Below are 72,089 nucleotides of genomic sequence, written 5' to 3'. Positions count from 1 at the left end.
TTTCTGGAAGGAAATGGGACACCTGGTTACCCAGGACAGGGAGAAGGCTGAGATACTCAGTGACATTTTTGTCTCAGTCTTCACTGGCAAGAGCTCCAGCCACACCACCCAAGTCACAGAAGGCAAAGACAGGGACTGGGAGAATGAATAACTGCCTACTGTAGGAGAAGATAAGTTTGAGACAATTTAAGGAATAATCTGAAGGTGCACAAGTCTGTTGGACCTGATAAGGTGCATCTGCAGGTCCTGAACAGACGGGCAGATGAAGTGGCTAAGATATTATCCATCATATTTGACAAATCATGCCAGTCTTGTGAAGCTTCCCCTGACTGGAAAAGGGGAAACATAACCTCACTTTCAAAAAGAGAGAAAAAAAAAGAAGGCACGGGGAACTACAAGCCAGTTAGTTTCATCTTTGTGCCTGGCATATGGAGCAGATACTCCAGGAAACTGTTAGGGCACATGGAAAATAAGGAAGTGATTGGTGACAGCCAGCATGGCTTCACTGAGGGCAAATCGTGGCTGACAAATTTGATGGCCTTCTAAAGTGGGGTTACAACGCTGGTGGATAAAGGAAGACCAACTGAAGTCATCTATCTAGATTTGTGAAAAGTATTTGACACTGGCCTGCATGACATCCTTGTCTCTAAATTGGAGAGACATGGATTTGACGGATGGATCACTTGGTGGATACGGAATTGGCTGGATGTTTGCCCTCAGAGAGTTGTGGTCAAAGGCTCAATGTCCAAGTGGAGAGCAGTGACAAGTGGTGTTCCTCAGGGGTCAGTACTGGGACCAGTGTTGTTTAACATCTTTGTTGGTGACACAGACAGTGGGATTGAGTGCACCGTCAGCAAGCCTGCCGACAACACCATGCTGTGTGGTGCAGCTGACACGCTGGAGGGAAGGGATGGGCCATCCAGAGGGACCTGGACAGGCTTGAGAGGTGGGACCGTGCAAACCTCATGAAGCTCAACAAGGCCAAGTGCAGAGTCCTGCACATGGGTCAAGGCAATCCCAATCACAAATACAGGCTGGGAGATGAGTGGATTGAGAGCAGCCCTGTGGAGAAGGACTTGGTAGAAGTAGTGGATGTAAAACTGAATATGAACCAGAAATGTGCGCTTGCAGCCAGAAAGCCAACTGTATCCTGGGCTCCTCAAGTGAAGAGTGGCCAGCAGGTCAAGTGAGGTGATTTTCTCCCTCTATTCCACTCTTGTGAGACCCCACGTGGAGTACTGCATTCCGCTCTGGGACCCCCAGCATAAGAAAGAGATGGACCTGCTCAAGCAGTTCCAGAGGAGGGCCACAAAGATGATCAGGGGGCTGGAGCATCTCCCTTATGAGGACAGATTGAGAGAGTTGGGGTTGTTCAGCCTGGAGAAGGGTCCAGAAAGACTTTATAGAGGCCTTCCAGTACTTAAAGGGGGCCTACAGGAAAGATGGGGAGGGACTCTTTATCAGGGAATGTAGTGATGGGATGAGGGGTAATGGTTTTAAACTGAAAGAGAGTAGTTTTAGATTAGATATAAGGAAAAAATTTCTTTCCTGTGAAGGTGGTGAGACACTCAGGGAACAACTTCCAGAGAAGTTGTGGATGCTCCCTCCCGGGCAGTGTTCAAGGCCAGGTTGGACGGGGCTTTGAGCAACCTGATCTAGTGGAAGGTGTCCCTGACCATGGCAGGGGGTTGGATCTAGATGATCTTTAAGGTCCCTTCCAACCCAAACCATTCTATGTTCACAAGTGCAGTACAGACGGGCCCCAGCATGCATTGGCCAGACCTCTAACCATCTGCCCTCAGAGTGATATCCCCAGAGCTGTGTCCATTAGGAAATTTTCTGGGGTGAAAGTGGCTTTTTTCAAAAGACAATTAGGATTGAAAAAACAATTAGAATTTTTAGAACAGCCTAACTTCAACAGCAAAGAACAGTGAGATCAAAATGGAGGTAGGGGGCTATAGGAGTGTGCTAGGTTTTGGTCAGCCTTTAGCTAGCTCAAGGACATTACAGATATTGCCTTAATTTCTAGAAGTTCAGCATATCTTTGAGTGTTAGTGTTAAGGCAAATGCTGTTTTCAGAACTTTTTTTTTTTTTTTTTTTCGGTAGGAATACAAATAAACTTGCTGTATGTAGATTTGTGTTTACTTCACAAAAAATCTTGGTCTGCAGAAAATGCTATATATTATCTATGTAGTAAATACTCTTAGACTTGTGACAAATATTTTGATTTTTATTTTAGATGCACATTTGAATCACAGCCTTCTGCCTTGACATATTAAAGAACAAAGTTTCTGTGGCATAGCACTCCACTAACCTTTCTGTAAAAAATAATGTGCTCATTTTCACGTTCTCCACAAAAATCTGTCAAAATAGAATTTTCAGCAGTGTTCCAGAAAGCCATCTTTCATCCTAGAACAAGCACATATGACCACCTGGTCTTCCACATTGGAAAAGTCTCAGAGGCAAGAAAAGAGGCTCTTATGTGAATCCAAGGATTACTCAGCAATGCCTGCTGCTGTCTTGAGCAAACACATTAGTCTGTTGCTTAAAACAGATGCAGGTCACGTTCTCTGAGCCAACAAGCACAGACAAGATTGTTGAATTACCATCTGTGCTTAATCTGTCACTAAAGAGCAAACAAGGGTGTTTCAGCCTTTCAAAGGAAATGCTGACTTGTAGGAACATGTGCTGCATTAGAAAGCCCTCCAGTCACAGAGCTTTCTTCAATCGTGTCTTCTGTTTGATTGCTTTCTTAATTCCTTCTCCAAGGCATTTAGCTTTATTATCACATGTCACAAGGCTGCTCATCTTATTTGGTATTTTTGTTTCTCTTTTTTTATTTTTTTAAAGACTCTTGAAAAAATTATTATTTTACTCTTAAAGTAAAAACGGATCCATTATGTAATCCTAATTTTAAAAATAATTCTTCTGGGAAAAATGATAATCCAAACAGAAATCTGCCCCAGTAAACCCTCAGTCTGAGCACTGGATTAATTAATTTTGGCTGTAAAATATTTTCAAATAAGGAAGAGCTTTATAGTTAATTAATATAAGAATCAGATACTTATTTGGCCAAGATAGCTATCTTAATTCCCCTTCAAGATTTTTTTGCGGCATATTGCAGAAGTTAGGTAACTTCTGGACTTGTCTGTTCTAATTAGTCATCTTGTTAGAAAAATCTCATTTTTAAAAACCTGATTTAACAAAGTAGGTGCTTAGGGATGTAAAAATGCACAAGAAGTACTTTCAAAATACTTTATTTTAATATATTATGAGGGGTTTTTTACAGACAATTCACACCGGAGCATGTTTCCAGGAGAAATGTTCTGCCAAAACCGTTCGTTTGCCAGTGGGGTTTTTTTTTAGGTCTCTTTTCTACACCAGAGATCCTTCTGTGGATTAGAAGCGGACTTTACCCTGCCAAAATCCAGCTCTTCTCTGAATCTCTCCTACATGTACACTAATTCATGCAGCTCCCTGTATCTTACTGCCCATCACCAAAGAAAGGATATAATTTCACAAACCATGTATTATGACTCAGCTACTGTAGCAACTTGAAAAGCATATTAAATTACTTTCTCTCTAGAGGCAAGAGATCTCTTTGATAATTAGGCAAGACAGCAGAGAAAGTTGGTGAAAACAAGTTGGAGATAAATTCCCCTGGATTTTAAATAGCATGGATGTGATGTATATCTTGTATGCAGTGATAGAGTTCCACTGATTTAAATGACATCCTTGTTAATGCAACCTGAGAATTAAGCTTGATGTGGTTTGGATTATTGTAATTTATCTAACAAACTACTTAGCTACCTGCTGTCATGGGCTGGGCAGTTGGGTCAGATAGGGAAGACAAAATATAAATACTCAGAGAGTTTAGTTCCCCAGGCAGTTAGAGGGCCTCCCAGTGGAGTAATTGAAACAGTAGGAGGAGAATAATTTTGTTGCACCTTCCATTCTGCTGAAAATCTGCAGCAAAATGGACAACTTGCTAGCTTTTAAAAAGTCTGCATGAGCTCAGTTACCTACAAAAGAAGCAAATTATGAAGAGGAAGATCTCTGAAGAGAACAGATACTGTTTTTTTTACTCTGCCAGTGCATGAACTCCTCGTGAATCTTCTGTAACTTCACAAGTTTTCTGGCCAAGTACCCCCTTTTTCTGAAGCTTGCTTGTGTATTTCAGTATGTTTGTCTCCTCAGACAATTGATTATAAGTAGGTTTTCTTCTACATTTAAAGGCAAAGACATCCTTAGCCTGTATTTTGCCAAGACTAAAAGGAAGAACATTAAGCCCTAAGAACGGTAACTTTTTTTTTTTTTTTAACTGTTCATCTTTGCCAAATTCAGTGGCATATTGCATCAACTATAGGCACCTCTATAAACATTTTTTTTCAGCCTATAGACAAAAAATCGTCACTGTATTTTATATTCAGGATTTTTTTTGTTTCTCTCAAACTCTTTTCTATAGATACAATGAATCAGTGTGTAAATTTTTTTCTAAGTCTCTAAAACATTCCTGGAGTAGTTTTTACACACTCTTTGTGATATATCCAGAAGACACGGCAGTGAAATATAGTGGTCATTTTGAACAGTTTTTTAGGGTGTATGATGTAACTTGATCCCGGTCTTATATATAGATAATTCAGTTTTCTCAAATTTATGCCAACAGAAATGAAAAAATATTTGGAAACAAAACAAAAATATGTTGTTTTGCTTTTAACAGAATCTCCTCTTTGTCACCACTATTAGTTTTTTAAACAATGACAATTTGTCAGTATGACCTTGAACTATGTTTCAATTTTGACAAACTGTGTTTTCAAGCAGGAGAGTGCTCTGTTGGACTCTGACTAGCTCTGCATACTAGAGCTGAACAGATGGAAAGCTACTTCTACTACTCCCACAAGCAGCAAGATTCAGGGGGTTGATGCTTTTCACTTCCCAGGAATTTTTACTGGTTTAAATTTTTTCTCCTCCCACTCCCAACCCTCAGTCCTCTGAAACCAGCTTTTTCTCTGAACTGTTTTTCAGTTCTTGTTTCTTAGTAACAGTTAAAAATACTCCCCACCCCAGATAAGAGCTGGGCTGACCCCAGGATACACAGACACTCGCATTTCTGTTGTAGTGCGCATCCAGAGCTTTCTAAACAGTTTATGAATGGATTAAAGACACTGACATATCTAATAATATCCAGTAAAAGATCACTATTTTACCGGTAGAAAAATCAGAGTTCAAAGTAGTTTGGCAGCGTGCCAGGACTGGAGATGAATACTCAGGTTTTACAAGGCTACGGGCATGTTATTCATGCTTTCTGAACTATTTTGTCTAGAAGTATCGAACTATTAAGGCTATTAAAGTATTTAGGACTTAATAAGACTGTCCCTTTGATGCCCAGAGAATGTAACGCGATAGTGCCCAGGTGACATTTGTTGGGGAAACCGAAGCTTTCTGAAGCAGAAAGCTACAGTCACAAATAAAACCTTCTTCTGCAAAAGGCCTACTACTTTCTTCGTAAAAAATACGTGTTAAACTAACAGTTCTGAAATGCCTCTGCTCCCCTATTCGCAGCGTTCTGAGCGCCCCGGCACGGGCGTTGTGCCGCTGCTGGCAGCGACCCGCAGCCGAGCTGGAGGGAAGCGGCAGGGCGAGGCGCTATTGCCGGGGCTGGGGGAAGGGGGAAGAGCAGCAACGTCCCTCCCAGCGCCGCCACCGCCCCCCGCCCGCCCCCCCGGCGCCGCCTTCCCGGGCGCGCAGCACCGCTGCCGCGGAGCAGGACGCGCCCGGCCGGCAGCAGCCCCGGCTCGCCAGCCCGGTACCTAGGAGTCGGGCACAACGCTCTCTGAAAAGCCATGGCAAAATGTAGGGGACTGGAAAGCAGGTTGATTGTTCATATACAGAAAAAAACAAAAAACAAAACCCCCAAAAAACCCCAAAAAACGCACACACACAAAAAAAAATCGAAAATTCTACCACATTTAATGTCGTTAACGGACCCTCCTCTGTTGTGCCATCATGCTGGCTCCATAATCACTTAAGGATTCCCATCCAGATTTTTCACATTCAAAAGGGTTTTAAAAGATCAGGATAAAATTTAAGCCACGGTTTTGAAGAAACGGTACAATAATGGGATCTCAAGTTTGTCATAAGTATCACAACTTGACCAGTCCTCTGACTGAAAACGTCGTAACTCATGGATTTGTACAGCTTTCTCTTACCTAGATGACCAAAATTTTCCATAGGCATCTTCAAGTAAATATGCAAATATTGTATCCTGCTAACATCTCCATAATGCATACATTAGTCTGCTGAAATGTTGCATCAGTTTGAACTGCATAATGCCTCTGAAATCACCTTTTTCTCTCAGGGCTAAAACTAGCCATACTGTGGATGAGGCACGTTGCTGAGCTAAGTGGGACCTAGAGAATGTGTCTTGCAGATGCAGGGTTGAAGCTCATTTTTCTTTTCTTTTGTGTCCGAACCCTGTTCTTAAAGGCCTGTAGGGGACAACTGACATTGTAGATGTCTAAAATTAGGTGGGACGATTTCCATCGCAGGATTAGGTATGAAAACTTTGGCACAGACCAAAGTTGTTTATTCCATATACTGTTGTGTTCTTCAGAATATGTTTTTATTCAGGTGTAATTTCACGGGGGAACAATTACTCCACGTGCACTTTTTGTTGGTAGTTCACTAGTTTGCAATTTTAAGCACTGCCTGTTATCAATGGTAATTCTCACTATAATACTCAATCTTCAGGTACTTGTGACCGATTGTAACTGATCTGTGTAACTGACTGAAATTTTCCATGCTGGATATCTTCGTCAGGTTTAACTTTTGGGAAACTTTTAGTCAAATTTATTTTAGATGCTTCTGAGAATAAGACTATGAAAAGGTGTCATGTTCATGTTAAAAATCCTCATTGTCCTTCATTTTCAACCTCTTGTCTTTAGAGCAGGAACTTGATGCTGATCTGAAGATCAGCTTTGTTTTAGGGCATACCTCTTCTGTTGTGAATACAAGGAAAAAAAAAATCACTCTTATTTCTTCCATTTATGAATCTTTAAAGGAAGTGCAGTTTAGTTATGACTACAGGAGAGTTGTGAAGGTTTTGCAGTTTGACTGTCTGTGGATTCTACCTGCTCTGAGCACACATATGCTATCCACGCAGGCACACAACCAGCTTGTATGCCAGCGCAGTGTTGGAAGGGTTTCAAAAGGATTTGGGCAGCTCTGGTCTATTTTAGTCTGAGTTGTGGCTGAGGCCTAAACTCAGAGTAGGAAGTTTGCTACTGTTCTGTGTGACCTCATGCTTCTACCAAGGAGAAAATACTTAATTTGAACCTAGAGGAGAGAAAAGATGGATCAAACAAGGAAAGGGAGGATATACAGGTTGGAACAAAGACTCTGCTGCATTTATATTAACAGATAAAATGGGCCTCTCTGACCTTGACGCCAACGGACACATTGTAGCTTATTTCTATATAGCTCAGATCCCTTCCCACCCAAAATAAGATGGGCACATCCAGATGGTTGGATTTGAGTGGTCTTCAGCCCATGCTAACTTCAGGTATTGCCTGGAGGAGCAGTAATTCATTCAAGCCAAAATGATGCCAGGCTCCATGTTCATGGTGTGGAGAGCTGAACAAAAGTGCCTTAAGCATTTTAGTTTTCTAGTGTAGATGAAGGTTTATGGTGGGAGGTGGGAATAGGGAAAATGTTCAGCTTCTCAGTCTGGGAATGTTAGAGAGACTGAGGAAGGGGTCTAAATAAGAAATGTGAGACTGGAGAGAGCTGGCTTTAGAGAAAGTGCCTACCATGGATGAAGAACTCCTGGATGGGGAAGGCTGTGATCAGAAAGTAATTTAATTGCAGTCTTTGTAAACAACTATATCATTTTCAAATACTGTATGTTCATCTCCTAAACATCTGCCAAAGCAAGGTGCTCAAATCTCTATTCTGGTGTAGCAATAACAGCAGTCAGCACAGAATGATAATCAGTCTAGTGCTTTTCAGTCCCAGATTAGTTTTAATGGATTTTGAAGGATGTTTCGTTTTTGTATTTTTGTAATGATATCAATACTTAATAGAACATAAATCATGTGGATGTGTCATTTACAAAAAAATATATGTTATTACATTGTTTGGATTGCTTTTAAGCATATCCTTAACCTTGCAGTTTCTTAAATTTATGTGGCTTAATTTGGTAACAATTACAAGTACTGTTTAATGTTTACATTTCAGATGTATATTCTAAACCACACCTCCCATTTAAACTATAATTCCTGTAGGAATTTTATTGTTTTTCAAAAAAAGTAATTCATGATCACTGGAAAGGTAAATGCAAAGGAGCATTATTATGCAATCATTAATGGTGTGGAGCTATGTTTTCAGTAGAATCACAGGTTTTTTAGAGTAGTGATTAACAACTGCTTTGTGTTGCCAAAGGAGAAGAATACAGCCAAGGTAAAGTGCTTACAGAATCACACAGTGGGTGAGGTTGAGAGGTTCTGCGGGAGATTGCCAAGTCAAACCCTCCCACTCAGATCAAGGTCTTCTAGAGCAGGTTTCCCAGGACGGTGTCCAGTCAGGTATTGAAGAACCGGAGATGGAGACTCCACAGCCTCTCTGGGCAATCCATCTCAGTGTTTGACCACCCTCACTGAGGTGGTCAGCATTTCTCATTTAAATAGAATTGCTTGTATTTCAATTTGTCCCCATTGCTTCTTGTGTGTTCACTGGGCACCGCTGAGAAGATTCTGACTCTGACTTCTTTACTGCCCTCATTAAGCATTTATACATATTTATAAGATCCTCCTCAGCCTTCTCTTCTCTAAGCTGAGCAGTCCCAGATCTCTCAGTCACTCATCATGTGTCAGATGCTCCAATACCTTAACCATCATCCTGACCCTTCACTGGACTCTGTTATATCCATGTCTCCAGACCTAGCTTAGTCTTTCTCTCAACAGCTTTTTTGTATCAGTAATGTAAAAGTGGAATAAGGATGGGTTCTCTCTTTCTCTTTAAAATGGTCTCTCAATAGTCATGTTCCATTTTCTCTAGCAGTTTCTCAAGGGATCTGAAGGGTCCTTCAGTCAGCCATCCTCAAACCCAACACAGAGTCATTCACTTGTCACAGTGGGGTATTCAACAGATCAGCATCCAGACTTCAGGAGTCACTGTGACATCAGAGCTGTAGGATAAATTATCTGTGAAGGAAACATGGTTCTTAGCTAAATTATCCCTGGTGATGTAGTAGCCTTACTTAGGAATTAGCTAACTATTGCTCTGAACCTGTCAATCATCTATGCAGTTGTAGCTATTTCATATCAATACATCTGTTAACAACACTTTCCTAGACACAGTATGTGTTTAATTTCTGATATGATTACACTACAAAGATTCAAAGAAGAGATTCTCAAACTTTCTGAAGGTGGGGATGATACTGTTCCCTCACCATTTAACAGCTCAGTGATTTCAAGACTCAATATTCAGGAGACCTGTGTGTCCATTCTTCAGTGTGACCTTAATCTGTTCGCTTGACACTATACAACTTTGTAGTACCATAAACTGCACACTGGAGCACAGACAGAAATCTTATCTCTTGAGATAATATGCTAAACTAGTGGCTGGAAGGTTGTTCTCGTTTATTTTTGGTCACTGTTTGCATGTAATACCTAAAATAAAAACAGTCTGATCTCTTGTCTCTGGCACATGAGACCATGGAAAGGAAGAGAGGTCATCTTGCTGTGCTACTTGTACAATACACTCCCAGGCAGGAGGAGCAGAAGGTCGTTCTAGCTCTGTCAATGTCACATTCAGTAAATGAATAATAGGGCTTTGTTTTCCAGCACCCCGATAAGGAAATAAGGAATAGTAAAAATAGCCTTGCTGCTTCATTAATGTACAATAAAGAGATATTGGCAGGTCTGTGGATTGCCATTAATCAATCCCTGTTGACCTAATTTACCAAATTGAGTATATATTTGATTATGTGAAGTAAAAGTATTAGGGATTTAGATTTTTATGTAATGAGCCTTTTAATGTAAATGTCAACAGAAAACTGATCTTTATGTACCTTCAGATGCCACCACAAATACTTAGACAGAGTTCACAATAAATTCATGTTTTAGGAAGTGTGTATTTTGGGAGGCATTAAGAAATACTATTTGGAGGTTTAAGAAATGTTGCACATTAATAATTCACATTCTCATTCTGTTGATGTGTCACATATTTGAAAGTATTTACATGTCAGTTTCAAATTATTAGATACTGTTTGTCTTGAGAACTTAAATAAAAAATGTAGTTTGATAAAAAAGAACAATTCAAAATGTTGCAATAAAGTGTTGCTTCAGCCTCTTACCTGTGAGAGCACTTTAGAGCAAACTATTTTGCTGTATTAGCCCACATTAAAAAAAAAAAAAAAATTGTGAGGGAGGGGGGAAGAAGAAGCTAATATTTTCTCTCAGCTGTTGTTTTTCACTGTGAGTTCCCTATGTCTGGCTCATACCCTCTTGGGACACCATTATAGATAATCCCTTTAGCAGAATTTGTCCAGGCTCTTTACAGTTTTAAGAACATCTTCCACTTTCTAGATTTTTTTCTTTCTCCCATCCACACCAGTAAATTAAAAAATTTTCCTTGTGTCTTGAGATAAAATGTTATTCACAAACAGCACTCATCTAACAAGTGTAGCTTCTTTTGTCAGAAGATGAAACTGTTAAAAGTGCAATAAGCTTTTTTCCCCTAGAGACATTTTAGACAGAAATTCAATATTTAAACCATGCTCTGCCCTATTATTGAGAAGTACCGTAGAGTTGCTTTTCCCAATTATATCACAAAAGCAGATAAAATAGATGAAACAATCAGATATTCAAAACTTGGGATTTAAAAATTTTATTACCAGATTACAAGCACTTCTGAAAGATCAGGGGTTTTTGTAAATAATGGCATAATTAATTCTGAAGAAAGGATTTTCAGCTTCATAAATGAGCTCTCATTCAGGATCTTTTAAAACTCTCTTGTATTGGCAACACCTGAGCCAAACGGTATCAATGGCTGTCATGCCCTAATTTCTCAGAACGATGACTTCGATTCGCTGATTTCCAGGTCAGGATTAAGGTGAAATGACACCAGGGATTCTTCAGTTCACAAAACTCAACTTTTATTTGCTCACAACAGATACTGGCATGCAACTTGATCAGTAAGCCTTGCAACCTCTGCAACAAGTGGTAAACGTTATACACCATCAAGCTGTAAGTCATACAACATACACCAACAAGCAGTAGATCTTATAACATACACTGACAAGCCTTGCTGTATGTGCAGGGATACAGCAGTAGAGAATAGGAGAGAAAAGGGGGGAGAGAGAGAGAGAGAGAAACAGAAATTTCACCGGTCCTGGTTTCAGCTTTGTGTCCAGCCATCCTAGATATCCAGTTCCAGAGGGGAGCAGCATCTGGGGCTTTGCTTCATGTCTTTTTATAATTCCTTGCCCCTCCTCTGGGAAGGCACTTGGACTCATTAGGGTAATTGGGCATCATGCAGTCTATGCTTCTAAAATTCTCTTTGCTTTGGTGTATGGATAGTTTGTACCTTCAGAGTCTTCTAAAAACAGGTCAGTGGTCTTGGGGGTCTTTGGAGAGTTACTTCCCCCTCCCTTCAGGTATGACCATTGTCTGACCTTTCTTCTTGGTACATACATCATGAAAACAGCTTCTCTATTGGCTCGTTACGGAGTTACTCAAGATAGGGAATTTCAGCCTCAGAAAAGTGTGCTCCACTCTCCATGGGACCCTTTCTTCACACCACACCTTCCTGTTGTTTGCACAAGCCCAGTGTTTCCATAGAGACCATCTCCTTCACCAAAGTTCTTTGTCAGATGTTTGAGACATTAATTATGATTTCATCAGACCAGCACGATGGTTCACCATTGAACTCAACAAGATGACACAAAACTTGTACATTGTCAATGGGGAAAATACACTGTAATAAATTCAAACTAGTTCAGTTGTGTAGCAAAATCATAAATATTTTGTACTAACTGTGGTGTATTACATTCTCACTTTTTCTAGTACAATAACAAAACAGTAATTTCAGCTTCTAAGGGCACTGTTATTTCAATGACCAAAGAACGTTTAAGTAAATCAAAATATTTTTTTCTGAATTTTAAATACTGATTCATATTGTTTGAAATATAAATTCCACTGTTCTATGATGACATTCTGAGCTGTTTGCTGAACTGTGATTAATTAATACTACTGAAACAATTAAAAAAACCAAGAAAACATACAAAACCCCCCAGTGTATATCCCCTCAGTGAGGATATAATAAGGAACGAAATTAGCATTGTGTTACATCACTACTCATTTTAGCAGAAACCTGTAGCTAATGTGCTTACTCCAAGCTTCTTATCAACTATGATACCTTCTCACACACCAAAATATATAGATTTCTGTGGTCAAAATAAACAGTTTTTTTCTGTCATTTTTTAGAAACCAAATTTTTTTTGCACATTGGAACTAAAATTTGCATAAAAATAAATGCCCCAGCTACAGACTGGATTAATAGAATACTCAGTTTGGCCAAAATGTCAATTTTTGAGTGAATGCTATCATCAAGTCACTTGTAATTTTGCCAAAATATTTCTTCAGACAGATTCACTCTTAGGTACAACTAATAGAAAAGGGTGACAGAAGGAAAACGTTTTTCCCTTATAATCTCAGGTAGTCTTAGAAATCATCTTGATAATCTTGAAGTCACTTTAAAACAAAAATTAAACAATTAGACAAATCTCTCCTTCTCCATAAAGGAAAAGAAAGATTTTAATCTTAATGTTACAATTTAAAAACTAATAAGAAGATAGAATAGAATAGAATAGAATAGAATAGAATAGAATAGAATAGAATAGAATAGAATAGAACAGAAAGAATCTTTTCAGTTGGAGGAGATCTACAACTGTCATCTAGTCTAACTGTTTGACCAATTCAGGGCTGACCAAAACTTAAAGCATGTTGTTAAGGACATTGTCAGATGCCTCTTAAAAACTGATAAGGAAGCTTGTTACAGTGTTTCACCATTCTGTTGCTAAAGAAATGCTTCCTAATGTCCAGTCTTCACCTCCTGGCACAGATTTGAACTATTCCCACAAATCCTATCACTGGATCCCAGGGAGAAGAGATCAGCACCTCCCTCCCCACTTCCCCTCCTCAGGAAGCTGTAGAGAGCAATGAGGTCACCCCTGAGCCTCCTTTTCTCCAAACAAGACAAACCCAAAGTCCTTAGCCTTAGCTTGTCCTCATAGAACATTCTTTCCAGCCCTTTCTTCAGCTTGATTACCCTCCTCTGGATGCATTCAAGGACATTCACATAATTTTTAAATTGTGGGGCCCAGCACTGCACACAGTACTCAAAAGTGAAGCTGCACCAACACTGAATACAGTGGGATGCTCACCTCTTCTGACCAGCTGGTTACGCTGTGTTTGATGCATCCCAGGATGCGGTTTGTCCTCTGGGCTGCCAGGGCACACAGCTGACTCATGTTGAACCTGCTGTGGACAAGATCCCCCAGATCCCTTTCTTCAGGGCAGCTCTCCATCCACTCCTCTCGCAATTTATATTTGTGTCCAGCGTTACTCTGTCCTGGGTGCACAATCCGGCACTTGGACTTGTTAAATTTCATCTCATTAATTATTGCCCAATGCTCCAATCTATCTAGATCACTTTTGATAAGCCTAAAAGTTTTATCAAGCTTTTATTGCCTTTCAAGGGCAGAAATATACCAAAAGGGGATGCTGTAATAAGGCTATAAACCTTACACTTGCTCAAATTGTTTTCTTCATGATTAGAAAAGTTTCAAATCATTCTTACAGACACTAAAAAGATTGAAAATTACATCAGTTTAGGAATAATTTTAGTAACGTGGTTTTCAATTAAATAAGGGTTTGAGAAGTCTAATATGAAGTACCAGTTTTTTCTAGTTAGTTTATGGCATATCAAACCTTTCCTGCTTTACTGCCTCTCTTTACACTGCCCTATCCCATTACAGTCCATGATATCATCTCATGGGCTATGTCAAGATATCGGAGCTAAAAATTAGGATTTCTGCTAAGTAAGAGATTCGAATACTGCTAAATGTTCAAGTTCTTATGTTTTGAGAGGGTTTCTATTAACGAGCTGTGAAGCAGAGTGTGAAAGAGGAAGAGCAAAAAGTGTTAAAGCATTATGAGATTTAAAGGTGAACTTCAGGAAGAGTATTTGGGATTTCTAAACAATTAGTTGGAGAAAAGAACCCAAAGGGAAAAAATAGATCCACAGATCTACATGGCCACTTAACTCTACATAAGGTATTCAAGAAATATGTGTATATATATATATATGATTATATACTTGTACATAGTTGTTTTACAGAGAAAGCATATTGACATCTATAGCAAAATTGTATTTAATATTGATTTCTCTTTTTGGTTTTTAGTGGGTTGTGGAACCATGAAAAATGTAATACTTCCATACCTGAAGGGAATTTTATACCTTGTCTCAACTTAGACCACAGAAAAGGCTTATGTCATGTATTTTATCTTTGACTGTCCAAAGGTCAGAAACACAGCCTTTCCTGCTAACTCCATTTTTCCTTCTCCCCCTTTCAAATCCCTAGCCCCCATTAGCATCATTCTCTCTGAAGCAGCCTCTTAAGCCAAGAGTTTTTAACTACTGCTTTTCTCTTATGATGGCTAGTAGACATATGATTCTTTCACCTTGAGATGGAAATACTAGTATATTGGAGACAGTTCCTGTGGCTATAGTTTCTGTCACTTTAAAAAGTGAAGCTAGGGCATATCACCAAACCTCTTTATCTTCTCGGCCTTTGGTAAAAAGCAAATGGTATGAGCATTAGTGACAGGTCAAGGTAGATGGTCTGTCACTGGGCTGCTGTGCCCCAAATGGGATTTTTTGTTCTTTTTCTCCCATTTTTGAGCTACATTTATTTTGCTTACATGTATACATGTAAATGTACACTTTAGCCATGGATAAGCAGATTGTTGTGTCTGTTTATGTCAAAAACTATATTTATCTAACAAGTACTCTTTCTTTTTTCTAATGTTCAAAAAAAGCCTTCATTCTAATGTGTGCTGAAATGTATGTCATGATTTTTTTGTTTTAATTACCCAGTAAGGCCTTCTGTTTTCAGCATAACATAGTAATGTACTTAAAAGCCTTCCTGAATGGGACTTATGTACCTGAGGGGAGCACATGGTCTCTAAAAGATAAATTTTTGGGATAGAGGTTTTGACCACTTTGGCATACGCACTGCTAGCCTTTTTGGTTTTCTGGTTCTTATTCTGCCAGCCCTGTCTCAGTGTATGTGAATCACTAGGCAGTAGGCAGCAAGGTTAGAGGTGCAGATATATATTTATTTAGGGAGATGAATGTCAAGAGCTTGCCTGCTCTTAATAGCTGATGATTTTACAAGTCAGCTGCTTTCCTTGTGCTGTCACTGGTTTAGGTTTCACAGAAGATATAATCTTGGCACTTCTAACCTTGGCAGGCAGGCTGTGTGCTCTCACCTTCCTCTTCTGTTGATGTGCCTTCATCCTCCTGGACGGTGGAAGGGAGAGGGACCATGAGAGTGAAGTCCTCACCTTCACTGCTAGAGTTACTGCTTCCTCCAGATATTGCCACTGCTGCTTCCTCTTCGTTTCTCCATGTGTACTCATGCTGGTCCATGATGTACTGGCTGGTGTTGTGAGGCACACACATCCCTGGCAGGCAGTACCCTGCCATGTTCATGGGGCGGAGGCGCGCACTTGACTCTCGCAGCGTCACTGCTGGCACATGTGAAGTTGTGACCCAAGAGTGCTTCTTCATGTTCCAGAACAGCACTTCCTTCTGGCCACTGCTGCTTTGCCCGCTTGCCTGGTCTTGGTGGAAGGGCTTAATGCATTGTCGTTGTTGTCGCTGATTCCTCCTCCAGTTGTGACCCCGCCAGCATGCATCCCCAGGCTGCTCATGGTGTGGTCTGTGCACAGGAGACCTGCACTGGCTACCCTGCCTCCCACAGCCATTTGAGGAAGATGCACAAGCGTCCTGCTCCGTGAGGTCTTTCTCACTCTCTTGTTGCTTTAGCTTTCCCCTGTGCTGCTGTTGCTGCCATCGCTTTCTGCCTCTGCCAGCCCTGTTGCACCACTGGAGCAAGTGAGCCACATTGTCTGCCTGTGTCTGCTGCTGCTGTCCTTGCCTGTTGCCCATGACCTCACCTTGCTGTGCCTCCTCATGCTGCGCCTCCTCATGCTGCCCAGGATTGACCGTGGCTGGTGGTGTGGCATAGTTGGGTGGGCTGTGCCAGGGGTGGTTTCCTCTCCTGCTGGGGTCTGGCTTTTCATCGAGGGCAGCATCCCTGTATCCATGGGGGATGTTTAGCTGGAATGCCTGGGAGGGAGCCTTGTAACTTTCCTGCTCCATGCTGACACCCTACCGACCAGCAGAGAGTCTTCACCTGAGGTGGCCTGGGGGCAAAGTGACAGACTGCCTTGCCAACCCACCTTGCAGAACCAGCAGGCCGTGTTTGTGACATAGGGGTGATGACTGTGACAAGAACACCAGCCTTTGTGACCTCAGCTTTGGTCAGCAGCAGGGACAGGGCACATCTGTGCCTTCCCTCTGCATAAGCCCAGGTTCCAGACCAGGTCTAGTTTAATGTTAGTCAGTCCTAATTTTTGCTTGCCTCAAAACATCTTGTAAAAGCAAGTACATATTATTCTGGCCATGTGGAAGAGAAAGATGCAGAGGGAGTAAGTAACTTTCACAAGCTCGCACAGGAAGTCAACACTGACAAAAAACATTTCTTACTGTCCTGACTCATCTAGTCCTGCATCTAGTCCTTTGCATCATCTTTTAAAATTAATTTCTGTCCTTTTATTGTGCAAGGTAGCAAGATGGATAACAGACCTTTATCTAGACTCACTTTCTATACATACTATATTTATGTCATACCAGGTGCTATTTGTGGCATCCCTTTTATTGGCTTCCTGGGGTACAGAATAAATAAATAAATACATTTGTCTAGTATGGTGAGATAAAAAGCTTTATAAAAGACAGCTAGGTTGAAGACAGATGTTATACAACACATTTATTGAAAAACAGGTGGTGTGTCCTCATTCTCACCAAGATAAGGATGGGGTTTCTCATGGCTGTGTTTGTCTCTGTGGAAATTTACAAAGCTTGTGTAGCTAGGAAGAAGTGGGGATTTATTGTTTAAGTCCCCCTCTCCATCCACTGATACTGCCAGATCAGCCTTATGATTTCATTGTAAGTGATGCAAATCCACATTTAGAAAAGAGTCTGTGTCCATCTTTTGATGACAGATGTTATCAAGGGCTCTGAATTTTCATACTCAATGATTAGAGCATCTTCATAGTATTATACCCTGACACATAAATTGTTCTGATTCCATTTCTGGTCTATTTATTTAAATACAAAATAATAAAAATATTAGAATATTTTTTAAAATATGAAATATTTGTTGTATTTCATACATTTTTTTTTTTTTTTATATTGTAGGCTGATTTAAAAACCAAAACCAAAACCAAAACCAGCACACAATGTTCCTTCGTTTTTCTCTTGAAAGCGTTTCCTATTCCTTCAGCTTTCATTAAAAATAAAAGGAAAAAAAAATTTGCATAGGATTAAGTTTACCAAACATGAACAAAGAGAAGTCACATCTACCCTTAATGTCAGTCTTTGGTATGATATCAAGTGTTACTGTTTGTCAACACACGATGGCAGTAGGAGTCCATGAAATGATTAACTGATGACGCATGTTAGTAAAACAAAATCTCTTTTACGGCTCTTTTTCTAGACATAGCTACAGTTTTTTTGCTTATGAATCTTGGCAATTACCGAGCTCAGCTTCACAGAAGAATGAAAAAAAATTAAAAAGCAGGAAAAAGAGTCTATGCTTAATCAACGTGGCCCTGTTATTCCAGATACAGTTTGTGATCTCAAACTCGATGTATAAAGTAGCGGTCTGGTCATGTCATTAACCGTGGTGACATTTTGGGAAGCTTTCTCTGGCTTGTCATGTTAACTATAGCAGGTTCTCTAGTCATTCTTTATGTCCTGGTCAGGTTGTAGCGCCTCAGGGACCTCCTCCTATCAAAAGAAAGATTTCTTTAACAGCCCATTCAGTTAATAATGTTTCCTTATCTGTGATCAGTTTTGAGTGAGGTATCAAAGGTGCTTGCTGGAGAGACATATTGACTAAGCAAATATAACTTTTTCCAAACTACATTGCAGTCTTCAATATGTCAAGAAACAGTCTTCTAAGCATGCAAAAGTAGCTTAATACTCACAATGAACAGTCTGATTTGATTTGATATTATTACTTCTCTCCTTGTTGAACACTGACAGCTTCAGCCTTTCTGCAGAATGCGTCTGCATGGATTTCCTTTCAGATGAGATCTTTGACAGAAACTAGACATTTAATATCAACTCTCTGTAGCTCAAAGTAATTACAGTGTTGAACTGCAGAGAGTCACATGGGTCTCCCAAGCTGTGTCAGGTTGGTCCCGTGCCTGAAGGACCATTTGTACTAATCAATGGATTGTGCTCCTGAGACAACCCTATATCCTCCCAGCTCCAGAACCTAACAGCAGAAATAGCTACATCAGTGCAAAAAGCCTAGGTTAACAGGATTTACTGACAAGGGTGCAAGGATAACATAGCTCCACTGTTTCAGACACCTGATGTCCTCTCGGAACAGTTCGGTCCCCCAGGTCAAGAAATGATTTATAAGTCATTCCTCCCTCCTGAAACAGTCCCAGCAGAGATTCTCCAAAATGTCAAACACACGACTGCTGCACTGAGCTGTCTATAAAATGTAACAGAAATCTTTTTCTTTTAAAGCCAGCACTGATTTCAATTTTGTGATTCACTAACAGAACTTTTCTAAGAGCATGGACTTCCTAGCAGAGATGAACTGGCAGAAACAAGGCTCTGTCCGTTTCTAGGACTTTGCTACATGTCCAGAAAAGAGTGATGGAAAACAGCAGCAGCAGATTGGTCCATACATGACTCAAACATGTAACCTTGTCATTATAGGTGCTAACCTCTGAAATATTTTCTGAAGTGGGAATAACATCAATTTTATTGCTGGTGAGAACACTCATACTATAAGGGTAATGTAAGGCTTAGTCAGTTAAGGAATTCACAGAATCACAGAATCATCTAGGTTGGAAAGGACCTTGAAGATCATCCAGTCCAACTGTTGAGCTAGCACTGACAGTTCCCCACTACACCATATCGCTCAGTGCTATGTCAACCCGACTCTTAAACACCTCCAGGGATGGGGACTCCACCACCTCCCTGGGCAGCCCATTCCAACATCTAACAACCCCTTCTGGAAAGAAATGCTTCCTAATATCTAGACTAAACCTTCCCTGGCACAACTTGAGTTGTTACTTGGCTAAAGTTGTTACTAAGCTTGTTACTTGGCTAAAGAGACTCATCCCCAGCTCTCTGCAACCTCCTTTCAGGTAGCTGTAGAGGGCGATGAGGTCTCCCCTCAGCCTTCTCTTCTCCAGACTAAACACCCCCAGTTCCCTCAGCCGCTCCCCGTACGACCTGTGCTCCAGACCCTGCACCAGCTTCGTTGCCCTTCTCTGGACACGCTCGAGTCATTCAATGTCCTTTTTGTAGTGAGGGGCCCAACACTGAACACAGGAATCGAGGGGCGGCCTCACCAGTGCTGAGTACAGGGGTCAGATCCTTTCCCTGTCCCTGCTGGCCACGCTATTGCCGACACAAGCCAGGATGCCATTGGCCTTCTTGGCCACCTGGGCACACTGCTGGCTCCTGTTCAGCCGGCTGTCAATCAACACCCCCAGGTCCCTCTCTGACTGGCAGCTCTCCAGCCACTCCTCCCCAAGCCTGTAGCGCTGCTGGGGGTTGTTGTGGCCCAAGGGCAGCCCCCGGCATTTGGCCTGATTGAAACTCCTCCAGTTGGCCTCAGCCCATGGCTCCAGCCTGTCCAGGTCTCTCTGCAGAGCCTCCCTACCCTCGAGCAGATCAACACTCCCACCCAACCTGGGGTCATCTGCAAACTGACTGAGGGTGCCCTCGTTCCCCTCGTCTAGATCATCAATAAAGATGTTAAACAGGAGTGGCCCCAAAACCGAGCCCTGGGGGACACCACCCGTTACCGGCCGCCAACTGGATTTAACTCCATTCACCACAACTCTTTGGGCCCGGCCATCCAGACAGTTTTTTACCCAGCAAAGCGTGTGCCCATCCAAGCCACGAGCAGCCAGTTTTGCCAGGAGAATGCTGTGGGAAATGGTGTCAAAGGCCTTGGTAAAGTCAAGGTAAACCACATCCACAGCCTTTCCCTCATCCAATAAGCAGGTCGCCCTGTCGTAGAAGGAGATCAGGTTTGTCAGGCAGGACCTGCCTTTCATAATCCCATGCTGACTGGGCCTGAGCATCTGGTTGTCCCGCATGTGTTGTATGATGGTACTCAGGATGAGCTGCTCCATCAGCTTCCCGGGCACCGAAGTCAAACTGACATGCTTGTAATTTCCCGGATCATCCTTCCGACCCTTTTTATAGATGGGCGTCACACTGGCCAATTTCCAATCTGTCGGGACCTCCCCGGTCAGCCAGGACTGCTGGTAAATGACAGAAAGTGGCCTGGCGAGCACCCCAGCCAGCTCCTTCAGCACCCTCGGGTGTATCCCATCAGATCTCATAGACTTGTGTGTGTCTATGTGATGCAGCAGGTCACTGACTGTCTCCTCCTGCAATGCAGGGGGGTCGTTCTCCTGGCCTCTGTCTTCTGGCTGTGGAGGCTGGATTCCCTCAGTACAACTGGTCTTGTTATTAAAGACTGAGGCAAAGAAGGCATTAAGCACCTCAGCCTTCTCCTCATCCTTAGTTACCATGTTTCCTCCTGTGTCTAGAAGGTAATGGAGGCTCTCCCTGGTCTTTCTTTTGCTGTTGACATACAGGAACATTTCTTGTTGTCCTTTATTGCTGAAGCCAGATTAATTTCTAGCTGGGCTTTAGATCTCCTGATTTCCACCCTGCATAGCCTCACAGCCTCTCTGTAATCACTGTGAGTGGCTAGCCCCTTCTTCCAAAGGCTGTAAACTCTCCTTTTCTCCCTGAGGTGCAGCCATAGCTCCCTGTTCAGCCAGGGTGGTTTTCACCCAGCTTCTCTTACAGCACCTGGGGACAGCCTGCTCCTGAGCCATTAAGACTTTCTTCTTAAAGATCGTCCAGCCTTCCTGGGCCCCTATACCCTTCAGGAGAGTCTCTCAAGGGATCCTGTCAAGCAAGAGCCTAAACAAGACAAAGTCAGCCGTTTGGAAGTCCAGGATGTCAGTCCTGCTTAGCCTTTTCCTGGCCTCTCTAAGAATAGAGAACTCTATTATTTCACGATCGCTGTGCCCTAGTCAGCCTCCAACCGCCACATCATCCACCAGTCCTTCTCTGTTCACAAAGAGGAGATCCAGCAGGGCACCATCTTTGGTCGGTTCACTCACCAGCTGTGTCAGGAAGTTATCTGCCACACATTCCAGGAATCTCCAGGACTGGTCCCGCTGTGCTGTATTGTATTTCTAGTCTGGGAAGTTAAGGTCTCCCACAAGAACATGGGCAAACGATTGTGAGATTTCTCCTAAATGCCTATAGAGTATTTCATCCACCTCTCTGTCCTTGTTGGGTGATCCGTAGTAGACTTCTACTACAACATCTGCACAGAACATATGTTTTCAGACTGCGGATTCAAAATATGTAAAAATACCATCCTACCACACAGAAAAGAGAATGAGGCAAGTCTGAAGACTTGGTGCCACATTCACTGTGTCGTAGTAACCAACTGGCAGGAGCTGCAGCTGTTTTGGTTATGTTCCATGGCATTAAGGTCCTGCAGTGTGGAAGGCATCAGACACCTCACCTGGTGTCACACTCTGAAGCCAGTAAGTCAAGCAATCGCAAGTGTTTTCTAAAGGCACACATATTATGTGTTATAAGAGTAGAATAGTGCACAAAGGACAAAAGGAGAAAGATAAGAATCTGAATTCAGTAAAACACATCCAATTTACTCAAATAGGGCTTCGCTACAGAAAAGCTGGGAATGACCCTTTGTTTTGTCTTGTTTAATTTACTTTTTATTCAGTTCTTTGTTCTTAATAGGTTTTCCAGGTTCTTGCACCAATATTGAGTATTTGGCAGAGAACTATCTGCAAATCTAACACCTTTCATTTGTCACTCAGGTAGTTAGGCTCTGCATACCAAGGGTTTATTTTTTTTTTTTTTTCAGTCTGGGGGTCAGATAATTTAAATTAAAGCAGTACACCTGTTTTCCTGTGTTGAAAAAGTACCCCTCTGTGTCCCATTATTTAATTTTGAAGCAATTATTTGATGTTAGGGTGGTCTAGGTCTGGGTTTGCTCCTGAAAATTCTGACTAAATCAGTTGCCAAAAGATGTGTTTACATTATCAACTTCAGAGAATTAAGATTCTCTCCCTTTATTGTGTCTTTCTGGCTTCCTTACTTTTTCAAACTCACCCATCTGGGCACACACCCTTTTGCCTACTATGAGTTTTCTATTTTATTGCCTGAAATTCGTGTTAGCCTCCCTTCTTTTTAATAAATGAGAACCCCAAATCTCATCTACATTGCTCTTGAAATAATTACAGAAACTCAGGAAAACAGTGTTTCTAAATGCAACCAAATAAGAATGTGGATAATGTTCTCACAGATGTTAATAATATTGAATGGTGAAGGGTAGTAGACTCAGTGGCAGAGAACAGAAGAAATTATTATTTTTGCATTAACATCCACCTAACAATATAAAGGGATCGCAACTGATATTCTAGATACATAATGAATGAGAATATAGTGAGTGTGCTTGGCCTTGTAAACTTGCACCAGAATAACGTCCTTATTAATGGGTTTGTTTGTTTGTTTGTTTTTCTTAAGAAGCAGGGACTTACAGTATGGGCACAGGACTGGGCACAGTCTTTAATGCTTAGTTTTTTCCATTACACAGTTTTCAAGGCTCTTAGTTGTTCTGGTTTTAGCTATCTTTCACTAAAATCAATCAGATCCATGCACATTCATTTTGTGAAAGTAGTGTTAAGATAACTTGAGTAGAAAATTTCTAAAAGCTATTCTCTCACAAAAGTCTGTCAAAATGACATCTGTGCTACTGCTCATGGCCTCGATAATATTCCTTAGGAGTCTTCACAGGCACAGGAAACAGAAGCCAGTATTAATAGCGTTGTCTAGTTTCTGCATCTCCTTCTTGTGCATGCCAGTCAAGACATTTCTGACAAAAGGACACATTGTAGGAGGTTTTGTCTGCTTCTCCTTCGGTGCAGTTTTGGTACAACTTCTCCCTTTGGTGAAATTTCACATTGGCTTTTTGCCAGTATCGCACATTCACAGTTGCAGAAGTCAGAACATTTCCTTAGAATGGGGAAGTCAAGCAAGACTGCTTGAAAGACAAGTATAGGCTTAGACTTTATGTTTGGAACTGCAGTTGCAGAATACTGAAATGCAGAGGAAGAGAAGCTAAGGCTCAGGCAGGGAAAAGTAGCAGAGCAGGTAGCACATGCACTCTGCATGCTGAGCACCTCTCCCAAACTTCTGGAGAATGGAATTTGGTAGAGAGCTTCAGGAAGTCTGTTCACATGAAGCAGGTCTGCACCTGATCATCACAACTGAATTCCATGAGACCTCATCTGATTTGTAATGCGGAACAGTGACTGAAGTTCAGAGAAACCACACAAAAAAAGAAAAATATATACACAGAAACTGTGAACTCCCTGGCTAGATTTCCACAACTGGACGAGGTCTTCATTAGATAAGTATAGCTGACCGCTATACAAAGGATGGAGCTCTGGTCTGTGATTTTGGAGGTATCTTCCAAGGCGTAGTTTAGAGAGATTATATTCCATTCAATATTTCTTGACTTCTGGAGTAAAATAGTTGATTTTTATCTCCCACAGAACTTTCTGTGGGTTTGGTTTTTTTTTTTTTTTCAACATAACGTTTCCCCACTGTCCTTGATCTGAGAGCAGCTTTCAAGTCTTCAAATTTCAGGTACACACCATATAGAAGATGCTTGAGGGCCAGATATCTGAACACCCGCATTCCTTTGTATAATTGGAGTGCATTGCACTCATCATTATTAGCAAGGTTTGCCCTCTCTGACGGATACGCATCTTCCCTGAAACAGATGTGGCACGGACACCAAATCCATCAGCATGGCATGGTGCTTGACCTCTGCCCAAAAGCTCAGGGACTGATTCAACCTACTGCAGCAACTGTGAAAAAGGCTTTAGTTCTCTCATTCACTCTCCCTCACTTCCCTGTCAACCCTTGAATTTTTATCTTTCCCAGAGCACATGTGCTCCACTGAGAACATGAAGAGCTGGTGATGGCATGAGGGGTGAGATGTGAATGGAAAGACTAGAATCTCTTGAGCATAAAAATAAATGCAGCTAGAGTCTAAGACTTCTGGGATTTTGCTGCTTTCCCTGTGCTTTCAGCAAGACAGGAGAGAACAAGAATAATCTCTCTCTGCTCTCAACTCTGCTTTCTTCCTCTCTTGCTTCATTACGTCACTCCATATCCTGTCCCTGTGTCACCGCACCTCCTTCCTTCCAGCTCCATCACCTATTCAGTTCCTAGAAGTTCTCTGGCAATAGAGTTCCCTATGTTGTATTATATTCTGTGACCCTTTGAAAGCTATTTATCCATTTTTTTTGTCCTTGGTAGGCAAGTCATTCGTTCAAACCCAGGAATTCTTTTGCTTACATCTCCATTTTCTGGAGGGGAAAAATCTTCACAATAAGGGTCTGAAGTAACTGGTGGAGGCTGATATTCAGACATATATTTTATAGGTATTGAAACACATCCAGGTATGAAAATGTCCCTGTAAAGTAGGAATCTAATATTTATGTTAATTAGATTACCATTACCATGTGCACATGTGAACTTGACTGACTAGTTCTCTTAGGAAGTCTTTGGAGATAAATTTACACTGCAATAGTAGGACTCCTTAAGCAGTAAGCTTGTTTGCATGTCGCTGGCCACACCTGTGAGAGCTCCAAATGATGCCTTAATACTGCAGGCTAAATGGCTATAGATTAGGCAATGGTCAATCTGTCTGTATATTGGGGACATGAGTGCACAGACATTTAAACCCAACATGGAATCACGGTTGTTTTTCAAAGCATGCCCCAAAGCCAGCCTAAAGCTTTTGTCTGAACATAGGTGTACGCCCGAGCAACTCAAATGCACAGAAAGTGATGATGGGTGCAAGCTCTGGCTGGTATCAAGAAAGCAACGCATATGTGCCCTAAGAAGTCATAACCTAGAGGCAGTATCCACTATTAGTGCAGCACATTGACAGAGGCAGTTTTCAAAGAATACAACAGCCCAGTAGAACAAATAATTGTTTTCCTTCTCAATATTCATTTTCATTTGATTGACAAAGCCATGTCAAAACAATGTAAAGCTGATTATTTACATCTAGATTGACAGAACAGGGAAACTGAGTGCCAAAACCAAGACAAAATGGCTACAGAATAAAGCACTGTAGGTTCTCTGTATTTAAAAATGCACTGCATATTTTCCCTTTGACCACTAAACACAGCCCCTTAGGCTCAGATTTTAAGCCTGAATTGAAGGCTGTAGCTTGGAAAGTGTTTGTTTTGTTTTGTTTTGTTTTGTTTTGTTTTGTTTTGTTTTTAAACCATTAACCTTTCAGTAACTATTAGAGAGAATGGAACTGGAGGGTAGAAGAAAAATATTGTCTCAGCTGTAAGAGCATGTATCTAAGAGCAACTCGTGTCTTTGGAAGGAAATGCTAAAATGAAGATAGCTGTTGCTCTACAGTTTTCTCTGTATAAGTGTCTGAAAACAAAAAATAACTATTTTAAACGGAAGTGAAGGGTCCAGCCGTTATGTTTGGTTTGGGGTTTTTTTGACTATCTCGGTTTCAAGTAAGACTGCCAAAATGGTAACGGTACAGTCATAAAGGCACAAACATTGTAGCCTGCTGTATTCAACTCTGATTTTAGCCTGTCCAAGGTTGTTGCGTACAAACATGCTGTTCATCTTCCCTGCATGTTCTCTTCTAGAAACTGGTGGTGAGGGTGAAGAACGTGGTCTCTGTGAGCAGAGTTTCCATTGCCTGGCTTGACAGAAATTTAGCAAGTCAGCTACACTTGCATTTTAAATGAGCATGTATGTTCAGTTAGATGAAAGGGAAATATCAACTTGTATAAGTGGAAGGATTTGTTATGTTTTATGGGAATATTTTTAGCTTTCATCAGACCTTATCACTGATGATGTGCATGTGTTCTTTGTTGCTTGTCACTCTAGAACAGTATGCTCAAGTACCTTTATTGTATCTAGTGGATCTTTCCTGGAGGCTTTCTCCCTAGAAAAATATGTCAAAGCTCCCCCCCAAAAGGACAGTTGTTCAAACTATCCAAAGGGAGGGAATTTCCTAATCTTTAACTGGTAAGGATCTTAAACAGTAGAGCAAAAAATCTCAGTGAAATTGTTTCAAATAATTGAAAACTGAGCCATGGCTTCACAAAAACATTTGTGACTTGGGTCTCTGAACTCTGGTCCTTAGTATACTGAATTGCAATATTTTGTGTGACTGTGTAAATATGTCAAGGGGAGTTTTTTCAACGTCCTATGCAAAATAAAGGTTAGTGTTTCTCAAATAGGCTATTTTCCGTGAGATTTTTATTAGCCAGATAATCCGTCAGGCAAGTTTATTAGATACAGAAGACAGCTTTGGGCCTCATCAGCATTACAAAGACCAATTATGACTGCAAAGTTATTAATAGTTTCTGTACTTTTGGGGGGTAATCTGATACAAGTTTAAGCTCTGTATTTCATTACTGATTTAAAGAAAAAATCCGTTTGCTAAAGGAAACAGAGGTTTTGGGACATTGCTAGTACTTTTCCAAAATGAAGGGACCTTTAAGGAAAGAAATAGGAAAATTGATGTGTCTCTGACAAAAATATTCAATTAAATATAAAGGGGATAAATATTCAATTGTGTACACATTTTACTTTTATTATTTATTATATTATGATTAGATTCAACATATAAAATTATTTAAATTCAAATTCATACAGTAGATCTGAATAATTAAACATAAAATTTTGCATTTTATTGCCTTCAGTAGAGTTTCTGTAGTAAAATATTTTTCTCGATACTGTTATGCACTTACAGTTGGGTAGATAATGGAGTTGTCATAGTACTTCACATTATTCATTTTATCTCAGTAACTGATTTAATAATTAACAGAAAAAATTCTCACATTAATGAGATTGAAAAAAATGCATCTTGCTTAGTGTAGCACTGAGTTAATAATTTGTCCTTAAAGATTCTTAAAGCGTATGACAGTATTGGCTTCTGTCAAAGATTAGATGAGGTTACCAACTGGCAATCGGGGTAGACATATGTATGCATAAGGTGTTTTGCTCAAATTGATGGGATTACCATCCAGTCTGATGTCTTCAAGAGCCCTACGTACATAAGTAAAATCCTTCATTTTGCAGAAAGTGTCTTCATGCATCTCTTGAATGTTGTTGTTCTAAAAAAAAAAAAAAAAAAAAAAGCTATCAGAATAGTTGCCTGAAAGTAATTTTCTAATATTTGAAGAAAAATTTATGGATGTATTTTCAGTGCCTAGAGAGATACTTGTTTGATCCCAAGGGCTATAAGTCATCAACACAGAAATCTTCCAAGTAGCAGGAAAACTCCTTGGCCAATGCAAAGCTTCAAAACTAAGTAATTCAAACCTTGTACCAGAGACGGGCTTTGCAGGAGAGGCCAGGTAGAAGTATAGAGCATTTTCATATCCAGGATCATATTGAAGAGCCTTATTAACGCACATTGGAATCAACATAGGCCACTCCAAAAATCATAGAACTGTAATTATCGTTCTGACAGCTTTGATACACCTCAAGCTGCAAAAGCACAAATCTGCAGTTTGATCTGGGACAAATTTCCCTCAGGCCCTCTCACATTAGATTAACATTAAACCCATCCATATATATATAGGGAAAATTGAATGCTTCAGGTTTTATTCCTTTGATTTAAATTCCTCTTATATACCTTACCTTTGCTGAGCTTTTGTTCTTGAAGTGAACCATTTTCAATAATGAATTTCTAGAATACAATATTGTCTGGCAATTGAAACAGAAGCACAGAATCATCTAGGTTGGAGAAGACCTTGAAGATCATCCAGTCCAACCATTAATGTTCTCAAATACACCATATCCCTAAGCAATATGTCGATCCGACTCTTAAACACCTCCAGGGATGGGGACTCCACCACCTCCCTGGGCAGCCCATTCCAATGCCTAACAACCCCTTCTGGAAAAAAATACTTCTTAATATTCAGTCTAAACCTTTCCTGGCACAACTTGAGGCCATTACCTCTTGTTCTATCACTTGTTACTTGGCTAAAGAGACTCATCCCCAGCTCTCTGCACCCTCCTTTCAGGTAGCTGTAGAGGGCGATGAGGTCTCCCCTCAGCCTCCTCTTCTCCAGACTAAACACCCCCAGTTCCCTCAGCCGCTCCCCGTACGACCTGTGCTCCAGAGCCTTCACCAGCTTTGTTGCCCTTCTCTGGACACGCTCAAGTCATTCAATGTCCTTTTTGTAGTGAGGGGCCCAAAGATCCCTTCCCTGTCCCTGCTGGCCACGCTATTGCCGACACAAGCCAGGATGCCATTGGCCTTCTTGGCCACCTGGGCACACTGCTGACTCCTGTTCAGCTGGCTGTCAATCAGCACCCCCAGGTCCCTCTCTGACTGGCAGCTCTCCAGCCACTCCTCCCCAAGCCTGTAGCGCTGCTGGGGGTTGTTGTGGCCCAAGGGCAGCCCCCAGCATTTGGCCTTATGGAAACTCCTCCAGTTGGCCTCAGCCCATGGCTCCAGCCTGTCCAGGTCTCTCTGCAGAGCCTCCCTACCCTCCAGCAGATCAACACTCCCACCCAACTTGGGGTCATCTGCAAACTGACTGAGGGTGCACTCGATCCCCTCGTCTAGATCATCAATAAAGATGTTAAACAGGAGTGGCCCCAAAATCGAGCCCTGGGGGACACCACTCGTGACCAACCGCCAAGTGGATTTAACTCCGTTCACCACAACTCTTTGGGCCCAGCCATCCAGTCAATTTTTTACCCAGTAAAGTGTGTGCCCATCCAAGCCATGAGCAGCCAGTTTCTCCAGGAGAATGCTGTGGGAAATGATATCTAAACAGTGTCTAAAAAGGTCTACTCCTGAAATGAGAGCTGTCTGAAAATTCTTCCCTTCTCCACTGCTTTGCTAGTCAGAAGTTGGTGTGGAAAATGTCCAGCTCATTAGCTTTGGTCTGTAACACATACCACTGAATACTTAATTTATAGGTATGGGCAGGTGAAAAAAATTGTCAGCTAGCAGGCTGAGTCATTCTATAGATTTATTTATTAAAAGATAGAGGTCAAATTATATATGGTACATCAGGTTATTTAGTCAAAGTTTTTTTGCTGTATTATGGAATAAGTGAAAACATCTGATAATCCAAATTGCGCATTGGTACAAGATGAGAGAAATGGAAAGAAGCAGAAATTAAAAGGTTAAAAGAAAGAATGCAGAAACAAAGGTTTAGGTAAAAGCAAACGCAAAACACAAAAAGGATTACAGAGGGATGATGCATGGGATGTTCCAACATAGTTAAATGAAAAGTTTGGCTGAAAAATGTTAACAACTGGGAATTACCTTTATTAAGAGAATGAAATGCGTTTCTACCATATCTAAAAGTATTCCTGTTTGAAGATTTGTATGAGCAGTTGAGGGATTTCTGGTTTTGAAGTCTCTTACACTGATGTTACTTTTGACAGCTGTGAACATAACTTTAATCTGTACTAACAATAAATCTAGATTTTTATGTTTGAAAAATATTGTATTGCAAATTCTAATAATTAATCCTTAGCTGAGCTAAGTTTTGCTTCTTTCAAATACTGCATTCACTTTTAATTGTATTAAATATTAAATTTAATATAGTTGTTAATTGTATTTTTCCAATAATTTGTTTAGTCAGGTAAGTATACTTTTGGATAAACAGAAGAAAGAAAACAAAACAGTTTTACTTACTATTTGAACATGATCTATAGAGCCATTACTATTGTAGCGTACCTGAAGATGAAGAGCTTGGAGGCTTTCAGGGAGTGGAAAGGGAATGTGATCCAAGTTATTGTCAGTGATGTAAAGATGCTGCAGTTCATGCAGATCCTAGAGGATGAAGGAAAAAGGCAGGGGGAAACGGTAGACATTTTTGAAAATATCTAGCAAGTAAGTTTGAAATCTATCACTGCAGTGAGCACCACTGAATACTATCCTAACTTCATTTCAGCATGGTATGTTTGAAAAGGCAGAAATTCAGACAGTCATGAATTTTCATTTGCACAGGCTAAGAAATGTTGTTAAAGATTAGGTGTTTGTATTAAAATGAAGGAAAAATTTGCTTTGAAATGTCTAGAGACTTCATAGATAGAGATGTAATTTTAGTGATGTTCTAAAGTAAAATTACTGCCTCTCCCAGTCTTTGTACAGAAAGGCTTCCTATTCTGTCTGTGTTCTTGCTTTTGTGACCTTACTCAATTTTGCAAAAGTGCATTGGTGTTGAAGCAAATTATAACTGCATAAAAAATGGCTGAGCTAAAAATAAATTTCTCATTCCATTTGAAAAGGTAAATAATTTTCTCCCTTGACTTAATGGAAGAAGGAGCTTCATCTAATAGTTATAACAGTAGTAAGATACAAACTTGGCTAGGTCAATAAGGCTCAGCACAATACTCTCATTTTGCCCCCTTTTACACTCACAGTTATGATGATACCTAACTACTTCTTTGAGTGCAGTGTCTTAGTTTTAATTCCCGCTGACAGAACTCTCAGATATCAGGGCAAAGGTCCTTGGAAAATATGGAAGATAAAGGCTGAGACTCCTTCATGGCTAAAATCAAGAGAGTGAAAAAGAAAATGGTGCTAGGCCAGAGTCTCAATCTGAGGGACCGATTTTTGCCAATCATTCCTACTCCCAAGAACTGCCTTATGCTGGGCTAGGAGAAAATATCTGATTCAGTAACTGCTCTTGGTTGCTTCATTCAGAAGCTGTCTTCCAAAGGAGGAATTCAGAGATGGCTGGTTACAACTGCCTTCTTGGATGCAACTGAATAGTGCATATGAGCCAGGTCTAACTTATGAAACTAGCCTATATTCTGTGACTTCAGATTTCACGTACCATTAGGAGCAGTACATGTCTGCTTCTCCCCACCAAAATTCTCAAGGAAGGGCAATCACTCAAATATTCCAATTTCTTTCCTTTTCAAGGTGGGAAGAAAGTATATACATTTAGTGAATCCTCTAGGAAGTTCCCATGTAGGTACGTGGTAGAGTAAGTTTGAAGCAGTGGCATCCATAGCTTTGCCCTTTCCTCTTGCCTGTTTGTAAGGGTAGAGCGAAAACAGCTTTCTGGAGTCTTGCTAGTCATGTGGGTAGTTGGTTCATAGATACAAACATAGTATGCCATCATATGTCTTGTGTGGATCTTTGTGAAGAGGAATAAAAAGGGTTCTAATGTCCTGCTGATAGTGCTCATACATCTCCCTCCATCTTTATAGATTACTGAGCAGCCAGCACAGTCATGGTGCCTATAATCTTAATGGTTTTACTAGTGTAGAGTGACACTTAGGCTGCTCTTCTGACCACATCCTTTGGAGAGAGGAAGAAAAGATTTTTCCATCAAATCCAGACTTACTTTAAATGCCTCATTACGTATTCCTTTGCGACCAAGCCTGTTCTTACTAACATCGATGAATTTTAAGGTAGATGGTAACTCAGGGAGTTGTCTTATCTTATTGTCACGGAGCACCAGCTCCTCAAGTTGGGGCAACCTCTGGAAAGCATCTTCATGGATCTCTGATATAAAATTTGCAGTCAAATCAATCCTTTTTAAGTTTTCTGGCAGAGAAATAAGATACAACAAACATCTAAGAATATATTTCCCAAAAGTTTTTTAAAAAAGGCAAAGAAATATTAAATTACAGGTGAAGTGTCTTGAATCAGATCCATTCCTGACCCACAATGTCACAGTTTTCTCTCTGTATATAATACAATAATCCATATTTGAACAGTTCTCCTAAGGAAGAGGATCAACACTTCCTTCTTGTTGTGCTTACAATTGCCTGTGTCATTCTCAGTATATCTTTCAGTGAAAGATTTTAAAGTTAATAGTTTTAAAATTTGTGTGTGTCCTGGGAATCTTTTAAATTATTATCTTTTGGAAAAATAAAATTTAAAGGAAAATAAACATATTCTCTGTCACCTTGTTCTACGTTTCTTTATTTTCAACACTTTCCTATATGTTAGAAATCTGATATATTGGCTTATTTTTTTCTAAAACACGCTCAAACAAATTTTGCAAACAAAAAAAGAAAATGAAAGTTATTTCTGGCAAATTACAACAATGTCTAAATATCAGTGCATCAATATGTGTTAATTTTAAATGAGTTATTCTGTATCTTCTGTTTTCCACCCAGAATGTTTTTAATGGTTATTTTATTTTATTTTATTATTTTATTCTGTTATTATGTTAACAGTATATTTTGGCCTAAATAAATTTTCCCTCTTCTTAGTCTTAATTCCCCTTGTTTTTTTATATACTAGTTGTGTTCGTTCCAAACCTTCATCTTGGTTTGAGCAAGCCAAACCATTATAGTTTTCTTTCATAAAAGGATCTTTACATTCCTTTGAATTATTGTAGTAGCCTTTTTTGACACTGATTCCACACTTCTCATCATGAAATCAATAAGCATTTGTTACACAAAGTTAGGTCTAAAACAAACAAACAAACAAAAGCATGTGGCTTGATATTCAATCTGGTGAGTGTATAGCAGCCCCTGTCTCTAAACAGGGTAGACTTAATACTGCTTGAAACATCAGATATCTTTAAGAATCTCAAGTTAGAAATGTGAAAATATAAGCTCCCTAAATCACCAGTTTTAGGCCAGAAGTGGTTTTGGACTAGCAGTTTTCATTTACTGAGGTTTTTCTTAGATAATTCTGGAGTAAACCAATGAGTGTATACTTTAAAGGTAAAATTTAAAGATAAAATACCTTTCATACAGATACTTTGTGAATATTTGATCTCAAAACTTGTCTGGTTTAGGAAAAATGCACGTTCTAATATTCTACAAATGTTCCATGACATTTGGGTTTTAGAAGTAACAGCAAAAAGATAGATGAATGTTGTTATTTCTAATAATTGAAAAATTTGACAGAGTCTGCATTTGAAGTATTTACCTTTATGTTCAAAAGTAGCAAACTATTTTCCCATGTGTGCATTTATGTGTACAAACCTACTATCATCAAACATTACATAAAATGAATCACTATGTCTTAGATTTGTATGCACCAGAACTAATAGTAATTAAAGCTAATTGCAACAATCTATCCATACTTAAGTTAGAAAAGTCATTTCTGTTGATCTTCCTGATTCTGTTGTAGCGTGAGTAGAAATACGTTGTTTTCTTAGGCAACGGTGGAACAGCATGAAGCTCATGATCATCACAGTAGACTGTGGTCCCTAGGCATGTACACAAAAGGCAAGTGGGAAGACCTATCAAAGAATTTAAAAGAAAAGAGTTTGTTACAATAAAAGTGTACAAAAATTATATGTAAATTACTACAATTGAATGCTCACCTAAGCACATAATGATAAGATTTTGTTGATGATATAGTTCACTCCCATTCTGGATCACCACAGCAAATAATTGCAACAAGAAAGTGATTAAATTCTGCTTAAAACTATATTTTTTTCTTCCTATGCCTATTAGAAGGTCATTTAACTTGTTCTGATACAGTGTTTCTCAGGCTATAACAACAGAATGTTATGTGACTGCAGCCAAACAAAGATCAGTTTCCCCCTAAGCTGGCAAGTGTGTACTTCCGTCTAGATAGAGAAATAACAGCTGATGACTGAAACTTGCTATGATTTCCCAAGTTTGGTTCTATAAATAGTACTTCTGAATAATTTGCAAGAAAATTAATATTTTCCTACAGAGCTATAGAGAAGTATCCATTTCCTTTGCATGTTATTTAATTACGTTTTGTGATTCAGAAATTCAGCATCATGAAAAACTTTTCTATCAGTCTGAGTTAAGGTAGCTTGGAAACCATGTTAACAAAACATTTGGTTACCACCAGAAGTTCATGAAAATGAAAAATGAAGCCATTTTACCTCAGTCATAAAACTGCATGAATACCATGAGTTCAGAAGCTTCTTCTGAAATTACTCTTCAGATCTGATGAGAGTAGTGACGCTGACTGGTTTGTGTGAGTGTTATTTTCATTAGGAAATGTTGTTAGTCGCTATGTGAGTTGAATTTTTGATGCATCTTTTCTTTGATTATGGGTATAAATCATCATGTCTTTTTCTCAGTGTTTAATCCCATATAAATACTTTTCTGTTTTATGTTTTTCTCCTCCTTGTAGCAGATGGCTGGTTATTTGTTCTGGTTACTTTACAAAATAGTAGCATAATTAACCAGTACAAAAATGTTTCTCTTGCAGATGAGTTTTTTTTCTCCGTAACAGTTGTGGCTACATAGAAGATTTCTTAGTCTGTATCAATTACCAACAGGCAGCAGTAACTAACTGAAGGGCAAGCTATATATGTGGTATCTTTTCAAGCAAGATTAAAGCATCAGTGACCAGAGTACTCTTTTATTTAAGATTCTCTACTTGGGCACACAGGATTAACATTTCTGGAGAGAAAAGACTCTTTTTTATACTTATCCTAACTTTCTCCACAGGACAGTTTAAATTAGCCACAGGGAGCAAGCCTGACACCGAGAAAAAATAAATTGTCACAACTTGAACCATTCCAGGAAATCTGGGCCTAAATGAACATAAAGTTCAGGATGGCTGACATTTTTTCGAAATATTGCAACACAGTACAGGAAGAAAGTTTCCCCTTATGTCCTATTTTTGATCTTTGAGGGGTGCTACTTGTCACGTATGGCTGGTGTAGACTGAAAAAGGACAGAAGTATGGGAAAGATTCAGAAAGATATCAACGAGAAAAATGAACTTGGCTTGGTGTTCCTGAGTCTTGTAGTCTTCTATTCAGTACCAAGCCAAGAACAGCAACAACATCTGACAGGAAAATATGTTGCTGAAAGGAAATAAGGACACAAAAAAATCTGATTTGATATTTTACAGCCTTGAGCCTCCCATGCATATCTTTAGTTGATGCAGTAGTTGATTTGCATTCAGTGTTCAAAAATACTGACAGATACAGAATTCATCATATGTAATATTTACATGAAATGTTTCGTAACATCCTGAATCTTTCAGAATTGAAGAAGTTTGTGTGTTTTTTCAGACCTCTCCTGGGAAATTCTCATTTCCATTTTTGTTTGTTTTGACATCAGTGTATTTATTTTTTGCCTGGTCAAGTCTCACTAGTAATATGTATAAAAACAAGATGAGGAATTATTAATTTCTCAATTTCTCTTCACTGAACACACAGTTTTGGAAGTATGAATTCTCTTTTTTATTTTTCCTTTTCATTTCTCTTCTGTGGCACTCAGTTATAGTTTTAGGCATAGTAAAAAGTAGAATTTTCCTGTTGTATGTCGATCATCATACAACACACAGACCCATCACAGCAGTGGATAACTCTAGTAAGCTTCAACTACAAGAGCAGAATAGCTGCTAACAAATGCCAGTTATAAGCATCACAATGACTGTGTGGGAGAGGGACAGATTGTGTTTTACCATTTTAATTCCCCTGTGAGATGTTGAAAGTTCTAATTTCACTGTAGCTATTCAGAACAGAAAATCAGCTTCACCCAAAATTTCTACATAGATCCCTTTCCTTCAGTTTCACCGGTTTTAGTTTTCATGGTCAAAAATTTTTCAACCTTTAAATTATATTTTGTATGAACACATTTATGAAAAACATGTAACAAATAATTATAAAATAAAGATAGTTGGTAATGATATTGAAATGAAAGTAAAAAAAAAAAAAAAAATACTGGTAGCATTTGCCAACCACTAGTGACTGTTTAAGTATTAAGTAAAATTTTATTTGAAAAAATCTTCATTGGCACAGTTATCTTCATAGTGAAATAGTATGTAAACATTTTGTCTAGTCACCTATCTGACTTCAGAGCATTCAAGATGGACATGTTATACCTCTATTCAGTAAGAGAGGTACAGAAGTTATATACCTCCTCTTCAGTAAGAGAGGTAGATATTCGTAATCAAGCACAATGTGGTCACTCAAAAGCAAAGCTGCACATGCAAAACTCATTTCTCTTTCCTACTAACCATCTTGAGTTTGGAGTCCAAGAACCCCAGACCCCTGTGCTGAAGACCCATCAATTAATTTTGGCGTCGATGCTTCCTCCTCGGGTTCTTCTGTCAATGGTGCAGAAGAATAACTCTCTTGAATTATAGCACGTAGTGCTGTCCCAATATCTGTCTAGGGAAAATTAAGAGGAAACAGGAAATGTTACTATTTACTTCCACTGGCAGCTGTTTCTCTTCCGGTTATTCATATTCTCCCACTAGAGGTCACGTATGTTCTGAGGTTTAGTGCTTGAGCTACAATTTATCTGGCAGCTATAATGAATTCTGATGATGTGTAAACAATGCATGAAACTCCAACATCCTTGTTCACTTTTTATCTCAGTCTTTTAAATGTTTTGATGCATGCACACAGGCATATCCTTCATTAGTGAGAACATGCACTAACAAAATGTTTTTTCCACATTCATTTAAAGTTAAATTAGATTTTTGATAAAAATTGATATATTCTGTGTGACAAATGAAACATTGCTGTGAAACATCAAAAAGATGCAAGTCATTTAACCATAAAATTGTAAATTGTACCAGCATAAATCAAAATCCAATGTAGTTGTTCAGGCTGTGTTACAAGAACACTAACATGATTTAAAAATCTTATTATCTAAGAATTCTGAAGTGTAAATTTACATACTACTTGCTAATATGTTGGCAGTGGTTTTGTCAACTTTTTTTCTGAATTTGAATACCAGAAAGCTTTGGTTAGCTTCATTTATAAGTGACTGCATTATGTAGTGTGAAAAATTAAGAATATAAGTAAAAAAATATTAGATAAAATCTTGATTTAGAAAAATCTTTTAAAATTTGGCAGATCCTTTCATGGAACTAGAAACCTTGTTTTTTCTTCTCCACTCAACGTAATTAGTCAAACAGGTAAATTTTATCATGTTAACTTTAATTCTAAAGATGCATTCTGTTAATTTATTTATATGATAACTTCAGGATAAAAATGAAGATATAACAATTTTCTTGCATCATATCACCCCTCATAAAAAGACTATTTCAGATTTGCCAGGCTGGTTGCAGAGGGGCCTACCTTTGCAAAGAGACAGAGTAGTTTACTGTAATCATCTAGAAACTGAGAATGAACTCTAGTTGTGTGATCTTTGCAAGATATTTTACCACTGTATCTTGATTTTCTCATGTATAACAATATTGTTTGACCATGTCAGGGCCTCCTTTGAAAATGCACTTTTTCTTTTTTAGATCCCAGACGATGAATTAGTGTCCTTATAGGCACATCTGAGGTATTGTTTAAAAATTAGGTACTACCTTCACGCACTATACTGTGTGTGTTGCACCCCTGTACTGCAGTTAACACTCCTCAGCCTATATCTAAGTTGTGACCAAAAATAGGAATTTTGTCACAATATCTTTATCCCAAGTATGAGGGCACTGAATCCTAAAATTATACTTTAATAAAGATTTTCCTCACTGCAGCCTTCTAGCATAACTCCACCATAAAACTATTGAATCCCAAGTTTTCCGCCTGATCAAGCATCTCCTTTTTTAGATCATCCCCCAACTATTGCTGACTTTGCTGTCTCCACGGAGAACAGTTGTTGAAATCACTCACACTAGTACTCATAAATTCTAGTTGTAAAAGACAGGTAAAAGTATATTGCACCCAGACTGGATGAGTGGTTAGGATTTTTTAAATTAGGCTTTCTATGTTGACTATACAAGTTAAAGGAACTAACACACCTGAGATCTGGGTTCCAAGAACAAGTAAAACTTTTGCCATATTCTGATCCCTGTTTGAATCTCTTAGCTTAACTGTATAATATTTAGTAGGTAGAGTAATTTTTGTCTTATTAATCCTGGATAGGACAGATTTTAAGTATATTTATATTAAATATATATATATATATTCATAGGTGTATATATGACAATTTTGGAAGAAAACACTTTACCCTTTATAACAGACTCTCTGGATCTCGTGGTGTAGCTACAGATCACTACTAGCAAGTTTAAATATTGCAATCCTGAACCACCTGAGAACATCTAAACCATCTAAAATCTACTCTTTGCACAGAAATAATTTCGTTTAAGTTATATAGTGTCTATAGGTTCAAATATTTTGTATCAATAAGTTTCACTTGAAGACAGAGAATATGGAAGCAATGAAAAACCAGGAAACACTCTGAACCTAACAGACTCAGATTTCAACTGAGCACACTTCAGGTTCTCTGTATGTTCTTTAGTTGTATTCCAATAAACCATAGACACTATTACTAAGTCGGGTTTATGGGTAAAAGTGCCCTGATACAGTTACTAGGATCATAACTTTACAAAACGCATGGTGATCAAGTGAGCAAAATGAACTTCAGCTGAACTATGACTGAGTAACCTGTTCGTGTAAGGATGTACCTTGTTGCTTTGTGCAGACAAATACACAATGTTCCCATCTGCAGCACTGACAGTAAAACAGCTTAACCAGGAATGGACTTGTGGACAAATCAAAAGAAGACTTTGGGAACAAAGGAAATGGGACAGATGTTCTCCGAATGGAGGAGGCCTAGAGGGAGAGATGCATTCCAGACGTTTATTGACCCAGGGTAGTACTGCACTAAAGTGTTTGCACATGCTGTCTACTTCTTCACCAGCTTTGTGGAAATCAGGTAACAGCCCCTGTCCTGAACTTTGGAACAAAATCTAGAGATTTTGAGACATAATAACAGCTTTGTGTGCATCTTTTGTGGCAGTTCTACTGAAAACAATATTCTCGAGAATGGCAATTTCAAGATATAGTTTGTAAATAGGCTTCAGACCCAAGATAATGTTCCTTTCTCTTGTCATGGGATTGGGGTTATCTACACTGACTGTCACTTCTCTGAATATTAGAGGGAATACTTTATGGAATTTACTAGCTTGGGATTTGTGATTTGCTTTATCCTTTCTCAGATGTTCTTAGTTGATTGACCACTATAGCTGTTGGGCACCAACAGCAGAGGAATTAACTTCTGGTAGTTCTGTTTCTACGCTGTTATCTGTCTCTTATTATGGGACGTTATCCAGTTTTGGAGATGCACAGTTTAAAGTCTCCCCATAGTTTGCTTGCCAGCATGCTAAATCTGGGTTCTAGAGAAACTATTCCAAGCAGTTATCATTATCTATTGAGGCTCCTACACTTGTTGTGACTGTCATAAAAAGATACCAGTTATTACGGTGAATTTAATGATGTTGCTATTTTTACACTGATAGTGGAGCAGGAGTTCACTGATACATGTGTATGACATACCAGACCTAGAGCATGAACAGTATTTACTTGTACATAGGCTGGACTTGAACCAGTAACCTAAAGGTAAAAAAGTCTGTTTCCCATTATTGGTTATCTGATCCATGCAGCTTTCTATCTTTTACATATTTGATAAATCACGCAAGATTGTAACAAGACAAAGATGTTTCTTGGACTATATACTGTACAGAATGATTCTTTATCTTCCAGATGTTTATTTATTTTTGGCAACATGCACTTTACTAAAAAACTAAACCAGAAATGATTCTGTATCACTTAATGGTATTCTCCATAGGGTTTGGGGGGGATTGGAGGAGGGGGTGGGGTTTTATTTCTTTTGCTACTCTTAAGTAATATTCTTCATGAAAAATCACAAAGCAGGAAGAATATTATAGAGAAATACAATAAAGTGTGTTTCTTTTTGCCAATAATTGCAAGTCTTCAAATCATAAACAGCTTTCCAGGCCAGATTTAATACACAGCATAAGAAAACACTGAAAGCAAACCGTATCACCTACGTTTAGAAATCTAACTATGCAGTTTATAGTTACCCTACTCTGTCTTTGGAATCAATCAATCAATCAAGAGATTTAGAGAATACCAGTGCAGAATATTAGCCACAGAGCATGCCAAAGGAGAGGGATACATTTCCTAAGATTGTATGGAGTATTTATTTCGTCCCTCCTATATTTATCCAATGTGACTACATTTACAAATGAAACTGCTTAATGTGGATGGCCAAATTAGAGGCACTTTCAGAGCACTAAAAGTAAAGAACACAGAAATCTACACATATCAAAGAGCAATAAAATGGAATTGGTAAAAGTCGACTTGTAACTTCGGTCACCCATAGGCTAAGCATTTAGTCTATATTAGCATTCTTTCACAGTCAGCAGAGAATGAGAAGAAACTTCTGAAAAGCAGCTCCACCCATTGCCCACAGATGCTTCTTTTAGGATGGGCTCTTATCTCTCACTATTGGCTGAAAAGAAGGTGAGACAAATGAAAAGATTTTTAAGATTAGAAACGGCTCAGGAGGCTCAGCTGTGGGGGGGGAAAAAAAAAAAAAAGATAGGTATCTGTGGGCTAGGAGTCAGTAGGGGTGGAACAAAATAGAAATGAAGATAAGAATAACTTATATGAGGATTATGGATCCACATAATCTATGCAAAGTAATAACATATAAAAAATAAATAGATTTAAAGAGGTAAATGACAAGTTTGGAAGCCATCAGTTGCCACATTTTTCTTCTGAGGTTGTGTAATTCCAGTGGCAGATATTTTGTCCTCTGCGTTATGTCTACATCTTTTAGGGTCAAAGTTGATATATTATATGTAATAAGTTTAAATCCACAGGAGAATCTGAAGTGTGTCCTGTTTCAGTGCTTCTTTTACTGAAAAAAAAAAAAAAAACCTTAAAAACACAAACAAAATCTCAAAACTTATAAAAGAAACATTACAAACTTGAAGGGACAGTTGTACCACACACTGACCCATCAAAAGGAACTAGTTTCCCCCACAGCCGTTCTGAAACTACCAAAGGCTTACGAGAATATGTCTAATTATGGTAGAGGTTTTTGGTTTGTTTTCCTTTCCAAAAGTGGTTCATGCTTGTTTCTTCTTGAATTTTGATTTTAAGGTCTTATTTTCTCCTATGGTGCTATCTTAAAAATCAATAGATCTCTGAGCCATTGTGTATTAATACAATAACTACTTAGATTTCAAATTATGCAGCTCAGATAAATTGTCGTTTTCTTGTACAGAGCTACATAAATAAGTTGTGTGGAGAAATTAGTGTAAGAAAAGTGAAATCTTGGGGAAGGGGAAGCTGATATTTTTTTACAAAATTTCTAAGTAAACTGATTTTACCTACTCAGTCATTCTCTCAGATTTTAATCACTTGCACATTTACATCCACATACCTAAATGTGCATGCCCCTGTGGTCTGGCCAGGATCACCTGTGTTCAACACAGAGGACAAGGGATGGAAGCTACTGAGTCCTTTTAGTGCCTCTAGGGTTCTTCCTGATAAGCATTGAAAACGAACATTTGGACAGGTTTTTATCTGCTTCTGTCATAGGGCAATCTTTTTCCTCAGAGTCTTGGATACTCCGGCATCCATGAATCTTACACCAGGTTGTTGCTCATTGCCTCCTTTTCCTCATTGGGAATGTGATTTCATGGTGGCTAACATGAAAACGAATGGTATATATTGTATTCTACTACCTTATTTCCTGTCTGCTGGTGTTAGGATGAAGGGTCTTCACCAAGAAGTCATCTGTGCTGGGATGTTACCAGTGTGCAGGATCTCTGATTTTGACATAAACAGCACATTCCTCAGTTCTGCTGATGGGAACAGTGTTCTGGAAGTGGTGCAACTGGGTACAGTGTCCTTCATTATCAATACAGTCCATTCTTTTAACACTTTAAGCCTTCCAATTTTTTAGTTATTTTGTTGTTTCTGCTGGGTCTTACACACACATACAGGACTAAATTCCCATTCATATTTCAGTCAAGCCAACCTTAATATTTAAGTTACAGAGCTCGAGTATTAATGCAGTTCTTTGGAAATTAATGTCTGCAGCTTCTGCCTTGGAAAATGTAGGTAGACCCTGAAGTTCTTTTAATTAGTCTTAGAAAGAGAAGTAGTCTTTTTAGCACCTTCACCACAGAATATCCTAAAGCTTCTTGTCTCAAAAGCTAACTAAAGTATCAAAGTATCTATGTCATGCCTGATTTTAGCTGAATAAAAACATTTATGCTGCACAGCATTGCTGCAGAGATTTTGCTTACTAATTCTGTTGTCTGAGAATGAAGACATTCAGTATAAATTAATCTAATCTGGATTTCCATGAGTACAAATGAAGTCAAAGTCTCATTCCAGCACTGTATTTGAAATTACAGATTTTATTTCTAATATTCTGCTTTGAAGGGCTCTGTAATATCTAAGCCTACAGCAGGCACTTTTCTTTGGAACAGTGCTGAAGTTTTTGCAAGACAAAATTTCAAAGAGAAACATGCCAGTTTTAGAAATCAGAACAGGGCTCTTTGCTCTATTTAAAACACAAAAGGACTGAAAACTAATCCCAGCTATTTAATTAATATTTCCACAGGAGCTCATGTTTATCCAAGCCACAAAATAAACACACAGCCAGACAAAGCTGGAGATCACTCAGATGATCAGAGTATGTACCAGAAACACTGTCAACCCTCAGACCTGTGTTAAGGAGCTGCCTCAGCTGTACTTGCAGAGCTCACTCTAAAGGAGGGTTCAGGGTCTCAAGCATATTTCCTCATGCTGTCCAGGCACTGCTGGAGCTGAACATGCTTTTGCCCAGTTCAGCAGCGTGGCTTTTCCTACATGCACTGTGATTGCTTTGAATCCAAACTAAAGCCAAACAGTGTTAGAAACATGGACAAAAATGACTGGATTCACACCACCGAACTTCAGACATTGAATTTAAGTGTCCTATTTAGTAGCTTAGTCTCCTTACACTGCTGGTGCAGACAGCAGAGGAAGAATCACCTCTTGAGGGAGGTTCAGCACACATATGTTGTGAATTAACTCCCTGAGGTGTCTATCCATCTTCCTTTGTCTGTAAAGGAGACCATATAGAGGAAACTATTTTCTATCAGTCATCAAGGCCAAAGTCTAGTGCCAGATATGCTCTTCCTCTCATTTCTACAGCTTATAGGGCAAAGACATTTCATCTGATTTAATTCAATCCAGCACATATATGTAGTTGCAGTGATACAGGCATAGCAGCCACAAGTTGTTATATCTCCAGAACTAGAGAAGTTTCTAATAGTTTAGGTTTTTTCTTCATAGTGTGGACTATTATGCTATATAGAAATGTTCTGCCATTATAAGATCATTCAAAAATCTTTTAGTGACGGGACCAGGATATGAATACGGTGCAAGGAAGAAAGTGCTGAGGACAGGGGTGCAGGTGTGACGTATGTTCTGCCACTGAGAGGGACATTCTGCTTCGTAACAATAGACATTTCTACACAACTCTAAAAATAAGGAACACCAATACCAAAAAAAGGAGGAATAATAAAAGAACATTTTTTTTCTGCACATTAAATTTTGTGCTTCCTACTTTGTCTTGAACTTGTGGTCTGAATTCTATGTCCAGGATTGATAGGTGCAGCAAACTTATCCGCAGCTACTATTTCCCCTTCTATTAATAAGAGCTAAGTCAGGAGTGGAAGCTGAAGAGCAGAAATTGGAAGCTGGCTCAAGCTTAGATCTCCCATAAAGAAAGCCAGAGCCAAAACCACTCTTGAGAAATAACAAAGTAAATTTTCAATCCTTGGATTTCTGTGATGTCACAATAGAGATTGTGCTATATGAAATATATACAATTACTGTGGTACTATTTCTATAGTATTTTTTTCTTTAAACAAAACAAAAAAAATTGTACAAGTCATTAAAAACAACAGCTATGTTGATACTGGGTAAAGTCTACCAAGTCTTTAAGCATCTAACAAGATACTAGGTTGCATTGAGGAATCTAGCAAAAGAAATTCTGTGAAGTTATACTTAGCTAACTCAAGTGCCTGAAACATATTGTGCAGCTAAAGATTCAGGCAGCAGTTTCATTAGGGCTTTACAGTTGTTCATGTTCTGAAAAATTTGTTGAGCTGTTGCACACTTAAACCTATTTGTGTAGGGAATGAGGCATTCCTGCACCTAAGTAATTTAAAGAACTCACCTGCTAAATTTGCACATCTGTTTTACTCCATTTCAGTTCAGATGAAAACAAAGGTTCTGGTTCTCCATTAACCAAAGCAAGAGAGCTGAGACACAAATTCCTAGCCTGAGGAGGCCAGCACCCCAAAACACTCTGTTCCAGGAGACATCCTAATCATCAAATGGGGGCCAGAGGACAGTTTGGATGAGATGTTGAAGCAAAGCACCAATATACCCGAAGAGGCAAAACTTGTGGCAGAAGAAGAACGAGCCAAATGAAACAATTATGTAGCCTAATATGAAAGAAAGAGACCTTGGACCTTTTTCAAAGGATTATTAATGTCCCATGCATTAGATAATCACTAAACATGAACAAAATAATGACTCAGAGCAAACTCAGTGCAGAAACACAACACTCTCCCCTCCGAACTGTGTATCAAACTATGCCCTTGATTCTGTTTTGATTATCTCTAAAATGATTCTTAAATTATTTTTAAATGGGCTAGAAATGCGCATGCTATTTAACTTGACCTGTGTTCAGAAAAATATATAGCCCTGGGTACAATTTAGGAATTTGGGGTAATTTTCTGAAATATCTCTATCCTTGTTTCATACCCCACATCAGTTGGGATGATGCACATTACTTTTTCGGAAAGGAGCCACAAAACTGGAAGTCTGGAAATAAAGAGTTTAAGTGACCAGGGAAACTGAGGTAGCAAGCATCTACTGTAAAAGGTCTGTGTAATGTCACTGTGAAGTTTCAGCTGTCACGTCTCTCACAGGAATTTTAAACAGTATGATAGTTACTCTTAAGCAATGAGCCCTAGATGGACCCGTTTAGGTGTTTTCAAACCATTACAACTACTTAGAGAATCTCACCTAGTCTGAGGCAAGAGAAGGATGTAGTTACTCTGTTCAGTTGAGGTAGTGGTAACTGCATGCCCAGTATCAGAGTTTTAGGTGCTTAAGAATGTCTTAGCCAGTACACTTAGTTTTTATAAAAATTCAGATAGCTGAGTCAGTGAGACAAGCTCTTCTTGGATTGTTGTACTATAACTTAGGGACTAACATGCTATTTCAGGTCTTTCCTTTTCATCTCTGATATTTGATTTTGCTATATGATGAAATAGTTGAAACATCACTCAAGTATTTCATGACTATTTTTTAATCCACACAAATGTTCACCTTTTGTGAAGACATCTTTGCATAGGCATATGGAATTGGTTATGAACGGCCGAGTGAATATAAGAGCTGTAGTCAAAGCTTTTCTGATAAAGTAGAAAATTTCCTATTTAAGGATACATGGTAAATTTAATTCTCTTATCAACTATGTAGTTATCTGACTTCTACATTACTTGTACCAATACATAAGTGTTCTAGAAGTATATATGACATGTTCTGAAAGACATTGCATATCCACCCTGAAGTCTCTTATTTAATCAGATACCTACCACAAAGACAGAAACAGCAGTGTAAGCCTCTTTCAACTCTGCCAAATGGCAAGAGGGAGTTCTTGCACAAGTAAGACCCATCTTCAAGTGTGTTATGGCAAAGCAGAGATGATTTATGTGTAACATGCACATCCATGTAAGTGAATGTGTTTGTGTATGACTCAAGTTCCAAGCTTTGTGCAGACACCTGAATATCCTATTATCAGTTTGATTCAAATTCAACAGGCTAATGAAGGATTAAATATTAGACTACAGTGCTTATTTCTGACTATTTTATGGATTGTACTTTCCAGGTCACCTCTTCTGTGTACACAGACCCTGTCCAATCTGTATTCAACTCCCATTTTTTTGCTGCTTATGGAGTGCTAGGATAGCTCCCTTACACATAAGACTTGTTGGGAGCTTATTTTATTGATGAAAATGATTTTCTGATGCCCCTATATTTTCACTTCTTATTTTTCTAACTTAGCTTTTCCTACCTGAAGGAAAATGGACTGGTTATGTTTTACAGGCACTGTAATTAAAAATTTACAATACTATTTTATTCGACATTAGTAGCTAATGTACATAGTAATCTTTTTTTTTTTTTTTTTTTTTTCTCACACACCAGCCAAACAAAGTTTTAGTTTCAAAGAGGGAAAAACTCTGAGCCTTCTGTTTTACCAGTGATAAACTTACACAGGAATGCCTTTGACAGTCTGGCTTGATATTATCCATTTTAAAGAAGGAAATCAGTCTTTGTATATGTTTGCAGAACAGTTGGAACAATGAAGACCCATTCTTGACTGGGGCCTCTGCACCCCATTGTGCTATAAATATTAATTGAAAATAACAATGAAACTTATTGTGAAGAAAAGGGGTTATACAGCAGCTCATGTTTATACTGTTGTAACTGTCAGTTTCAGAAGATAAATCCAACACAAACCTTCTACACTACCTTACAGTGACATTCCTTTGCAGTCTTTTTCTCCTTTAGGACCTTGGAATGTATTCATTGGTAACAAGCTTTTCTTTTACATTGCCTTTTTCACCATTATCTGTGAAAGTGTTGATACTGTTCTCTCTAAAGTCTCTATACACATTTTGTTTCTGAGTGATATGTTACTTAAGGCTTTTTCAGTAACAGTTCCCCTTTGGATACAAAGCTTTAGCTAAGCCTTCCATGTCTCACTAACCTGGGATCTTGAAAACCACATATTTTTTAGTCCAGATTTCAGCCATCTAATATATGAGAATGCATAGCTTTGAAGATTCAGTACAATTCCTTCAAAAAATTCACAGTTACAGATATTTTCCAATGCAAAATCTTTGCCTTAAAAAATGTTTTCCATGTACACATCTTGAATATAATGAAAAGAATGAAAGAAATGAAACAGATCTGATGATACTAGTGGGCAATGCTTTATAACCTCTAATTTCCATTGTTAAGTAACTTTTCCAAACCTTAAAGTTACTTTAAAATCTATGAGAAAAATAGATTTCAAGTGGGAAAATATCAACAGCTGTTATCTAGGTAAAATGTTCTCAGAAAAATATTTACAAGCCAATGTGTGTGTATATATATGCATACACTTAATTTTTGGCATACATAGTTCACAAATAAAAATGCTTCCATCATATGGGAAATAGAAAAGTCATGAACTTGGACTTATCCGTTCTTGATCAACTTTATTAAGCTGAAATTTTGGTGCTAAGCCTGAGACAGGTGCCTAGGGCCCATCCAAAGTTATTTGAGGAAGATGATAGGCATATTGGGTCTGGCTGGGATGGAATTAACTTTCCCCATAGCGGCCCTCAGTGCTAGAGAAGCTAGAAAAGTGTTGATAATACACCCATGTTTTGGCTACTGCTGAGCACTGCTCTCACAGCATCATGTCTCTCCAACTCCCTTCCCCACCCTAAGGCTGGTAGACTGGGTGCGGGCAAGAGGTTGGGAGGGGTCATAGCTAGCACAACTGACCCAAACTGACCAAAGGGATATTCCATACTATATAGTGTCACACTCAGCAATAAAAGCTAAGAGAAAGTAGGTGGGAAGGTGGGGAGGCAGTCTTTGTTGTTAAGGCATTCCAAAGTCTTCCAAAGCAACCACTATGTGTACTGGGGCCTTACTTCCAAGGAAGTGTTTGGACATCACCTGCTATGGGAAGTAGAGAACAAATCTTCTGGCTTTGTTTTGCTTCTGTGTGCAACGTTTGATTTTCTTCATTAAACTGCCTTTGTGTCAACTCACAAATTTTTAATCTTAACTTCTCCCCCGTCCCTCTGAGCAGGGGGAGTGAGAATACAGCTTGATGGGCACCTGGCAGACAGCCAAGGTCAACTCACCACAATAGATATCCCAAGAGAATGATGCAGACTTGTCTTTGAGGTTGGTCTTGGGATGCAACACCTAATTTTAGCCAGATTGAATGAGTGGGAGGAATCTTTCTCTAATTACCTTAGGTCTTTCCACATTTTAGTGGTTACACATTGAACGAGTGATTACAGTACTCAATAGGTAACATTCTGGAAAGGACATACTGGCATAGGCACTTCAGTTTAATTCCTTAAGATGCACAGATGCCTAATTCCCATTGAAATGAACAGGAGCAACACACCAAATGCATCTGAAGTCCTAGAACCAGTCAGTCTCCTGGGATTTCTGAAAATCAGTTGTATGCACAACATTGGAAAAGTTTGCATTTCTCCAATGAGTCTAAAAACATGTTAAACAGAATGAGTTATATTTGCACATAACTGAATTTTAAAATCTTAAACTGAAGACCGCAACAACAGAAAATGTTATTTTGTTTTTTTCTCCACTATTTCAGAAGACTAAAGGCATGATTTGGAGTTCTCTAAAAGGAAATGCAGGTCTTAAATCGGGCCCTAAAGAGTTACTGTACACAGGCTAGATCTAATGAAGGCCTGCTGTTTGTCTGTGTCTCTGGTATTCCTCATCATTTTAGCTATGCATAATAAAAACTAACCTGTGACCTTACATAAATACTGGGTTTTACACATATATCCACTTGTGTAGTTCACGTCTTTATGATAACAGGATTGTAGGGATGAAAGCCATAACCACAATCAAGAAATCAAATGCATTCTGTTTAAAACTTGAGTGACCAATAATATTCAATGTCTAAAAGATAAGTTGCAAGACTGACATGCATGTCTATAAAAGCTGCTTGATTTCTACAGCACTGACCACTCTGAGCTCTCCTGGGTTTAGGGGAATTGTGAATGCTTAGGTTTCTTTTGGGTGGTACATGGTCATAGGAATGTAAGCAAAAGATTTTGGCTAAACATCTAGAAAAAAAAGTCTCTCACAGGGAGGTCCATCCATATGCAAAGTAACATTCCTTCCAACTGCTATGATGGATGACTTTCACTTGATGAATTTTAAGAAGGCTGTCTGAAGACCTCAGTAATGGAAGACAAACCTGCACTGTAAAAGAAGTTTACAAGACAAAATGAAAAGACTATTTGGACTTTGCCTATTCCGTGCTTCCCTAAAGAAAGCAACCCGTGATAGGACTTGTATCTTTTCTTTCTGAATGCAGTATTGATCATCCTGAATTTTCTTTCAGCTGGAAAAGAACCACAGGAAGAACCACAGGAGCCTTGCCTTTTCTATCCTTCACTCAGAAACTTGGAAATGGGACACCCCATGTTTCTGTGTCACAGGACATCACAGAGCAAGCACAGCACAGGAGAGTCCCACCTACCATTCAATGCATTAATAAGGAATCTTGTTTGAATGAGAAAATCTCTATGGTGAGGCACATACAAAATAGTCTCTCATTTCTGGGAAGGCAGACTTTTCTGCAGGACTGATAAAGGCTTCATTTTTAAGAGCAAGGAAAGACAGGAACTGTGACTTATTAGTCAATGTGAAATAGAGAGAGTCCAAGTATCTGGTGGCTAAAAGTGGGGGTGGCCATCAGGGAAAAGAGCTCAAGTGAGTGGATATGTAAAGAGCTTTTATTCTGCATGGCACAGGGAAGCAGGCAAAGAGCAAAGCAATTTGTTTAGAGCAAAGATCTTCTAGTCCTTCTTATATGAGAAAATTTATTTCCTCCAAACTGTAAGGTTGTGATCTTAGTACAAACTTTGATATGATTTTTATCTTTTCAGTTCTCTGGTTTTGGGATATATTTATTTTTAAATTGCCTCTGTCCTTTGACTTCAAGGCTGGTATCCAATTTTGATCTCACCTTGATGAAAGACTGGTATCCTGTCCCTCCTGCTGCAATCATAAATCACTCAGAGGAACATATTTTCATGAATCATGTACTGTTATGTGAAAATGTGCTACAGTATTATGTGTAATAGTGAAAACCACATTTTATTATTTAAATTTTAAATTTTTCACTCAACTTCTATTGCACTCAGTCCTGCATCATACAGTACTTATATCACCTTCAGGGAATTTGTGCCCATATCTAAGCAGCAGAGTGAGATTAAAATTAATGTAGACTTTTAGTAATATAGAGAAATACAGGATTGTAGGAGGGGAAGGAGGTGCTTAAGTCAGCAGTTTGAATCCCTTGCTTATACAGGCAACATATTTTACTATCTCATCCTATAACAGAATTTCAACATGTTTTTTCAGTAATCTTTCTTACTTTCCTGTTTTTCAATTCAAGTACTTTCCCTTTGGTTTTTTCCTTCCTTCTGCCCACTTTTATAAGAGAAATAGAAACCACTAGCATTTATAATCTGAAATGCTTGTGTTGAACACATCTATTATTATCAGAAATGACCTCAGGAAACAGCATTTTACAACTTCATTTAAAAGGGAATGCTTGATGTCCTATCTCAGCTGCTTCTGTGCTTCATCCAGACAGACAATCACAAGGACAACCTCCAACAGAATTTGGTAATTCAAGAGACCAGAGGGAAGCATGGTAGCTTTCACCTTCTGTCAAAGATTTCCACGAAAAACAAAATAAATCTGGAAATATTTTGGCCACATTTGTAGAGTAGGGAAAATGTGAATGAACTACAGTGTGTTATTAGCACTGAAAACTGTTGATTAACCAAAGGCAATAGCAACCACATGAGTAGATTTGTCTGATAAATATTTCCATGGCCAACAAAAACTCATCAGTACCCACTGCATTTGTGCACTTTGGAAGGATAGAATAAATGAAGTTCTGATTACCTCTAATTGGTCAGACTCGTTTTCATCATAGACAAATGAGTGAGGCATCTCTCCAAGTGGTATGCCATAGAACTCAGCATCATAAATTACAGTATCAGTGATAGGTGCAGCTCCAACAGACTCGAAGATAAAAAATCCCAGAAAAATATTTACAAAGGTCTGCATTCTGCTTTCTTTTCTGAGAGAGAAAAAAAATGGACAAAATGTGGGTAATCTGGTGTTTGCAAGAAATCTATTAAAATTAAAATTTAATCTCACAAATACAGTACAATAATTCTGGTGGATAGCTCATATTCATGATGACTCAATGATTTATTCTGTTTTGCTTCATGAAGAGTCCCTGGATCTGAGAATTTCTGCAAACTGTTTTGGCTATACTAACTTTTCAATAATTTAGGAAAGACCTATTGAGTTTTATTGGCATAAAAATAAACTGGTGTCAATTAAAAAGTACCTGAAAGGGTGAAAGGAATATATATATATTAATCTTTTTCCCCTTTCATCTAACTTCACCTATTTCCACTGCACAATTAGAAAAGAACTTTTGAGAAACTAGTCAAAAGCTAGATTATTAAATTAATTGTGTCTATCACAATAAATAAGCTTTTGAAATGTATAACAATGTAACTTTGTCTTTCTCCTCCACCACAAAAAAAGAAAAAAAAAAAGAAAAAAAAAAAAAAAAAACAAAACCATTAAGACCTCTATTATCTGTGGATGAACACAGTCAAAACACTTTTCACACCATAATTGTTTTGCCAGTATATAGTTTTAGTCGTTTGAATGGTGAGGCATATTTGAATCATCACATCTGCAAAGGGAGCAAAACAAAAAATAGTAGTGTCCTCCGTAACCCAGAAAGTGACAGTACTCTGCATTCCTTAATTATTCAATCAAACCTATTTTTAAAGTTTTGAGAAACAGTAGCATGTCACCTGTTTTCCTTGGAGAATAGAACTGTAAAATCAAATTATTATCCATTTAAAAGTTTCATATTTCAGTAAAACAGTAGAAAAATCACACTAGGCTTGAATATTAGTTCTTTTGTGTTCCCTAGTCCTTGCAAGTAATTCATTATTATCATATAATATGGCCGACACAAGGGTCTATTCATCATTCTCTACTTACACCTTGATTTAGCCACAGTTCCCACTGTTTTCACCAAAAGCACAGACAGTGATAAATCTAATAAATTGTACTCCTGATGTGATGCCATAATACACACACTTAAATATTTCATTTTTAAACCGTAGCTAGTTAAAATAGATTAAGAAATGCAGGAGACATTTTTTGAATGTGTGTGCTGAGCAACAAACTGGATTTTAACTTCATGAAAAGAGGTCTTTATGAAACTGGTTTAGGCATGAGGATATGAAATTCCTCTGGGGATGGTTAGAAACACAAGGCATTCATTTTTCTCTCATTTGCTTTATTGAAAAAAGACTTTTCAGCTGCTGCTGGGAGAAGCCAGAGTCACGTGGGCTTGTCTTTGAGAAGACTTAGTTGAATTGCACCTTTCAGTATTAGCTTCCAGTATTACTGAAGTTATTCTGCTTTGTTACAAAGAACTGAAATAAAATTAAATAAAATTAAATTAAAATATAACTGATCTCTGAAATAAACTGAAGTACACTGAAGCTTGGTTTTTTCCTCTTTATATTTTCTGCTGCCTAATTTTGACAGGACTGTTTCTGGTCTTGCTTTTCTTTTGCATGTCATTTATTCCAAGTAATTCAGCGATAAAGGATGTTATCTACTAACCCAAAATGTAATACTAATATATCTAATATAATTTTTCCTCTAAATAAACAATTTCTAAATAAAAAAATACTTATTATTCAAATTGTTTTAATTTCAAATTGCCTAGAATGAAAAGGTTTTTAAAGGGTATAGGGCTTGATAAGTATTTAATTTTGTAAATATATAGACAAATCCAGCAAATACAATGATAATGTCTGTGAAAGAAAGATTATTTACCTATGACTATAGTATCTGAACTAACTTGCAGAGTTTGTCTCTGCATGTCTCTGTATGTCTCTCTACTTCCCTTATGTGTAATATATTGGAACACACTGTAATGATATTGGCATATGCAATAGCTGTAAGATCAAATATTTTGTTGAAGATTATGTACTCCTCTCACAGGAAGGAACTAAGACATATCCAGGGAAAAATAAACAGTTTCAATCTGCAGCCTTTGAATCAGTATTATGCATGATAAAGTAAAACAAATACTATAAAAATATTTCCCGTGTTAAAAATCCAATTAACTGTTCTAAGAGAGAAGTACCAAAACTTACCTTTAGCTTCCAATCTCTCAAATGGGATGGAGTTACTGAGAATGCAGAGCCAGAGGTATTAGACCCTGACCAATGGCAGTGGCATTCTGGGGCTGTGGGAGGTCGTACAGCTGGAGACCACAGTTTCTCGGACTTCAAACACCTTTATATTGGATTTTGCTAAACTGAATTTTAGCAAGGTCAGACAAAGGTTTGTTGTAAGCAAATGCCATTTATTCCACATCACAGATTTTAAACCTCCCCTCAAATTTCTTACTGTTCCTACTAATATACCAATAACATTCTCAGCTGCACACTGGAAACAATCTTTTGGGTGTCTTGATAATCTGGAAATGAATATTTTCTAACATCCAAAATCAAGGCCTAAGCAAATTTGATTACATGTGAATATTTTTTTCCTAGATGTAAAATTTATATTTTGGGGCTCATTGTATGTGATAATGTTTAATGAATTTTCATCTGCGGAATATCTGTGGATATTATCTTCTATGTATTTAAAGATACTTTTGTTTCTTTTTTCCCTTTACTTTTCTGTGAATACTTATGAGGCAATTCACATAGGATCTACTCTTTCCAGTATGTTTTCCTCCTGCAGAGAAGTACCACTTCCTTAATAGATATGAACTGCTATAATACACTGCAGATGGTGGGCATACACTGTATTATCATGAACTTTACTACACCAGAAATAGGTTTTACAAGTTTAGCAGAAGTCAAGCTATCTTTCTTATTGATGGCATTTTCTTTATTATCAGTTCCTGCTTAATTCTGTGCTTACTTTTATATTACCAGTATTTTGTACAACATACAAAACCATTCCTCTGAAATTTTCATCATTCCTCCAACTCTTCAATGAAATATGCATTCTAATACTGACAATGCCTTATATCAACTCCTGGGAAGAGGCAGAACACATTCCTTATCTGTGGAGGAATATAAGATTCATGTAGAGGATTCCAATGTGCTAAGCAAACCTAAATCCCTTTACTTTATATGATTTCCACATCAAAATTTTTCTAATAAGAAGACCATCCTAGAAGGCCAAATTTGTATGAGACGCTGAAAGCGTGTTAAGAATTTTAAGCCAGCTCTCAATAATTTGAGTGTCCATCATCAAACTTCTAGTGTTAACCTAGGGAATCCAAGACATTTGAAAGGGTTTAGCAGAGAAAGAAATCAAAGGACAGAAGAACAGATAGGTAGAGGGTAGGATGTTGTAGGATATATCAAATGGCACTAGGTATCACGTACTATTTTCACAATTGACACAAGTCTGCAGTGCCTTAGAGTACTGTGATAACTCCTGGATGACAGACATCTTTCTAAGGAAGACTCAGCATGATTTGCTTCTATGAAAATGGGGACCTTCAATCATTAAATCAGATATTTATATTTTCCTTATTCACAGTTCCTTCCTACTGTAAAAGCATCTTCTTTCATGAAGAATCAGAACAATAAATACAGTGAGAGTACCACACTATGTCCTTCCTTTTTCTTCAGGTCAGTAGCTTTGGCCTCATTTTACTCCTTAAGCTAGTAATGTTTGCTTTCAGTGCCTATGTATGCTCCTTCCTGGCAACAAAGCAAATAGTGTTATCTTCTGCAGCAAAATGAATCATTTCACCTTATATCTACTACTGCTAATTTTTATGATTCTCCATGTGTTGAAGTAACTAACATTATTTCACTTTTAAGTATTTTAATTTTTGCCGTGCTTGGTCACTTAAGATTTACTCTACTAAATTCTCACTCTCAATATGTCTTATTCATTTACAAAATATATTCTGTCTACACAAGCCCAGTGTTCACTGAATTAACTTGTAAAAAAGACTCCAAACTTGTATTTTTTTATTGAAGGAAAACTCTTATCTACAACAAATTCTTCATCTCTACATTGATGTTTTTTCTTCATTCTTACAGCTGATTTAGACATAGATGTCATAGGGCCTGAAACATTTGTATCCTTTAGTCTGCTTTTTTGTTTGCTTTTTTTGTTTTATTAAGAGCAATGAAGTTCAAACCACTTTGGCTCTGGATCTTAACTTAATCTTGATTTTAGTGACTTACTGTATTCCTGTCAGACTATAATATGGTTTCTCGGTCTTGTTTTCCAGAAACACTAAGCAAGTAAAAATAATTGAAGGCAAACATTAATTTACAGACATTGAAATTGCTTCTATTTTTTGTTAGAGCTATGGAAACTTATCTGGAAATGGGTATATTTCATACAAAACATTTTACAAACTTATGAGGATGGTGTTTCATATGGCACACAAATTTTGCCAATAGGGGTCAAACAAAGAAAACAGCTTTGTCTCAATTTATGCTTTAAAGAACCAGAACTTAGAGATTGGGTGGTGTATCTGTAGGGGACACACCTTAGTTGATGCTGGAATTAATGTTTGGGGGGTTTTTTGAGCTTGGATGCTAGAAGGCCTGATACTAGCAACCCTAACACTTGCTAGAAGCCCAAGAGACCCAAGATTTAAGCAGCTCAAGAATATTATGCCATTAGAAGCAAAGGAAAAGAAAGACTGCTTATAGCCATTGTGGTGTTGCTGAGCAGAAAGACAAGCATTTAAAAAAGCTCACAGAAAATCTGTGCTTGAACAAGGAACTGATTCAGATCACTGCCTTGTGCTTTCTGAATCCTGTTATCACAGAAAATAATGAAATTCCTGAGTCTGACCAAAGGACACTTGGGAGTGAGCTTTACATGTCCTCCAATTAGTCCCTTCACTGACGCTTGGTTTTTTTCCAGATCCTCTGGCCTTGTGCAGTTTAACTTACTGTCTTGCAAGCTTGCTTCTAAATATTGCAGTCTGATTGACAGACTTGGGTTTGATTAAAAGCTCACTGAAGCTAACAGAGAGTTCCATCACATTCAGTGGGTTTTGGAGCATGACTTCAGCTGGAAGCATATCCAGCTGTGGTCATTGCCTAACACATTCCTAGCTAAAGTGCATTCCCATTGTATAATTGCTGGCAGTGCTAAATGAATTAATTTATTCCCTTGTTTTTTGAGAGGGCTTTGTTTCCATTTCAGTTCTCTCAGTTCTTGGAGGTGCAGTGACTCTGTGTTCTTGAACTCAGTGCCAAAGCCTCAGGGTTGTCCTATTCTTGTTTTTCCAAAACCTTGATTATAAAGCACTAAGCCTTTGATTCAGACTGTCAGCATCCACTTGATATAATTTTTTCTTTGCTTTGTTTTCTTTTGGACCTCACAGATTCATCCCCAGGAACTTCTGATAAGGAAGAATGTGTGGAAAAAAATACTAGCTTTGCCATAAAATAGAAAGTCCTGTCTGACCCTCAGAAGGAGTTTGTGTACAGTAACAAGTTTCCCTCTTGGCACCTTCTCAGTCTGTCAGCGTGAACAGAGTAGAAGTCTTCAGTCTACTGTGTCAGCTCTGGAAAGTTCTAGTGATGATTTTTAACAAGGAGGGCAAGATAATATCCAGCTTTGGAAGGAGTGACAGAGTTCCAAAATAAGTCATGCATTTGATTGTTTCTACTTGGCACCTCACTGAAAGGTGCTCCTCGTCTGAAACTATCGATTAAGACAAATAAATGAAGATGTTGATGTATTTTCATACAAAATGATAGTAACAAAATGAAAGATCACCTTCTCCTGTGACAGGGACCAGTCTACGTAAGGGAGAAGAAATACATGAGTGTTCCAGTACTGGTGACAGTAAGTTCAGCTTCTTGGGCCTCAGAGTTTTTTTAAAAGATGCATTGATCATGTTTCCTCCAATTCTTTTTCACATTCTGTGACCAGAAGTGCATCTGCCAGATGAACAAAATGGAATCACTCACATTATGTGATGGGGACAATTGTGTTTTGGTCACGTGGGAATTCCCTAAGTATTCATTTCTCAATATATGCTATGTCTTACAACAAAAATGCAAGTAACATTAACATGTTAGTATTAGCATTAGCTTGTTAACACTAGTATTAGTATGAGTAAGCTTGTTAACACTAGTATTAGTATGAGGGGCACTTACAAAAGAAGGCAGCAAAAAAGAGCCAGGTTCAATTATTATAAAGCATTTAGTGTAAGCCAAAGACTACAGTATAGGCTAAGCAAGAAGAGGCAAGAGACATCTATTTTGAATAAAGTTGTTGTGAGACTGTAACCTCAGTGGGTATAGAAAACTTGGTTTTAAACTTTAGAATTTATATTTTTGGCAGATTCCTTATATATTTAAACTTATTCAAGGATTATTTCAAGAAAAAGCAATTTTGTGTTGTTTTCCTAAAAGCCCTGTATAATATCTAGTTTATTCTTTTGTATACTAGGAGAGAATTCATAGTTGAAGTAATACGATGCTGTACATTTTGTCACTTTGGTTACTAATTTATATATACTATCTAATTTTTGAAATTTTTGCTTCTTTTTAAATGCTTATAAAATTTTGTCTATTCAGGTCACGTTTCACACATGTACCCTTTATAAACAAATTGCCACAATGAATGATTGTTTTCTTTGACTTTACTGTAGAGAAGAGACCGCAAAGTAGATGTAAATCCTTCTACAGACATTCTAAACTCTTTAGAAAGATACCTATTATTGTGAACTTATAAAAATTTTCTTTTACAATTTAATATATGTTTTTAAACCAATATCTAACCTGCATATAGGTACTTCAACCTAATCCAATTGGATAGTTTTTAGTTTTCTAAATAAAATTAGTATTTTGCACTCCAAACTATGTCCATTTTCTAAATAAAAGTCATGAAGAGCTTTACTAAGGCACTTAGCAAAGAACTTTCCCATTTTGCATCTGGATCCATCTCCTTTGACATCCTACTTCCTTCAGGCCTTTAATGCTTGAATCTTCCATCTTTCTCATTAATGTTATGTACTATACCAGAGAGTCTGCTTCGTGTCCAAGCAAATGTTTTTCTCAGATTGCTCTTGGTGTGTGTTGTTGCTATTTACAGAATCATTATTTATTATTTATTTTCCAATTTTAAATATGTGGTCAGAATTACATTGAACAAAGAGAAAACATGATGTGAAATCGTGGAATCACTGAAAGATTTAAATCCTACAATCAATTTCAGGGCTAAAGTTCAGACCAGTATTCTAGAGTGTTTCCTTCTGAGGTACTGAACACTCCAGCTCTTCTTTTCTGTTGTTTGTTTGTTTGTTCTAAAGGCATAGTGAGAGGATGGAGAGGTAGGAAGCTGCTTTGACACATCCCTTGCCTGTCTCAGTATCACTTGCATTTCGTGAATTGCTGCATTGTGGAACCTCATTCACCCCAGGACCCTGGGAAAAGAAGTGCATTGTATGAACTTCACTGGAACTAGGGAATAAAGATTGGAGAACAGAAAAACAAATGTCTCCGAGAGAAGGAGAAAGGAAGGAAATCATGTGTCTGCAGAAGGGATTAGCAATTCCATTTTGCTCATCAAAGTTAAACAAAGTACAAAAGAAGGATTTAGAGTGCTCCAACTGTTCCATCCCTTGTGCAAATCACCATAAACAGGAGGAAAAAGAGAGGTAAACAGAAAATGTGAGATAGATACAACTGTTTTTACTAGTAAAGCCTTGTTTAGGTTTAATTATTTCTGCATAAACAGAATGCAAAGAAGAAAGAAGGCTTTTTAATGAGTCACAGAAATAGCTAAAAGCCCATTACGTGTGGATCAACTCAAGTGCCTTATTTCTCACCTCAGTTTGCCTGATTTTTGGTTCCTGATGGATAATTCCCTTTCAGCTCACATACCCATAGTTATCCTTTTTCTTTAAAATACTTTTACTGTGACTTAATTCCATGGTTGATGTAGCAGATTCAAGTGTCAGGTCTTGTAATATCTTCCAGAAAAAAAAGTAAGGTGCCTATTTAAAATTTGTCAGATATACGCTGGATCTGGTAATATTAACAGTGAAATCTCAGAGTATTTTCATGCAGTCTGGTCTACAAACCAACAATGTTTTTCTAAATAAGCGCCCAGAATCTTGTTTTCTTGCATATGTAAAGCCCATATCTATTTAGACTCTGATTCATCATTGCATTCAGTATACCTGGAATTTTTTAGCTGTTAAGAATAAAACACTATCTTTAACAGGGACCATGCATATTTGCAGTAAAATTAAACACCAAATCCACAGTTACAACAACAGGAACCAATGGATCCCCCTTTTCTGTTGGAGAGGATGATTTAGAACCTTCAATATCTGCTTCTGAAATTATTAAACTTTGTTACAAATTATAAGCATGATCCAAAAACTATTACTTTTAATCATATTTAGCCAGGCTTGCTGTCATGACTGTCCTATAAAATTCAAAGATCGTCCTTAAATACATTTCCAATTTTACCTCTCTAATATTTGTTTGTATAATCAGCCCATAACTTAAATCCATCACAGCATGCTGTTCATTCTTTCTGTATCTTATAAATTCTCAAGCAGATGAAAAGCTTGTCAGATTATTACTATATATTATATAGGAACAATCCATACTGTTATCTTAGAAAAGCACTTAGAAAATCAGAAAACTGATTATTCAAACTCTGCTAAAAGAGGTTTGAAATAGCCTCTATAATAAACTATATACCTTGCACTTCTTTTTATTTGATTCAAAAGTCTCAAGAGTATAAATTTATCTCAGGATATTTAGTAATTTTGTTTTGGACACAACTGGCAGATAATACTGAAATGAGCTCTAAATTGAGGTTGGTGTTTAACATTTTCCTTGTTCCATGTAAACATGCATAGGAGAGATTGCAAGATGCATTTTCTGAAGCTTTTGCTGGAGAAATAATAATGTGTCAAGTTTTTTCTACCTTGTTACTAATCCTTTCATACTTTTGAAATTAATTGGGTGATAACAGATGTGCGTTTTGTGCTCCATTGGTCTATGAGCTAAGTGTATGCACACAGATGTGTGCAGGTTATACTGTAACGCATTAATGAAGGCAATCTCAGGAATTCCCACTGAGGCTGAAGACGGGAGTCAGAGCTTCAGAATCACATACTTGGGTTGTATTCCACTCACATTAGACAGACTGCCATTCTTCTAAAACCAAATACACAGCTTGCTGTTTAAGAGGTATAATTTGCATCAGTTTTGAGGAGTTGGGAAAGAAATCTCTGTTCTTTCTTTAATCATAGTTGAACATAAGATAGCACTGCTGAGTATGCAAGCATGTGGTGTTGCAGAATGGTTTTTATTAGCATCCAGAGCTATTGTCTGCTGTTCCAGCCCAGTCTGTGGACTGGTGATGTTAGACCCTTTCAGGAAAATGCAGTTCCTGGCCCCAGAGATGGAAAACTTCAGTTTTGCTTAGCTAAACAAGTACAGTTCAGAACTGGGTTATCATATTTATCTCTAAAAGTTCTACAATGTTTTGCTTGAAAAGGAAAAATAATCCAGAAACAAAGTTCAATAAGACAAGGATTTGGAATTCACTAGAGCACAGGCTTTGTATTGATATATTGTATGTTGACTTACTCATTTATTCTAAAGAAATGGTGAAGACTGTTATACTATAATTATTTCACAGACAGACTGTAAGAGATTATATGTAGCATAATGAGTGTCAAAATGTCCTCAATATCCTGAGTAAATTTGAAACTGAGGTCAAGATTTAAAGTTGATTTTCTTGTTAGTATAAATTTTACCCATTTTCCTATAATGTTTGAGTATGAAATTGTATGTGTGTGCTTAGGTTTACATTTTGACTGCGTATACTGCAGTGTTTCATACCCTCCACATACGGTTCTAAAATGTTCAAAAATTGCTTGTAAAGAGGATAGCGTGATTGTTTGCATTTGAATGCCTTCATGTAATCCTACAGTTGTAACATAAAAATGATGTCTGCTTTCAATGAATTTGCTTCAAAATGTATGAATATTAATTTTTAAATGTCAGTACAACTCACTACCAAATAATTCTCACCTACAGTCATTCAGAGAAGTCATAATTGCTCCAACCTGCAGAAGATAAACTGGGAATTATTAGTGCAGTGTATAAACCAGTCATTATCATACTTTGCTCAGGCACCAGTGTGTCAGACATGAAGTTGGCATTCATGTTATAATATCAGTTGCATTCTTCAACGGCATTTATGCATTTTCTCCTTTTGATTGTTTCTTCTAACAGTAGCCAAGTTAGTGGCTCTGAGGGCACTGATCTTAAGGGAAGCCCTACTGACATAAACCTACATTGCTCTGGTCCGGTATTTGAGAAATGTATTCATTCTCTTAATCTCTTATGGAATCAAGTATTGAATATAAAAGTGTCTTCCCCTGAAAGAAAAAAAAAAAAAAAACACAACAACAAAAAAAAAACCCAAAAAACACTAGAAAAATGCTCTCTATAAAGCAAAATATGGACAGTAAAACAACTCCCTTTTTTTATTCCAAATTTTTTTAGACATTTTATTTTTAAAAAATATTTTTAATCTTAAAAGTTTTTGTAACATTTAAAAAAAAAAATCCCATTTCAAAAGCCAGGAAAAAAATGTAAGTAGCATTGGAATATATTTCATAGGATTTTATAAAATATTAAAATTGTAACCCTATATTAAGGGTTGTCAAAATATGCTGGTGTGTGTATTCTTTTTCTAACTAATTTACTTTAAATACATACTCTGTAAAATAGAGCTGCAGGTGATAGTTGAAAGTGATTGTAGCAAAATATATCTCTCACTATATCCAGAGCTGAGCTGAACTTCATCAGGATTGCTATTGCCAGTTCAACTGACTGTCTACAATTTGTTTTCTTTCCATCACTCTAATGGAAATGATTTTTTTAAATTGCATATGTTTTCATAGAGTAAGCTGTTGGGGTTTTTATTAGCAAAAGTCTTCTTTTTTCTTTTTTTTTTTTTTTTCCCCCCCATAACAGCCTCCATTCCATGGGAAGTTCTCTTTTCTGTTAACTAGCAGTTTCTGGCTTTGAAATATCTGATTTAGAAAAAGTCCATGGTTCAGTCTTGTTCCGTACACCATGAGTTTTAGACAAGCTGTAGAGGTGTGGAGCAGCTTCACCATCATGTCCCACTGGATGACTTGGGGCACCAGGGAGTGGGAAAAGGAAGGCAGGGAGAAAGTACACCAGCTTTAGTAGCCCTCCTTATTGCTCCTCCTAGCAAAAGTCAGCATTAATAAGTGAGTTCATGAAAGAAGAAAGACTATCCTGATTCACAGTAGCATGCAGCTAGCTGGAGTGATACAATGTCTCTATCCACAGCCAGCACTAGGTCATCTGATGGGGGAGCCACCAGGCTAAAACCAAAGATGTGTCTCCCAGTAGAACTTCTGAGAGAGTATGCGTCCTGTTAGATGATCCAACTCTGACAACACAGCATTTCAAGCTCTCTCCAGCTTTTGGATGTCTGGTTCCAGCTGACAGCAACCAGCCAGCATTGACTGGTGCTGTTGGGAGGTACAGGAGGAATCGTGGCACTCAACAGGGAGCGTGGGAGTTTGATGCTGAGTCAGGGAATGCAGTGCAGAAATGACTGAGCCAGTTGCACAGAGTGAGACCGACGTAGCTGGTTTGTGCCATGGCTAACCACAACCTGACTCCAGGACCTCTGGCACTGTAAATAAGAGACACACCACCCTTCAGCCAATATTTCTGTTTATTTGCTTTGAATTTCTGATTTAAACTCTTTCTTTTCTGAGTAGACTTGAAAATCTGTCTTTTGAGACTAATGCACAAAGAATGTAAGAATCTAGATTTTTCTCATAGGCTTTAAGGAAAAATATTAATTTTCTTTAGCTGTTAGCCAGACCTCCATTTCTAGCAATATTTGGAAAACATCTTAAAAAAAAATATTAGCCTATAGAAAATATCAACCCAGATAGCAGGTCAGCAAAAGTGCAGATTACTGTGAGTATGACAATAAAGGAAACTATCATTGGTTGAAGAGCAATATGTGAATTTCTCTACCATTTTACAGGTCAGACATTCATCGTATTTTTAAAGGCGAGGATCCAACAAAAATACCCAAATTAATACTTTGTGATTATTTTTGGTGGAACTGAAGTATTAAAATGTTGCTTTTCAGTTTCTATTTGAAATGTGTGTGGCATTTTCCAAGCATGTTTTTCTAATTTAGGCACACACACATACACACACAGATAAAGATCCTGGTAGCTTCACAGGACCTCAAGATAATGTAATCAAATGGCTTTAAAAGGTCTAATTTGCAGGATTGTCTTTTAGAGGGTTTTGTTTGTTTGTTTTGCTTCATTGCCTGCACAATGTGTCTTCGACTTGCACTGCTTAAAATTAAACTGCAATCAACATTTATGCAGTTCACCATCTGTAACAAGTTACCATGTGGCCTCTGCTTTGTGAGCTCTGTCATCCCTGTGTTGCCATTAACAGAAACAGGATCAGAGTTAGGTGATGAGAGACTTTTTTTTCTAACACAGTCAGTATAGCTAAATATAGAGAAAAAATTCTTTGCTGAGTGAAATTTCACTACTGTGTGTCATCTGAAGAGATAAACCAAAACATAAGCACCAGATCTAAGCAAGTGCTGGGAAAACACACAAGGACTGGATGACATACAGGAGGGAAAAAGACAGTTTTAGTGTTCAAGGTAACTGCAGATGCAGTGTATCTCAGTGCTATTTCAAGATTTCTGATGTCCTGTTTTACACAAAAATGTGCTGATGAATGTGTGAGGGGCTCATTCATGAGTAAGTTTCAGCTTGTGCAAATTTCCTGAAGTGAGGAAACTCAGATTAATCCAGATTCATCCAGTTTTAGACTGAGGGAATTACTCCAACTCTGGTGTGGAGGAAAATTCTTCATCGAAGCACAAGGGACACAGTGTTAAATTTCATTGTATAAATGGCGCTTTCTTTCTGTTTCTGTCCTTTGATGAGCAATGTGGTGATTATAGTGCTGTTTGCCCAGATGCCCACAGTTATTTTGCTGATTCCTTTTGGTAGTCAGTTGGTCCAGTGTAAGTAACAAGGAAAAAAAAATGTCTTCTGACACCACAGCAAAAGGGCCTACATGAGACACATATAAACTCAGGTGGGAACTTAAAAGCTTTCTAACTGTAAGAGTAATAGATTCTAGAGCAACAGTCCAGTGGCAATGAAAAGCCTTTGGTAGTTTTAGTGTAAAATCACAGAAATTAATGATCTGGATTATGTGATAGCAAGTAACAGATTTTTTGCTACAAAGGAACAAGTCCTACATGTAGATCAGAAGCTTGAATTTCATCAACTAGGGAAAGGGAAAGTAAGTGGAAATGTTCAGATATAGCCTGATATGGTCAAATTGATAGGTAAGGAAGATGATTTGAAACGGTACATTTTAATATATGTACATATAGATCTATCTGAATGATCACATGTGAGGAGAGAGAAGAAAAAAAAATAGGAATTGTTGTATTGAAGATCAGAATTAAGAGATTCTAATAACAGACTTTTATAAAATACTGATGAAAGCCATGCATAAGAATAAGAGTTCAGGCATAGGAAACAGTATGACATGTAGTGACAAAATTCAGACCACAGCAGGAAGAAGGAGGGGTCCAAAAGGAGAGTGGGGGAGAAATTAATAGCAGTAAGGAAGACACATAGATAGCATTGTGGAGAATTACAGAAGAAAAAGAATAGGCTCCCTGTTTTCCCATTCCAAATTCTAGTTTCTTTAATATAGCCTTCAGGAGGAGTTTGAGGAATCTTCACCAGAGAGGTTAAAGATCAAGTAGAGTGACTAAATTGACTTGTCTAAGGAAAGTGAGAAAATAGGAGATCAGCAGGGCATGGAAGGAGGGTGAAGGAAGGACTAAGATCAACTGAGGAATGACCTGAGACGTAAGAGGACATGCAGGAATGGATGTTGCTGTTAAACGTATAAATAAGATGCTGAACCACCAGTTGCTCACACAATCATTTTCTGTAATGAAAATAGAAATTTCAGTTTATCTTTGTTATGCAGACATGTAAGTATGCATCTCGTTTGTAATCTCTCTATTCATAGATTATGTCCTCTCCTTAGTAAATTCTGAGGAACATAGCCTCAGCTGGTAAAAATCATCAGATTTTCACATCAGAGTGCAGATTAAATGGAAGTTGAGCCCTGAACATTTTATGGTGGTTTAATGGTAGCTAATACACAAGGATGATAAACCAAAGCTAAATACAAATTACAGAACAGTACAGTGTGACTTGTAAAACTCCATTACTGAACTAAAGACATCTCTGAGGTAAATCATTTGGAGCCCATAGTGAACCTAGTCTGCTGAAGAAAGTCCTTGCTTTCATTTACACCTCTGCCATTAACAAAGGCAGATTTTGCCCACATACTACTTTAAACAGAACTCAAGAGCAGTAAAAAAGCTAGACATTTCTGTCATTAAAAAGAATCCTGCTGAGGAGACTGGTTTGTTTTGGTTGCTACTGTATAGTGTCAATGACTGTCACCGTATCAGCTGCTGGAGAGAAAAGTTCATTCCTGTAGGACATTCTGCAATAGAGTTCGAAATGGTTTAATTTAAATACCTCTGGGTAGTATGTCTGCAACTTTAGATCCTCGAATACAGATAATAAATGGGAGCAGAGGAGAACTCCATAATATATTGTCTGAGAAGAAGAATAACCAAAGGCAACAAAAACTTTACTGTTGGCAGTAATTTTTTTCCCTTTTACTCCATGAAACATGAGAACTTTTATTATATAAAACTGCTTTCTTGTGAATTTTTCCCTTAGGCTTGCCAATGAGAGATGATGATTTAATTCTTTCCAGATATTCTGTTGATTTAATATAATTTCTTTCATGTGGAACAGAATGGGATAAGTGGGCATAGGTCCTAGAATATCTATTCTTTTTCACAGATCCTTAAGGGTACTTATCATGGAATCACAACATATTTTTGGCATTGAATTCTTGCACTAATTACATGGTGTTTGATTATAAGGCTGTTTTATTGAAGATCATATGGTGTTTGTCCTCTGTGCTTAGCCCTGAATTTTTTCTTTGTTTCAATGGACAGAGACATATGCTTGAATTGAAAATACTATTTAAAACAGATATATTTGAATAACAGACCCCCTTGCCCACATTCTCTAGACACAGCTGTTACTATTGCAAACCAAGAAGCTTTCATGTACCTCATTCTCATTTCATTTCTCTTGGATTATTTCCGGAATAGCCTAAAGCATTGATTATGGTTAAAAGCTTCATTTTTCTCTAACTAAAACCAGTTTCATGAAAGTCCTCATTTCATAATAACTTTTATTCACTTCTGTGCCTCTTATTCTACCCTGTGTCTTATGTGCATGCAGTATGTTTCTTTTGTGTGCTACACACATATTTAATTGGAAAACAACATACTAAAAAGAGCATACGTATCACTCAATCATGCGCTGTTGACACAAAGAACAACCTTGCAACACTGTGGGATTCTGGCAAGAAGATAGATCAATGTGGAGAGGAAATGCATGATCGAGAACAGCATTTTTGTCTTCCATTATGAGGTTATGTATTGAAATAAACATGCCATTGCGTTAAGGTTGAGTCAGAAAGCAATACTGTGAGAAGAGGGGTTTGATACAAGAGTTGTTGAGCCCATTCTTCTCAACTTTCCCTTCTGTTTGTCACTGAAATTCAGCCTTCAAATTTAATCTTATTTTGCACTGTTCTAGATATTGCTGAAGTAGAAAATGGCTTAGGGAAATTCACACAGTTTTCCTTTTACCCCTTTCTTTTCCCTTCATTTTTTAATAGGAGCCCATAAATTCACCCTCACCGTCTGGGGACAACTTCTTCACTGACTTCATAATCTAGGGTGAGGGAATAGATTAATTTTGTTGCTCTTGCTGTCATGGCCATTTCAAAACAATGCTGCTATTTTCGCTGTCAATTTGTTGACCAAAATCCATTTGGAGTAAGAAAAACCCAATATATCCATGTAATAAGTGATTCACTTTTAAATTCCTGGAACCCCTAAGGAGATCAGGTGTTTATCTGCCATTAAGAGAAAACCCACCAACAAATACAAACTTGAAGAATATTTATCTGGAAAGGTAATCTGTTCTCCAGTGAAAAAAATCCTGCTAGTTGGATTTCTGATATTCTGATATTCTGCAATCTGAATTTAAATTTTAATTTGGTCCATATTAAGTATCCATTTGTCTATCTGTCATGAATAAGATAAATTTACAAAGTCATCCCATTCACAAGAGTAGAGATGTCAAAGATACTGAAATATATGTCAAAGATACAAAGATGTGATTAATCTGTGTTGAGACTGTACTTAGAATTCTTTAAACGTTGTTTCTATAACCATCCAATGTTGAAATTTCTCCTTCAACTTGGACACTTTTTCTGGTATTCCTAGAAAAAATGAGGACTTTTTTATTCTGTGATGTTAAATGGAGGCTAGCAAGAAGCAAAATTTTGCTTTTCAGCTTGTAGTACATGAGAGCCATGATTCAGCACCTGAAAGTTTTTAATGGGCCATAGCACTTCTGAAAACAAGAAGTTAGCGTGCCACTGAAAATTAGTAGACCATGGATCTTATATCAGTGTCTGAAACATTAACTGATAAAACTAAGCACATGGAGAAGCATATGGTTTACAGGATAAAGGTCAAGCCTGAGAACACTGCTGAATTGATTTGCCAGCTGACATTGCCTCTTCATGTGGTTTCCAACAAATCTTTAACGAAATTCATGGTTGTGGCATATTACCATATTCCTTCTGGAATTCATTCTAAAAGGCAACTCCACATCAGCATAAAACAGTGCACAGAATATAGTAATGCATGATCTGAAGAAAGCTCATGGGTGTTATTTTCACATTGGCACAGTTTCTTTGTGTTTGGACAGGGCTTAAATGTTGGATTACATATTAATCACAGTGCTTTAGACAGCGTTACAAATATTAAACACTTACTATTAGCTGTTGCTATTCTGCCATTTCCCAAAAGAAGTACTGCTAGGCTGAGGTGTTATAAGTATTATGTTTTAGGAAAGGCCACAGAACTGCTACAAGAGGTATTGTGGGCCAGCAGTTTCTAAGCTTCCAGGCTCGTAGTTTTCCTACCTAAAAACATCTGAGATCTTCGTGTCTCCTTCCCCCTCCTTTTACTCTCATGCAAAGGGATGCCCAAACAAGCATCCCTCAGGCTTCCTTATTTTGCAGATCAGTCTTATTTTCCTTCTTCCTCTTTTATCCCCCATCCCAAATTCCTTCTCTTCTTTTCCCTCCCTAGTCTTCTTTTTCACATCTCTCTTCTAGTATTTGACTTCCTTTGTCTCCTTCCTTATCAAATTGTGGTTATATTGGTGACATGACAAATGGCTGCAACAAGAGCTTTTTCATATATCTGGGAGTATTGTGTAAATTTGATACCAACAACTTCTGAAGATCCTGCACAGAATCTAAGGATTCTCCCTCAACTGGCAGTTTTTTCACAATTACAAGACTGTAAAAGGGCATTTTTTTCAAGTGGGAAAGACCATCAATGTGGCAAAAGCTAATATAGCTTTCTAAGTAAAGCAGCCACTTTGGCTTTAATCTATTAACTGATTTCCCATTTGTTCGTATGACTGGGCTTTATCACATTGTTTATATCTGCTCACAGCTCAGCAATAACTGACAACATAACTCCATGATCTTGTGATGCAAAGCAGGAAGCACCACTTAATCCTGGCCCAGGACTGTAGGAGCTAGCTAATTTGCAGTGCTTTTAGCTTCTTTTTAGCTGTAGAAAGCACAGGACTTCAGCATGTCTCACTCATCTTTAGACAAGTTAAGAGGCTTTGGTCTGAGGGCTTAGTCTTGAAAGAATAGGAATTTCCATTCCCAGCAAGCAAGTAGACTGCAGTCACCAGCTCAGGCCATTCCCAGTTCTTCAGACATCTTGTTGAATTTGAAAACAGTCTAAAAGCTAAAATATATGTCTCTACTCACACACAGAACAGGAACAATTTAGAATTTTTAGATGTTTTCACTTCAATGGGATGCAAGTATTCAATACGAAATATGTCTTCCAGCAGATCAAGGCAAAAAGATTTATTTAAACATTTCAAATTGCTAATGATAAGATATCCTTGTTTAAAGTTTATTTTCTTTTAAATAAGGTGCATGAATTCATCAGAACTCTTATAGAAATGGTTTCTAAAATGAAAAATTTAGTGAAAACTGTTGTAATATTTGACATATTCTTCCTCAAAACAGTAACAACTTTCAAAGGAGAGGTACTTTTTTTTTTTTTTTTAAACAAAGGATATGTTTATATGAACTTTCAGCAGCACTTATAATTGCTGAGCTGTGCCTGAACTGCTATGTCTAAACAGTTTCTGGAGACTTGGAAGAGCTGACCAATGACTGTTTAGATCTGATCACAATGTTCAGTATGGAAAAAAAAAAGTCACAAATCCAACCATGTCACCAACTATTTACCTCTAAGAAGGTAAAGAAGAAGGGACAAATTTTTATACATTATTAGAAAACTTATTTAGTCAGTCAGTGCAATCAAAAGAGCCAGTTTTGGGGAAAAAAATGTTTCCATTTCTACATTCACAGCTTTCCACTGTTTCTTCTCTCTGAAGTCCCTCTGATTTTATGTCTTAGCAGCAAACTGCTTAACTTACGCAGTCATGCATAAGTTTCCAGATATCTCTCTTCCATCTGCACTGATGAGCTGAGCTAGTATGACTCCAGATGCAGCTGCAGCAGATGATTACATGGACTCAGTGACAAATGGCACTGAACCAGGTGAGGCTGAGGAAGTGATGATGTTTTAATTCTGTTCCTCAAGTCACTGATTATAGAGAATTTCAGCTTTGGTTAAAAAACAGTGTAATTTTTAGTCCTATTGCACACAGATAAAGTATTATTTTATAAACCCTATGAATCCAAATGTTAAGAATCCCCTTAGTTTAGGTTGCCTTCCCCCCCCCCCCCGCTTTTATTTAGACAACTCAGTCTAAGAGGCCTGGCTCATGTCTCCAGTCACCAGGAGCTGCCATGAAATTTCCTCAGCCAAACCAGGATCCTTCCTTCCCATGCCCCTTATTCAGTCTCCAGACTCCCTTGTGGGAATGGAAGTACAAGAACTGGGATGTCTTTTCTCCAGGTAGTTCATGGACATACAGATAGGTCAATCTGTGTGGATGGCTGCTTGTAGGAAACAGGAAAAAGAGAGATACCCTCCAGAGTGCATGCAGCTCCCACCTGAGGAGGACTGTTTGCTGACATTGATATGGATGAGGCTGTGAATTTGTATCCTAATTTCTTCTTCACAGTTAAGGTCTGCTGCAAAGAAAATGTATTTCAGAGACCAGTTCTGTATAACTGTTGACAGAAAGCATGGCTGATATACCAAGGATTTAGGGTTTTTTTCTAAATTTGATAGAATTATTATGGGTGTTTCAAGTGCCAACCAGAATGCATCAGGTGGGCTTTTAGACTTCAGTTGGTATTAGGATACTCCAAGCTTGAAACAAATTTTTAAAATGGGAGTTTTTTCATCACTGTTGATACTCTGCCAGACAGATCTAATTATTACCCCTCTGTTTCTCACCTATATGAGTTTTTGCACATATTAGTAAGCCTCACGGTTTACTCCTATTACATCTTCATCTCCGTCTGTCTTGTGCTGGATGATTTTCTACTCTGCGTGTTTGTGTTACAATAGACTTCATTTAGTTGTTGAATGCCTTTCTTGCCTTGATTCCTACCACTGAATTCAACACCTTCATAAGCCTGAGCTTCTGGTCACCTGCTTCAGCTCCGCAGACACAAGGCCCACAGGCTGTCATTCTGCCATCAAGCCCAGATGGCTCATGTTAGAAGCAGCCCAGCAGCAACAGGATTTATCTGCTTCACCCTTCATAGTACCAACATTAGAAAAGTCACAGTATCAAGGTAGCATTAAACCATAAGGAATAAGCCCCAGAAGAGTTTCAGGAGGTAGGCAGTGGATGTCTAAATAAGAGGAAAGCGGCACCACGGAAAGCCTTGAATTCCAAGAAGCACTGTATTTCTTGCACAGGCATCTTGCACAAACACTGACGACAATTGAAGTTGAAACAGCACAAAAAACAGAGCCTGTACGCAGAGCTCACAAAAGTAGGAAAATACAGGCACAAGTCTTATTAACACTTTCAGGAGAATAAGAAGCATGCATAATATTTCAGCTGAAACCATTCTCAGTGTTCTTCAATACCTGATAAGTCTGTTACGTGATCCCAGAGAGAATGCAAATGTGAAAAAGAACAATGGAGGAAAAAAGCATGGAAATCTTGGCTTGAGAACAGAAAATTGGCTCATCTGTTTGTCTGATGGTTGGACCAATATAAAAATATTCATATTTATTTGACTAAGAATTAAATATTTTTACCTTTTCTTATTGAAATAGAAAATAAACCTCACACCATGTTTATATGTTGTATTTTAAATCGAATGCTAAAGTATTTACATCAAACCAAAACAAACACATTAATGACTAGCTTTTGAAAAGATCCAAAACACCATGTCTTTCAGAGAAAGTCTTTACCAATAAATTTAACTTCCCCATTTGACCAGTAATTCAGAGGCAGGGAATTTGGGTGCCCTGTGCCTGGCAGTTTTCTCAGAGAAGACATTTTATGTGTAGCTCCTGCCTATTCTGCTGCTAAGCAGTGTTGAGAAAGGCTGCTATCAGTCTTTTTCATTTGAAGCAGTTCCAGTCATTAAAAGACACAAATCTTAGGTTTCACAAAACAAAGTCGGCATCTAGTCTGTTGTTCAAAACAGCCTCCTTGGAGAAAAAAATCTGCACTCCAATTCATTCTGCTTCTGATTCAGATAAGGATTTGAGCCTAGATCC

The 72,089-nt window shown here is 38.1% G+C and overlaps 1 protein-coding gene across 1 annotated transcript; it reads right to left on the bottom strand.

Annotated features, from left to right (window-relative positions):
* Positions 1 to 26,626: 26,626 nt before the first annotated feature.
* On the bottom strand, positions 26,627 to 53,391 carry EPYC (epiphycan). The gene is made up of 7 exons (XM_074901478.1): positions 53,279 to 53,391; positions 50,979 to 51,156; positions 36,407 to 36,560; positions 33,532 to 33,690; positions 31,831 to 32,033; positions 30,210 to 30,305; positions 26,627 to 27,618 (listed from the first exon to the last, which is right to left on the bottom strand). Exons 2-7 carry the CDS (start codon positions 51,141 to 51,143, stop codon positions 27,448 to 27,450), a joined length of 948 nt encoding a protein of 315 aa, XP_074757579.1. The 5' UTR covers positions 51,144 to 51,156; positions 53,279 to 53,391; the 3' UTR covers positions 26,627 to 27,447.
* Positions 53,392 to 72,089: the final 18,698 nt, after the last annotated feature.

The sequence above is a fragment of the Athene noctua genome, chromosome 3 (genome assembly GCF_965140245.1).
Source record: "Athene noctua chromosome 3, bAthNoc1.hap1.1, whole genome shotgun sequence".
NCBI lineage: Eukaryota > Metazoa > Chordata > Aves > Strigiformes > Strigidae > Athene > Athene noctua.
Note: the sequence above shows the minus strand (reverse complement) of the source record. Positions and strands in the feature narration are given on the sequence as shown.

Excerpts from the sequence above, each read along its gene's own strand:
- EPYC (XM_074901478.1), bottom strand. The coding sequence starts at position 51,143 with ATGCAGACCTTTGTAAATATTTTTCTGGGATTTTTTATCTTCGAGTCT. Across the intron at positions 36,561-50,978 it reads ACGAGTCTGACCAATTAGAG|ACAGATATTGGGACAGCACT; the intron begins GTAATCAGAACT and ends AATTTTCCCTAG. Across the intron at positions 32,034-33,531 it reads AAATGACTTTTCTAACTTAA|AAAACTTAAAAAGGATTGAT; the intron begins GTATGGATAGAT and ends TTTCTCTGCCAG.